The sequence below is a fragment of the Phaseolus vulgaris genome, chromosome 10, assembly GCF_000499845.2.
Source record: "Phaseolus vulgaris cultivar G19833 chromosome 10, P. vulgaris v2.0, whole genome shotgun sequence".
NCBI lineage: Eukaryota > Viridiplantae > Streptophyta > Magnoliopsida > Fabales > Fabaceae > Phaseolus > Phaseolus vulgaris.
Window position 1 is genome coordinate 2545811 of NC_023750.2, and position 72089 is coordinate 2617899.

Sequence of the window (72089 nt, forward strand, 5' to 3'; positions counted from 1 at the left end):
ATATTACCTGGATACCACAAGCCAACTTCTATAGTTCCTTGCAAATACTTCAAAATCCTTTTGACAGCATTGTAGTGTGATTCTTTAGGAGCAGACTGAAACCTTGCACACATGCACACTGCAAACATTATATCTGGCCTGCTGGCAGTAAGATACAGCAGTGATCCTATGAGTCCTCTATATTTGGTTTCATCAACAGAAATTCCAGCTTCATCATGATCCAAATGACAGCTTGTTGAGAAGGGTGTGCTGATTGGTTTACACTTGTCCATTTCAAATTTCTTCAGCAAATCCTTGCAATACTTAGCTTGACTTAAGAAAATGCCATCCTTGAGTTGTTTGACCTGCAAGCCTAGAAAATAGTTCAACTCACCCATCATTGACATTTCAAACTCACTCTTCATGACTTTCACGAAAGCTTCACACAATTCTCCATTGTTTGATCCAAAAATGATGTCATCCACATATACTTGGACTAGAATTGAGTCATCTCCTTTCTTCTTAATGAACAAGGTCTTATCTGATGTGCCTCTGTCATAGCCTTGTGAGGTGAGAAAATCACTTAGCCTCTCATACCATTGCCTAGGAGCTTGCTTGAGTCCATAGAGAGCCTTTTGGAGTTTGAACACATATTCTGGATGTTGATGGTCTTCAAAACCTGGTGGTTGTGAGACAAATACCTCTTCGTTTATATAGCCATTTAGAAAGGCACTCTTCACGTCCATTTGAAATAGCTTGAACCCTTTGATGCATGAAAAAGCAAGCAGCAGTCTAACAGCTTCTAACCGAGCCACTGGTGCATATGTCTCATCATAGTCTATTCCTTCTTCTTGATTGTACCCTTTAGCTACAAGCCTAACCTTGTTTCTGGTGATCACTCCATGCTCATCCATCTTGTTTCTAAATACCCATTTTGTTCCAATTACATTCATCTCAGGTATTCTAGGAACAAGAGTCCAGACCTCATTAAGAGCAAACTGATTCAGTTCCTCTTGCATAGCTAAAATCCAGTTACTGTCCTTGAGAGCTTCATTCAAATTCTTGGGTTCAACTTGAGATACAAATGCCATTGCTTCACAGAAATTGTTCAAGGATTTTCTAGTTGACACTCATTTCTCAATGTTCCCAATGACATTATCAAGGGTTAAGTCTCTTGGGGTTTTCCACTCTTTTGGCAAACCTGCAGCTGCAGTAGATTCTTGTATAGCATGTGTATCAGCAGTATCAAAATGAATCGATTCATTTTGATTTAAAACAGATTTAAATTCATTACTGTCAGGTTCATCAGCAGCAGTTTTAGATATACTATGATCAGTTTCATCAAAAACAACATGAATTGATTCTTCTACTATGAGCAACCTTTTATTGAAGACTCTATATGCATGACCATTCAAAGCATAACCAATGTGCACACCTTCATCAGATTTAGCATCAAACTTACCAAGATTTTCTTTGCCATTATTCAATACAAAACATTTACACCCAAATACTCTAAGGTGGCTTACACTAGGTTTTCTGCCCTTATACAGTTCATATGGGGTTTTCTTAAGAATTGGTCTTATTAAGGTCCTATTTAAGACATAACCTGCAGTATAAACAGCATCAGCCCAAAAATACTTAGGAAGCTTAGATTCATTTAACATAGTTCTAGCAAGTTCCTCTAGTGATCTATTTTTCCTTTCAACTACACCATTTTGTTGAGGTGTCCTAGGGGCTGACAAGGTATGAGCTATCCAATGCTTCTCACAGAACCTCTCAAACTTAGCATTTTGAAACTCTCCCCCATGATCACTTCGAATTGATTTAATGCAGCAACCATTTTCATTTTGCAGAATTTTTGCTAATCTCTTAAAGGCAGAATAAGCATCATGTTTATGTGCAAGAAATAAAGTCCATGTAAATCTAGAGTAATCATCCACAACAACTAAAGCATACAAATTTCCAGCCAAGCTAGCAACTCTAGATGGACCAAATAAGTCCATATGTAACACATCCAATGGATTTTTGGTAGAGACAATATCCTTTAACTTGAAAGAGGATTTGATTTGTTTACCTTTCACACAAGCATCACAAAGCTTGTTGTTCTGAAATTTAATGTTAGGCAAACCAGAAACTAAATCTTTAGATTTCAATTTATTCAAGTGATTTGTGTGTATGTGAGCTAACCTCCTGTGCCACAACCAAGACTCATCACTTCTGGACAGCAAACACTCATTTGAAGAGTTAGTTTCCATGATATTCAACAGATAAATGTTATTCACTCTCTTACCAGTAAACAGTACTTTACTAGATGAATTACTTGAGATTGTGCAGCCATTTGACTCAAAATTCACTTTGTATCCTTTGTCACAAAGCTGACTTATGCTGAGAAGACTATGCTTGAGTCCTTCTACATACAACACGTTCTCAATGGTTGTTGAGTTTCCTGTTCCAACAGTTCCTCTGCCCAAAATTCTCCCTCGGTTATTATCACCATAGGTTACATGTCTTTCTGCTTTGAGCTTTAAGCTGGTGAACTTTGTAAGATCTCCAGTCATATGCTTGGAACAGCCACTGTCCAAGTACCACTGGTTTTTCTTGCTTCCAATCTGCAAAACAGAATAAAAAATATACAAATGGTACCCTTTTCAGTATAGGGTCCAGCACAGATTAAAACCTTCTCTTTGGCAGCCATTTAGCTAAGTTCTTAGGAACAAGATGCTTTCTAGCAATGCAAGACCTAGATGTATGACCAGATTTCATGCAGTAAAAACAGGTTACATGAGATGCCTTTTTGCCACTGTTAAAAGCTGAAAAAACTGATTTTGCTGGAACAAAAAAACTTGAAAGCTTTTTGACATTGGTTGTATTTCCAGGGGTATAACCAAGTCCATTCTTATTGAAAACAGCATTCTGTGATCCAAGGAGAGACTCAAGGTTTTCTCTTCCCTTGGTGAAATTGGAAAGGGTTTTCAGTAAATATTCCACTTGTTTTTCCAATCTTTTGCAGTTTTCACAGTTTTTAATAGAGGCATGCAAGCAAGTCAGTTCAAGCCTTACCAAATCTGTTTTGGCCTTATGCAGTTCTTCCTCAAGTGTTTTTACTTTAGGTGCAAGCACATTATTTACCTTTTGCAGCTTATTACATATTACAGCTAGCCTATTGGCTTCATCATGTGTTTCCTTGAAGGCAGCAAGCAAATCATCATAGTTATCAGAATCAGCAGAAAAATTACTTACTGATTCAGAGCTTGACTCCTCATCCTTCATCATGAAACACAAATTGTTCTCCTCATCTTCTGTTGAAGAGCTGCTGGTTGAGGATACTTCATTTTCCTCCCATGAGATGTAGGCTCTTCTTCCTTTGTTCCTTTCAAATTTCTTGCTGGCTGATTTGTCCTTAGTTTGATTGTCTGGACAATCTGTTTTGATATGCCCTGTTTTGCCACATCCAAAGCAAGTATATTTAGAGGAATTTGAATCATTGGGTTTAGGATACCTTCTTTTCTGCTGGTTCCTATTTTTGCTTTTCTTCCTCAGGAATTTGCTGAATCTTTTTGTAAGAAGGCTGATTATATCATCATCTTCAGCATCTTCCTTTTCTTCCTTGATCTCATCCAATTCAATTGCTTTCAGTGCAAGACCTTTGGGTTTTCTCTCTGTTGTTTCCTGCTCTTTAAGTCTGTTAAGCTCTAGCTCATGCTTCATCAGCTTTCCAAATAGTGCAGCAGTTCCTAATTTTGACAGATCACGACTTTCAGAGATAGCTGTCACCTTTGGTTGCCAGCTTCTGTCGAGGCACTTCAATATCTTTATGTTGAGTTCCTCTCTGTCAAACTCTTTTCCCAAGCCAGTGAGGTGATTCACAATGTGGGTGAATCTTTTCTGCACATCAGCAATGCTCTCCTCGGGTTGCATTCTGAACAGCTCATATTCTTGGATGAGTGCATGTTTCCTTGACCTTTTCACATCTTCAGTACCTTCATGAGTCACTTCTAAGACTTCCCACATCTCCTTAGCTGACTTACATTGAGATATCCTGAAGAACTCATCCATTGTCAATGCAGAGGTTATGATGTTCTTGGCCACAAGATCATGTTGAGCCTTCCTCCTTTCGGTCTCATTCCATTCTGATCTTGGCTTTTCCACTTGTTCATCCTTGACAACCTGCATTGGCACATAAGGTCCATTGACCACAACTTCCCAAATTAATGCATCAATGGATTCCATGAAAATTCTCATTCTAACTTTCCAAAATGCATAAATCATTCCATTAAACATAGGTGGTCTATTAACAGCAGAACCTTCAGCAAAAAGCACATTGAACTCAGACATTATTACAAACAAACTTGATTAAAATACAAGTCCTAGCTCTTGATACCAATTGTTGGGTTTAATAGTGCCAAAGTTCAAGAGGGGGGGTGAATTGACCTTTTAAAACTTCTTCGCAGAAACAATGTTTAACCCAGTTTTACAGAAAATAAATCGATTTATGTGAAAATGAACAAATTTATTTCAGCACTGTTTTTCTGTTTGAAACACTTTTAATACAGCAGGGTTAATCACAAGATTATGCAGTGAGAGTTTCCAGATGCACACACACAGATATCAGATTTGAAAAACAGTGAAACACAAAACAGCAAGCTTTAATTTCAAGCAAGTGATTAAGATTCAATTGATAGCATGCTAGTTAATTGAGTGACCTTTGCAAACAACCTGTTCCAATGGCTTTTAACAGACTATGAGTGTTCTTCTTGATGTTAAGCAATTTTCCAGAAATTAAGAACAATGAATTACAGAACAGCAAACTTCAACTTTAAGCAATTGTTTAAGGTTCAATTAATAGCATTAACAGTTTCTTGAGCAGCCTATCACAGTCAATCTGTTCCAATTGCTTTTAGCAGATTTTATACGTTCTTATCAGATTAAACCAACTTTTTCAGAAATCAAGAACAGTATGCACAGTGCCCAGAAAGAACAGATTTATTTTCAATTGAACAAATTTATTTCTTTGTTGTTTTATCAATTATGCAGAAACGAAATTGCAGAGAGTGAGAGAGAATGAACACAAGCAATTATACTGGTTCACTCAACCTGAGCTACATCCAGTCTTCACCAACAACAGGTGGAAATCACTAACACACATAGTACAACCAAGTACAATTCCCACTGTTCTTGAAACCTACAAGAACTTAGGTACTCTTGCTGAAAAAAACCTATTTCAGCATACACACACCCACTCTTCAAGAACACCTATCAAGAAGAGTGTTCAACCAAACTATACAAGATAGAGATGTGAAACGACTACACCTGATTGAGGATACACAGATCTGCCTTAAACCAGTAGGCAAGATTGCTAGAACAGTAGCTGCACCTCACACCAAGCTTTTGGAACCAAACCAAGAACAAGCACTTTGTGATTTTTGAAATCTTTGAAGAACAAATGCTAATCCTTTGAAAACACTTAACTCTCTGCTGTCAAAACTTGTTTTTTTGCAAATGTATGAACTGTTTGAATCGTTATTAAACTCAGAAACAAGTTTTCATTTCATAGAAAGCCAGCTTATAACAGAATTTTGAAAAACAGTTAAAGCTGTTATAAAATGAACAGATTGAAAATAAAATGAACTGATTTATTTTCAAAAGCAGTTAGAGAATTTGTTAAGTGAGGAGACTTAGTCAACCATTCTGGTGCTGAGATAAAACTGAAAAACGTTTAAGCTTGACATGGCACCAGAGATAAAAAAAATCTATTCATTTACAGATGAACAGATTTATTTTTCAAAATGAAAACAGAGAAAGTTTAACAATTTAAAACTCAGTCGTTTTGAAAAGAAGAAGACTTAGTCAAAATACCTGATGCACAAAATCTAATTTTTACAAGACTTAGCCAAGGCATCAGTGAAAAAAAAATGAATCTGTTTATTTAGAAATGAACAGATTTATTTTTATGCAGTAAACGTGTTTTTGTGTAAAACATGTGAAAAACAGTTTAAGAAAACTTATGCTTGTTCTTATCATATGGCCAGTGGTTATGAGGTGAGTTACTCAGCAAAAAGCTACTCTTAGACAACCTCTAAGCACTAACTAAGACATACTTAAAGCAAGGCAAAAATACACATAAAATGTACATATAAGACTTCATCAAACACTACATATAGGTCTTCATCAAACACAATCTTGAAGGGGCAGCAACCATCTTCAACAACAAAAGCAAATCTGAAATCAATACAAGCAGAAATCCTATCTCACACTCTTTGATCAATCTCAATCTCTAAGCAATCTCAACTCTTTGAAAAACTAAAAAACTTGTGTTAAAATCTTATTACTCAAATATGTTTTTCTGAGTATATTCAAAGATATTGTTTGTTATCAAATCTTAACAAACTTATTCATTGTATTTAAAAGATTGGTCAACGCATTAAAGACTGGAGCATAATCAGTTAAAACATTTAAAGCTCAGTCAAAGCTAAAACAGTTTTTCTGTTCTGGTACCAAAACAAACAATCGGTTGTTTCCACGAATCAATCGGTTGTTTTAGTTTTAACAGCTCAACCATTTGAAAAACAGTTTTCAACCTTTTCTAAAAACACCTAAGTATAAAACAATCGGTTGTTTCGACAAAACAATCGGTTGTTTCGACAAAACAATCGGTTGTTTCGACAAAACAATCGGTTGTTTCGACAAAACAATCGGTTGTTTCGACAAAACAATCGGTTGTTTCGACAAAACAATCGGTTGTTTCGACAAAACAATCGGTTGTTTCGACAAAACAATCGGTTGTTTTTCACTTATTTTGAAAAACACTTTTCTTTTAAAAAGATTGAGAATGTCTATGCTTTGGATTCAATCAAGAGTGGATTACATAACCAATCTACCCCAGATCCTATCTAGGACAACTCAGCAACAACAAGCACAGCCTAGCCTTTAACATCCTTCAAAGGGTTTGGATTCTTCAAAGCTTGGACACTACTTGGTTCAACAATCTCCCCCTATTTGATGAAGACAAATCTCTGGTGCTTGTGTTTGATCTGATTGAATCTGAAGCAGTACCTGCAAAACTAGCATATATACAGTCTAATGCTTCTTACAACAACAGGTTAGATTTTACCACAATTAAAGTATAAAACCTGAAAAACAATAGGTTGTTTACTCAAAACAATCGGTTGTTTCTATCAGCAGTAGCAGAAAACAGTTTTATATCAAAGATTTTAACAGGTTACACGGTTTCAGATAAAGATATACAAGAACCAATTAATTATCCCCCTATTTGTCTTCACAAATAGACTTTAGCATGTATCAAAACAGATTTAGGAGAGATTATTAAGATCAAGGATACCTAACTCATTTCTTAGGAAGAAAAACCTCTCTTTTGGTAAAGGTTTCGTGAAGATGTCAGCTAACTGCAATTTGGTCTCCACAAACTTCACTTCACAGTTCCCATTGTTTACATGATCCCTGATGAAATGATGCCTTATCTCAATATGTTTGGTCCTTGAGTGCTGAATCTGATTTTTAGTAAGATTGATGGCCCTTGTGTTATCACACATCAAAGGGACCTTGCTGATTTGTAATCCAAAGTCTGCAAGTTGTTGTTTGAGCCACAAAATCTGTGCACAACAGCTTCCAACAGCAATATACTCAGCCTCAGCAGTAGAGAGAGCAACGCATGCTTGCTTCTTGTTATGCCATGAGATTAGGCTTGAGCCAAGAAGGTGGCAAGTGCCACTTGTGCTCTTTTTATCTAGCTTGCAACCTGCAAAGTCAGAATCTGAATAACCAATTAAATGAATTGGAGAGTGAGAAGGATACCATAACCCAACAGATAATGTTCCTTTGAGATATTTCAGAATTCTTTTTGCAGCTTAAAAGTGTGACTCTTTAGGATTTGCTTGATATCTTGCACATAGACATACCGCAAACATGATGTCCAACCTACTAGCTGTTAGATAAAGCAAAGAGCCAATCAATCCTCTGTATTTTGTTTGATCTACATTCTTTCCAACAACATCAGCATCCATGTAACAACTTGATGGCATTGGAGTGTTTGCTTCTTCGCAACTCTCCATTTCAAATTTCTTGAGAATCTCCTTGCAATACTTTGATTGACATATAAAGATCCCATCCTTTTTTTTGCTTAACCTGCAATCCAAGAAGGAAAGACAGTTCTCTCATCATAGACATTTCAAACTCACCTTTCATTGCAGCCACAAATTCTTCACACAAACTATCTTGTGTAGCACCAAAGATGATGTCATCAACATAGATTTGCACAAGAATTATTTCTGCATTTGACTTTTTGATGAAGAGAGTCTTGTCTACCATTCCCCTTTCATAACCATGAGATAGCAAAAAGTTGCTAAGCCTCTCATACCACTGTCTTGGAGCTATCTTCAGTCCATACAAAGCTTTCTTCAACAGATGATGTTCCTTTGAGATATTTCAGAATTCTTTTTGCAGCTTTGAAGTGTGACTCTTTAGGATTTGCTTGATATCTTGCACATAGACATACCGCAAACATGATGTCCGACCTACTAGCTGTTAGATAAAGCAAAGAGCCAATCAATCCTCTGTATTTTGTTTGATCTACATTCTTTCCAGCAGCATCAGCATCCATGTAACAGCTTGATGGCATTGGAGTATTTGCTTCTTCGCAACTCTCCATTTCAAATTTCTTGAGAATCTCCTTGCAATACTTTGATTGACATAGAAAGATCCCATCCTTTTTTTGCTTAACTTGCAATCCAAGAAGGAAAGACAGTTCTCCCATCATAGACATTTCTAACTCACCTTTCATTACAGCCACAAATTCTTCACACAAACTATCTTGTGTAGCACCAAAGATGATGTCATCAACATAGATTTGCACAAGAATTATTTCTGCATTTGACTTTTTGATGAAGAGAGTCTTGTCTACCATTCCCCTTTCATAACCATGAGATAGCAGAAAGTTGCTAAGCCTCATACCACTGTCTTGGAGCTATCTTCAGTCCATACAAAGCTTTCTTCAACAGATGATGTTCCTTTGAGATATTTCAGAATTCTTTTTGCAGCTTTGAAGTGTGACTCTTTAGGATTTGCTTGATATCTTGCACATAGACATACCGCAAACATGATGTCCGACCTACTAGTTGTTAGATAAAGCAAAGAGCCAATCAATCCTCTGTATTTTGTTTGATCTACATTCTTTCCAGCAACATCAACATCCATGTAACAGCTTGATGGCATTGGAGTGTTTGCTTCTTCGCAACTCTCCATTTCAAATTTCTTGAGAATCTCCTTGCAATACTTTGATTGACATAGAAAGATCCCATCCTTTTTTTGCTTAACTTGCAATCCAAGAAGGAAAGACAGTTCTCCCATCATAGACATTTCTAACTCACCTTTCATTACAGCCACAAATTCTTCACACAAACTATCTTGTGTAGCACCAAAGATGATGTCATCAACATAGATTTGCACAAGAATTATTTCTGCATTTGACTTTTTGATGAAGAGAGTCTTGTCTACCATTCCCCTTTCATAACCATGAGATAGCAGAAAGTTGCTAAGCCTCATACCACTGTCTTGGAGCTATCTTCAGTCCATACAAAGCTTTCTTCAACAGATGATGTTCCTTTGAGATATTTCAGAATTCTTTTTGCAGCTTTGAAGTGTGACTCTTTAGGATTTGCTTGATATCTTGCACATAGACATACCGCAAACATGATGTCCGACCTACTAGTTGTTAGATAAAGCAAAGAGCCAATCAATCCTCTGTATTTTGTTTGATCTACATTCTTTCCAGCAGCATCAACATCCATGTAACAGCTTGATGGCATTGGAGTGTTTGCTTCTTCGCAACTCTCCATTTCAAATTTCTTGAGAATCTCCTTACAATACTTTGATTGACATAGAAAGATCCCATCCTTTTTTTGCTTAACTTGCAATCCAAGAAGGAAAGACAGTTCTCCCATCATAGACATTTCTAACTCACCTTTCATTACAGCCACAAATTCTTCACACAAACTATCTTGTGTAGCACCAAAGATGATGTCATCAACATAGATTTGCACAAGAATTATTTCTGCATTTGACTTTTTGATGAAGAGAGTCTTGTCTACCATTCCCCTTTCATAACCATGAGATAGCAGAAAGTTGCTAAGCCTCTCATACCTGTCTTGGAGCTTGCTTCAGTCCATATAAAGGTTTCTTCAACTTGAAGACATGGTTGGGATATTTATGATCTTCAAAGCCCAGTGGTTGATCTACATAAACTTCCTCATTGATGTAGCCATTCAAGAAGGCACTCTTGACATCCATTTGGAAGAGTTTGAAACCATTCTTACAAGCAAATGCCAGTTGCAGCCTTACAACCTCCAATCTAGCAACAGGAACAAAGGTTTCACCATAATCTATGCCCTCCTCTTGATTGTAGCCTTTGGCAACTAGCATTGCTTTGTTCCTTGTGATCACACCATCTTCATCTAAATTGTTCCTGAAAACCCATTTTGAACCAATAATGTTCATTTCATCAGTTCTAGGGACAAGAAACCATACCTCATTCCTTGCAAACTGATTCAACTCCTCATGCATAGCTTCAACCCATTTCTCATCCTTAAGAGCTTCATCAATTGACTTTGGCTCAATTTGAGAGACGAAAGTTGTGTGCCTACAGAAGTTTGAGATGGAGCTACGTGTGGAAACACCTTCCTTTATTTGCCCTATGATGTTTTCCACTGACAGATCTCTAGGAATCCTCCACTCTTTGGGCAGCTCACTCTGTTGCAGAATTTCAATCGGTTGTTTCTGCGAATCAACCGATTGTTTTTCTTCACAGATTTCCAACTTCTCCAAACTGATGCTCTGTTCATCTTCTTCAGCACTGGTCTTCGGGATTTGGATGTTTCTATGATCTACCTCATCAAAGACAACGTGAAATGATTCTTCTACAGTCATCAACCTCTTGTTGTAGATTCTGTATGCATGACTTGTGAGAGAATACCCTATGAAGATGCCAAGATCCGCTTTCTCATCAAACATCCCTAGATTTTCCTTTCCATTGTTGAGAACGAAACAACTGCAGCCAAAAACTCTAAGATGACTGAACTTCCTTCCATTGAAGAGTTCATATGGAGTCTTCTTCAGAATAGGTCTTATAAGCACTCTATTCATCACATAACAGGATGAGAAAACCATCTTTAAACCATTCACCCCCCTCTAGTTTAAAGCCATACATTCTAACAAAACTGACTTGGATGAACATGTTGCCATATATATCACTTAAGTTAGTTTGTACAGTTATGACCACACCATTTTGTGCAGAGTGTTCCTGACAACACTAAAATGAGCTATTTTAAGTTGGTTCACAAGATTGCCACCACATTCAATCGATTCTTTTGATACTTTGATGATGAAGTTTGGAGCTCATTTTGCCACCATTAGATCACACCATTTAAACTTCTATTGTATTGGTTAATATTCTATGGGAAAAGGAAGAACCGTTGAGAACTTTTATGGAGAGGTTTGGAAGGGTAGCCTCGAGTATACGTAACTTAAGTTCTGAGATAATTATGCATCATATGGTTACTTCATTGAGACCGAGACCATTTGTCGACAGTTTGTGTAAACAGCCTGTAACTAATCTTGATGAGTTAAGGCAAAGAGCAACAAAATTTATGCAACTAGAAGAGTTGAAAAGCTTTAAAAGTCAAATAAGGATGGATGAAGGGGTTCATAGGAAGGATAAGGAGGAAGCAAGATGGAAGAAGTCAAAGGAGGTATACCATGATCCAAGAGTAAGAAGGTATCCAAATGATGAAAGGAGGGCTAGAGAAAGGAGTTCGAGAAAGAGAGAAAGAAGAAGTCTAATAAGGCCAATAAAAGGGGTAAACAATACTACATCTTGAGGGTTTACTAGAGGAGGGGTTTCTTCGTCAGCAAGAAATGAGCATGTACGGTCGTCTAAAACAACTCACTCAATCCAGAAAAGAAGTATGCCGCCAATAATATTTACTGATGAAGACTTCCAAAATATTGATCCTAATCAAAACGATCCAATGGTGATTAAAATTAATGTATAAGATTTCATGGTGATGAAGACGCTAGTTGATTAAGGGAGCTCTGATATTCTGTATTGGGATACCTTTTTAAAATTGAAGTTGTCGGGGGGGATGATATTCAACCACATTATGAGCAAATAATTGGTTTTCCATGAGAAAGGGTGAGGACGAAGGGATATATTGATTTGAAGACAAGATTTGGAACAGGAAGTCTAACTCAAGTTATTAATGTTCGTATCTGGTGGTAGAAGCTAAAACATCTTACACTGTTCTGTTTGGGAAGGTCATCCTTAAACAAACTTGGAGCTATTGTGTCAACACCTCATTTAACAATAAAATTCCCAACTGGCAAAAAGGAAGTTGCAACAATTTATGTGGATCAACGCACAACCTAAGAATGTTATTTAGCAAGCCTGAAAATTGAACCAACATTGACGAGTAAATATGAGGGGAGCATTGATAAGGGAAAGATGGTAGCCATGACAAATTTGATCCTAGGTCTGACGAAGAAAGGATGGAGCCAAAGGAGGAAAAAGTGGTATGTAAGTTGGATGATGAAAATCATTTCACATACATGGGAAGTTCATTTCCAAAAGAAGAGATGTGAATGCTGGTTAAAGTATTACAGAAAAATAAAGATTTATTTGCCTGGACTATTGTTGATATGTAGAGAATTAATCTGGATGTAATCACCCATAAGTTAAATATATATCGGTCAACAAAATCGATAACTTAGAAGAGGATAAGATTGGGGGAGGAGGAAAGGATGGTGACGATTGAAGAAACCAAAAATTTGTTACAAACGGGTTTTATTGAAAAATATTAAGTATACAACATGGTTGGAAAATGTGATGTTAGTTAAAAAATCAAATGAGAAATGGAGAATGCAGAATACACGAATTTGAATAAGGCATGCCCAAATAATTCTTATCATTTGCCAAATATAGAGGTTTGGTTGACGGAGCTTTAGGGAAAGTTGTGTTAAGTTTTCTTGATGCATATTTAGGATATACCCATATACCAATGAACATGATGATATACTGAAAATTGCATTTACCATTAAAATATCTAATCTTTACTATCGGGTAACCTACTAGAGACTAATGCTGGAGCAATCTACCAGAGACTAATGGATAAGATGTTCCAAAAACATATTGAAAGGAATATTAAGGTGTATGTGGATGATGTAGTGGTTATGACAGTGGAAACTCATGTGAATTATCTGAAGGAAGTTTATGCTATCGAATAGGTACTTTTCATTTCAATCATCATTTCTCCACAATAAATATATGGTAAGCCTTATAATCGAATAATTGTTTCTTTTTTATTTATTTGTTTATTATTTAAAAAAAAAAACAAATTCTTTCATCATTTTGTTGCTTTATATGTGATAGAATGATCATACTTTTCACTCTATTTGTTTCTTTTCATTTCTCACACTTTCTTTCATTTTTTTTTTAATGAATTTAGGCTAACATTTAGTGGAATCTTGATAAGTTATATCATTTTTCTTGTCAATACCAACCAATAATAAGAAAATAATTAAAATTCTTAAATTTTTTACACATTATTACCTATAAATTATTGGATTCAAAGATAAGTTAATTTATCTTTATCGAGTCCAACCACATCAGAACCAATCTTGATACCAGGTAGAAAGTTGAAACCAGAACAACTTTTATTTAGATTGTACAAAATATAGAGATTACAACCACCTTAAAGTATTGTTGAAAAAGAACATAATTAAGCTAGTTACAGAAACAAATTTAGGATATATAATCCTTTTATCTGCTACATAACTACTTTATAGAACCTAATTACCAAATTTATTTTTTCATAACTGAAACAACACTGCATGCTACAAAACAACAACAACACTTGACTCACTTCCTTGGTTTTTGAACTTTTTTTCTTTTAATGAATACAAACATTGAATTTTGAAATAACTTAGGCAATGTTTTTTTTACCTTTAAGGATTATTCACAGTAGAAGCATAGCTTGAAGAGCGTGAACCATTTCTGAGTTTAGGATCTTCAGAACGAACCATGTAATCAGCAGTGCTACGATGCTGTTTTTCTCTTCCATTTGAAGAAGAAGAACCCTTATTTCCATCTGAATCTTTCTTTTCACCCAAATAATAGCTGGTGCTATCATCATTCTTAGAACGCGATGGGGAACTCATTCTTCTTGATTATACAATGTGCTATATTTCTTGTGTGTTTCAGACTAATGAACACGATGATGGCCATGTATTTGTATACGTAGAGATGCATGTACAATGGAACTACCAAGTAATTCATCCACAATTCCATTTCATAGTCACAACATGGTTTCAAATGTTGAATGTTTCAATTCAGTCTTCATATTTTGAATAACTATGAAATTGCAAATGTTTTTCATGGTTTGATCATGAAACTGCAACGAGTTCTTTTATTGTTGGTTTTATATTATTATTCTGAATCTGTCTGTGAAATGGTAAAAGGTTTGAGTTTGAGGTGGAAATGGTTGCATTAATGTATGGAATGTTCTTGTGAAATGCATTGTGTTTTTGGGTGGAGATTGAGATCAGAACCGATTTAGCGTGCTTTGATTTTCTTCCAGAGCCCATTTCAATGCATGACCACACGAAACAGAGTATTCGTGGTGTGAAACTTTGAGTGAGTCTTGGTAATTAAATTCATGTGAAATTTCTGATTATTTTCAACGTTTAATGCGAAATTTTTAATCTTTTGCATCCTTTGATCATATGGGTGTAACGAATTTTATGAAAAATGAAAAGAAAAAAATAAAGTTGATTGCTCTGTTAATTGTACAGAAAACAGAGCATGAAGAGTATATTATAATATTTTGCTCTGTTATTTCAAACTTTCTTACATATAAATATATAAAAACATTCTCATTCTTTTCATGTAAGAAACTGTGAATTGCGGCTTTATTTCCCAAACAATAACTTAATTCATTATTTTGCGTCTATTCTATATTTTTTTTGTTCTAATAGATTTTGGGTCATGCTATTATAAAATAAATTGATTTTGGTATCATTATTTTAAATATTTTCAGTTTCATTATATTTTTAAAAGCGAGTTAATATAATTTTTATTCTGAAATTAATGATAATAATGTTATAAAAAAATAATAAAAGGTATCCTGCACGATAAGTTAACATATGTAGGACGAATTGAAAGAATGACTGTAATAAAAAAAACCTGAATTTAAAGCTAAAACAAAAATACATATTCAATAATCAAACAATTCCTCTTATAATATTCTCTAAACTTCTCTAATTATTCAAATTTAAATAATTAATCAACTCAATTAATGAATTACACGAGTTACACGAATTAATTCTCAATAGCATTTAATTTAATTCATTTTTTATAATCAAATCAAGATTCAATAAATTTGCAATTAATAATTAAATCAAGATTCAATAAATTTGTACTTTGAATTCTAATATCAAAAATACAAATTGCTATCATAGAGAAACACTGAAATTAAAGAAAAGAAGAGAAAAACTATGGGAACAAAAAAAACTCAAGGCTTGCTTGATCTTCTTCCTAATCCTCAAAATTTAGTTCTCTATTGATAAACAACATGGAATGTGGAGAAGACGAAAATGTAAGTAAAGATTGGTAATCGAAACATAACTGAAATCCGTGAGTTCAACAAGATGCAGTTTTATCCTTCTTGTTTGAAGGATCAGAATACTCCTTTCAATCGGTTTCATGCAGGTAATCTCAAGCTAACTCCCAAACTTTTAGCTTATATCACTACATGACAACTAACACCTAGGGGTGCAATGATGTTAGCTCACCGACGAGGATTTTATATTGATGTACTGCCTAATGACCACAATAAAGGTAAACTGGATTTATGTGATGAAGGAACACATGATCAAGTCTAAGAGAGTTATTGATTACAAGTTTCCTTTTCCAGTTGTGGTTTCAAAATTATTGGAATACTTTGAAGTTGATGTGAATGATGAATTGACTAAAACCATCAAAGTTGGAAGTGAAATAGATTTGTCTACATTAGAAGATCAACAATGTATGGATTAGCAAAAATAGTGATGCACCTAACTCGTTACAGAATGCATTTTATATGAAAATCTTGTTCCAAAAATAATGTTCTAGCACTACAAGAAAATCATGAAATGGAAACCAATTTTTAGAAACAAAAAATAATTAGTTGCTATAGTGACTAAAGTAGAGACTATTATAGAGACTAAAAAAAATTGGTTTCTAAATTAGTTTCTATTATTGTTAAATAGTTTCTAAATTGGTATCTAATTAGCTACTTAACTACCAATTATTTAGATTCTAAATTTGGTAGAAAAAACTTTGGTTGCTAATTAGATATCAATTTAGAAACCATTTAACAATAATAGAGACTATTGTAGAGACTAAAAAAAATCTAATTTAGTCACTATAGTAACTAATTATTTTTTGTTTCTAAAAATTGGTTTCTATTTCATGATTTTCTTGTAGTGTAAAAATTTGATAAAGGTTGCTCTGGAAGATATCCAGAAAAGGTAATCTAGAAATTACATTGATGGAGGTGAAGGAAGAAAAAGCCTAACATTTATTACTCTTATTTGCATTAAGGAGTGGACCACATAGTAGGGTGATAAATTATTTTTTGCAATTTTTCCATTTGAATACTCTTCATATATTGAATATCTCAGCACGAAGATCTTGGAGTAATTACCCAACTTGTGTTGTAAATGATGGGTGTTTATTCCTACACCCTATCAAAATTCTCCCTGCACCCCCATTAACTTTCAAAAGTATTGTTTTACCCTATTTTTTTTAAATGACTTCTAGATTATCTTTCCTAGAAAATTTTATGGAACTTACTTTCTGGAGTTCATAAATTGTATTTCGAGAAATGTTGTCCATAATTTATGGAAAAAGTTTTTCGAAATAGAATTTTCAGAATAAACTTTCTAGAACGTATATATGTTTTGGAATTACTTTTACGAAGTGTGTTTCAAAAAGAACTTTCTAGAATAAGGGCGAATTAGATGGAGCATTTGGTCATTTCACCTATTTCTGCAGGAAGAACTTTGACGGAGTGCAAGAAGAAACACTCATCAATGAGTCAAGAGAGAAAAATTCTTGACAAAATTTTATTATCAAGAAGTGACAGCTTAATGTTGAAGAGTGGGGATGGCGATGTGGGGCAGGTTGTGCAGGCCAACCTGTAACCGAATAAGAAAAAATGTGGGACGAGCTGTCTATTTCAATCTGTTGGTTTGTTTAGGCTCGCCCCATATAATCTGTAATCCATGCGGACTAAGTGTGAGGTGGGACGACTGACCCACGTAACTTGCATATCTTAAAAATTCTAAAATTATCTATTCCAAATTCTATAGTTTAGAATATACATTTGAATTTTGAATTGTGCAATCTGAAATATTATACATTTTAAAACATAAATTTTAACTTCCTAATTCTTAACCATGGAAGTTTCTAAATTACACATTCCAAAATTAAAGAAAATATATTCAATGAAAAATGTCCTATGGTAATTTAAGTATTTGTTAAAGTGTGGGTAAAAAGAAGACATGATAACACATTCACAAAATTCAATAATGCTTTTTTAACATTTAATAGTGTATTTTACTCTTTCTGAAATGCATAGATTTTTTAGGTTTCATACTAATCCAATGCACTAATCAGAAAAAAAAATTAAAAAAATTAATTTAATCAAGATTTATATTTCAAATTTTATTTTTGTATCAATTTAAAAAATATTTGTTATGCAAACAAGCTCTTGTTACGAACTAAAACTAGCATTTTACATGTCAAATATTGACAAGTCAATACAGAACGGGTGAGTACACATTCTCATCCCAAATAAGACATGTCACTGAAGACTTTGGAAGAAGAATGTTAGGAACAAAATATTTTCTTTATTTTTCCTGTCTCACATGTACTCTAAGACTAATGTCACAATGAGCTAGCTTCTCCGGTTTTAAGTTTTATTTAGTAGAATTTCTCCATAAATCATTTTGGAAAACAAAAACATCAAATGAATTTATTCTTTTAAGTTAAAATTAACTTGTACCCAAATTAGAAATAAATTTTTAAAAAGTTATGAACACACCCTAAGGTCAAGAATCAAATAACTGGATTCCAAAAAGAAAAACTATCAATGTAAAGTCCAAAATTTCCAAGATGGAGATACATAAACACCCTATTCCTTATAACATTTTTTTATTTTACAATATAAAATAATTTGGAATGAATTAACTAAAAATAAAGAATTCGTTTGATACTCTTATGTTTCCCACTTCCGCTTTACAACTCCATTTAATAAAAAAAATATTGTCTTTAATTAATAAAGTAAAACTTTAAAATAAAATGATAATAAAAAGTTGTCAAATGAAAGTATAGAAAAATGATATTCAAGCTATCATTACCTTAAAGTAAAAGTAACACTATTTTATTAAGTGTCTCCTTCAAACACCAATGAAGTAGGTAGATCAAAAAGTGTAGATATAACATTTTCTTTGTAGATTATTACAACAATCATAAAGATAAGCTTATTTTGCATTGGTTGAGAAAAGAAAACGGCTATTATGAAAACTGTTCTTTATTCACCATCCCAGAGTTCTTCAGTTGTCTTGTATCCAGGAGATGTCTTGCTAACAAAATCTTTTCCTGTAACTATTCTTTCCTGCATCAGTAAATTAGAAAATTTAAATGACACCATAAATGTATGCTTGAATTTTCTTAACATTCTTGCATTGGCCTTAGCAATTACCACAAACTGATTTTAATATCTTACTTCTATAGCAAACAAAACGATACATGACACAGGATTTGGGTATTAAATGAACTTGTTTTGAAGAAAAAAAACATTTGTTCTCAATCAGAAGATTGCATGAAAGAACTAACCTGCTCAATGTCAGAGAAGTTGGCAAGCAAATCTGCAGGTATAGACCAATCAAACAGATCGAAGTTTTCCTTGAGCCTAGCATCATTTGTACTCTTAGGAAGTACACTGTGACCCATTTGTAGTCCCCATCTTAGAGCTATTTGTGCTGGACTCTTCCCTAACTTCTCACCAGTCGTGTGCAGAACTGGATTTTTAAGGATATTACTTTCACTGAGTCCTTTACCCAAAGGTGAATAACCCTGAAGAAGAGCATTAGTAAGTTACCTTTTCACAATAAGACAGACTTAAAATGACTCTGATACTATATTAAAATATAAATTTTAAGTCTAATTAACTCAATCTTATAAAATCAACTTATAAAGTGAGGTTTGTCTCTACTTATATACTAAGAAATGTTTTAATATGTCAGATCTCCAACATGTATACTACCGATACCCCTCACCACTAGGCCGACCCTAGTAGGTCACAAAACCTTTTTGCATGTAAACACCGAAGTTGATACAAAATTTCTACCACACTGAGTAACTCTTTTAAGATAAATATAATCAGGCATGTGTATTTATGTAGCATGTATAGTTATAACGACCTTAAATTTTGCATACTCACTGATAAGTGCACTCCCTTGGATTTACAGAAAGCATGCAATTTGGGTTGCTGAAATGAAGGATGCAATTCCACTTGGTTAACAGCTGGAGTCACATGTGCTACATCCAACAGATCCTGAAGCTTCTTTACAGAGAAATTGCTGACCCCTATAGCTCGAGCCTTGCCAGAATTGTAGAGTGCCTCCATTGCTCTCCAAGTGCTAGCTATGTCAGGTTTGGTAAGCTGCCCGTTATTTGCGCTCACTGGCCAATGAATCTATAAGAATATAGACATGGAAAATAAAGCTTTTGACGTTAAGTATATGAAGTCAACAACACTGCATGATATTTCAAACATAGATTGATGCAGAAAAAGTTGAGTTTATGATTTACACACAAGGTAGAGATCCAAATAGTCCAGTTTCAAATCACGTAAAGTTCGATCAAAAGCCTTTGGGACGTCTTCCGGCAAGTGATCATTACACCTAAAACATGGACAAATTAAATTAGATACAAAGAATGTAATTACAAAATAGTTTTACGAATATGTGTAAATGTAAAAAAGACAAACCATAGCTTAGAGGTGATAAACATATCTTCACGCTTAACTACACCATCAGCAAACAACTTCTTCAAGGCATCACCAATCTACATAAAATTTACAAAAGAGTTAGTAGAGGGAGAGTAGAGTACCAAAACAATGTTTTCGAAAAAGTGGCTACGAGTTATAACTTATAACACTAAATAAAAACAATCAATTCTACAAAATGTACTCAAAGTTGAAATGCACATTATTGTGGCCTGGATTATGTTTCTTGCTTTAAACTACAGAATGGTAGCAGAAAAGAGAGAAAAAAAAAAAGATGACCATATATGTATTGAAACTCATTTTAGGGATGTAACGGAACTTTTTTTCAGAATGGCATTTTGTGTATGAGGAAACTGAAGTTGTGTTTTTAAATAAAGAAACAAATTCAGACTAAAATCTCTACTTATCTACAAAACAAGCTAGCGCAGATGGTGAACCTAGACAAGCTGAACATATTTACAATCATGAGGCCTTCAACATTCTCCTCTCTCCTTTAAAGACATCCTTTTTCTCAAGCTCACCAAGGAATATCATATTACGCTTCAAGCAGTTAGGTATAAACATAACTTCTTCAAGCACCCTCTCAATTCCATCATGCGGACCAATCTTGATGGTTCCAACTCCATTTATCTTACCAGACTTATCATCTACAAGAAGAACTGAACCTCCTTCAAGTTCTATAAACTCCTAGAACCATAGACAGTTAAATGTCATATCAAATGAACATCTTGAGTCTATTATCCACTCACAATCATTAGTACTACTTGACACCATGAGGATCTTTGATGATTCAAGCCATCTTCAACCAGAGTTAATTCACCAAACATTGACGGTCTATCGACACTAGACTATCTACTAGGTCCAGACGATCTGTCAAGGTTATTATACTTCTTCTGCTTCTATGGACAGAAACTTCTAGTGTGACCATGCTTCTTGCATTGGTAACATCTAATAGACAATGTAGCTCCACCATTATGCATCCTCAACTTTGACCTTTTGCATCCTTTGTTATCACTAGTAGATGCTTTTCCCCTTGATACAAATCCAGCTCAAACACCAAACGCCCAAACTTCGAGCTGAGGACATCCTAAACTCCTCAAGAGAGAATATCTCTTCCATACAACCAGGTTTCCTTGAAATTATCATGCATCTTAGGCACAGAATACAACAACAAAAATGCCTAATTCTTATCATGAATTTGAACGTCAATATTCTCTAGATCAAGAATCAATTTGTTAAAACCATCCAGTTGTTCGCTAATTGCATTTTCACTACTCATCTTTTGAGTACAACGCTTGTTCCAGAGACGGTTCATCATAGACTTTGTCATGTACAAACTCTCAAGCTTAGACCATAATCCTGTTATGGTCTTTTCCTTTGAGACTTGCCTCAACATCTTGTCAGAGGCTAAGAACAATTGTGTTGTGAGCCTTCTCCAACAACATTTTCTTGTCCTTCTTCTCTATGGCTACATCAAGCATGAATTCACTTTCCAACACTTCAAGGAGGCCTTGTTGAACCAAAAGAGCATGCATCTTCAACCGCCACAATCCAAAATCATTCAAACTAGTAAATTTCTTAACCTCATACTTTGTTGTGGAAGTCATGATAATTGAATTCCATGCTCACCACACAAGTTTTTTCAGGAATAGCTTAAGCACAAATCCATTCTAAAGTGTCTAGCACTTTAAGGATAACGAAAACAGAATTTTGCAAACGATAACCAGAAAGAAACACAAGAATCAGGCAGAAATTTTTTGAGTTATCATTGTTATTTTTCTTTGTCTTCCCAAATTTCTCATGAAACATTGGATCTCCCTACACGGTGACAAGTCAAAATTATTGAAATGCAGACTCTTGTACATAATAGTACATGGGAGTTGGTTCTTTTTCCCCTAACAGAAGGTGGTTTGTTGAAAATGGCTATATGTTATTAAATTTTGTCCTAAATGGTGATACTAACCAATTTAAGGTCCGATTAAAGCACAAGGCTACACTCCAATATATGGTCTTGATTACCATGGCCCTCCATGGGCTTAAACAATCTTTAAGGGCGTGGTTTGGAAAATTGCAGAAATTTGGGATGAAACAAAGTTTAACTTAGCATTGGGAATTGTTATTCTAGTCAAGTAGGCTCCAAATGTTGATAATTGGAATTAAGACCGTAAGGGAGGGTTGTTGTATGAAGATAAAGGAAATACTGAAATTTCTAGTTATTGTGATTTGTGAAGCTAATTGGGCGTGGTCTATTATAGATAGATGTTGGGATCATTCCACTATAGGGTATTGTATATGCATTTGAGAAAATGTTATCTCTTGGAAGAACAAAAACCAAAATAGTGTTTCTCTATGTGCTAAAGCAGAGTATAGGACTATGGCCTTAGCCACTGTCAGTTGGTGTGGATCAAACAACTCCTTCAAGAACTAAAGTTCTTTGAAATTCAGACAATGAAATTTTATTGTGATAATCAGATACCTCTCTACCTTGTCTCCAATCTGGTGTTTCGTGAGAACTAAACATATAGATATTGATTCTCATAATCACAGAGAAATTGTTGTCCAAGGAGATTACTACTATGTTTGTCAGCTCAAATAATCCCCCTGCTTATATTTTGACTAAATCCTTGAGGAGACCACGTATTCAGTTTATATATTCTAAGCTTGAAGCATAAAATTTATTTTATATTATTATGTGTTTTGTATTGATCAATTTTCTTTTCCTTTTTCTGCTGTAGATGTCTGGGCAGGTGCAACACAGTCTGCATTCCTGCTATCAAACTGTACCTTCTGACTTTGGTTACAGACACACACAAATATGTGTGTTGAAAGTTGTTTGAATTTTGTTGGTGTTAAAAGATAATCTTGCTAACAATTACATTTATATTTATAATACTTACTGATACGAGCAGTTACTTAGAAATATCTATTCTAACAATTGAAACAAGAAAAATAAAAGTCACATATAGTTAGGGGCATTTATGTGTAGTTACAAAATCATAATATCAAACAAATTTGAAGAAGAAACATATATACAGCTTGATCTATGCAAGCAGCACTGGTCTACTATGGACATAACCTTCTTGCTAGAAACTCTAACATTGTGTTCTGACCAATTTAAACCAATTACAACATGCAGCATACACACAAAACTCTGGCACTTCTTATTTCTCTATAAAATTGAATACAACGAAAATGATTCCAGTATGTAGGCATAAATAACCACAGTTCCTTCAGAACTAGAATGAGTCTATTTTAAAACTGTCCTCATCCAAACCTCAAATTACTAGTACAAATAAAATTAATATAAAAGCACCCTTGCACGATAACAAATTTACAAAGATAAACAGAAAACAAAGTAAGATGAGATTATCTAAAATAAGCATATGAGTCTGACCTCCTTCTCGTTGCCATAAATTTGCGCACAATCTATATGACGGTACCCAACCTGCATCAATATCATCCACTATAATAACCCATCTTTCCTCCAAAACCATACACTCTACTAGACAAATCCGTCAAGCAAATAACCACAATACAAATAAAGAAAAATGGCTCAAATTTGGATACTTCTCATTTTTCATAAAAACACAAAAAAAGATCAAATCCAAGGATTGAATTTCTTTCTCCGTCAATTGTTGCTAGATGACATAATAACAACTTTTACCAGCAAATTTCTCATCATCAAGTGAGATGAACATTCTAATAGATTACACATATCTATAAACTTCTTACCATCTGTTTGAACAAAGTTCTTCCTAACCTAATCACTCCTAAGAAAGCAAAATTATAAGAAAAATACATACCAAATAATTTATAAAACCCCTTTTATATAACTTCTCTAAACTCCTAACTACAATGTAACTTTTCTAAATTCTTGTAAAAGCTGTCCTTTGTATTTTGTTTTTTCTACTAAAATAGTCAAGAGAATCCGTATAAGAATACCCTTGATTAAAGATATACCAATTCAGATACTCTCAAAACTCATCATTTAACAATACTATGACTCTCTTCACTCCAAAAAGATTGCAGTTTAATGAAAGAGAAAGTATGAAATGAATAGAAAAGAGTAGTGAATGAAGTGTGGAACATTTGTTGCAGTGGTCAAGGCGTGAGCAACAACGCCAGGTTCAGCGAGCCAGGTCCCCAAACCAACGGAAGGTATCTTTGCTCCTGTGTTCAACTCGAACAATCCAAGATCGTCGTTGCCGCCCATTCTCTACGGTGCAGAACGGAACCGAGGTTGTGGCTGTGATCAGAGAGAGAACTGTAACCGCACAAAGCAAATGCATGAAGAGACGATGAAAACAACAAATGTTATTATTTAAGCAAGATAAATTATTCTTAATCCTTAACTGGCCGGAACAGTTAAAAATTAAAAAAAAAAAATCATATTTGTGTAACATTGTCAAAAACTAACATTTAAAAAAAAAATTATGTTGAAATTTCTAAAAATTCATTTATACAGAACACATGAAAATCTATATTTTCTCAAAATAAAATTAAAATTTGAATAATAAAAGTCATAGATTATTATGAATAATATAGTTTAAGATGAGATGTTACATTCTCACTAACTCACAGTGATATAATGGATGGTTGAATAAGTGTTTAATGACAAATTTTGCATGCAACTCCACTTTTCCATTGGTTCTTCTGCATCTCTTTATGATTTCAAAAGTATCCTTTGAACAATCAATAACACCTTCTCTTTGAAGTATGAACATCGGAAGCTTCAAACTAACATTGGATTTAGGTTTAAAATGTAAATATCAAATTGTATAATTCGATTTATGAATTTAATTTTATATACTGATGTATAATTTGGTAAAAAAATCCTGAATCCAGTATTAAGGTTTGAAAAAAAAAATCTGGTAATATCTCAATACTTAATAAAATAGTTTTAGTTTATCAAATAATTTCAAACAAATTATATGACAATTGAATTTGGAATGGGGATTGCGATCAATGAAGATTTCTAAAACTTGTTCCAAAGGTTTTTCATCTTTATTTTTTATTTTTTTTGAGAATTTTCTATTCAGAAACCAAGTTTTTTGGCATAAAAAAATGTTCAGAGGAGAAAAATCTCAAAGTTAGATTTAGTATAGTTCGGGCTAGTTCAGAACCGATCGGTACACTTGTCTCCAAATTCGAAAAAATGAATTTCTAAAGAGTCGAAGATGACCGTTGGAGTTCTTGAGGTGAGATGTGATCGCTGGAGGCATTTAATGCGTAACGGAGGTTTGACGTTTGCTTTTTAAAATGAAGTCGTGTTTTGATTAGAACTGTTATCAGAAACATCTAACGGTTGGGATTGAGTGTCGTTTCATATGCCGAATATTGTGAGCCATTGGATGAATATGGATATAACGATTTCGGGCGTACCCTCTCTCCTCTTTGGTTTCCTATAAATAGGACATCATTTGTTCGAGGAAGTGTTTACACCTTTGTTGCACTGCATCTGGCAGTGCGAGAGACCTGAGTGACTCAGACGACTCTAAGTCAGACGGACCGAGTTACAAATGGATTGATCCACGCGTCTTAGATTCCCTACTTGCTTCAGGGATCCAAAATTTGTGGATAAATTCTTATCAAAAGTATCCTTCTTGAAACGAGATTCACCCTCAAACGCATTGATGGCCGATATTTGTGGTTATACCTACCGAGTGTGCCACGTTCGGGAAAACGCACCCCACGACTTCATTTTTGTGTATAATACATTTTTTTTTTCTGACTTACACGTCACCCTTCCTTTTGATGAATTCACCATGGGGATCCTTCAGATCCTCAATGTAGCGTCGACCCAATTGCATCCCAACTCGTGGGCGACCCTTCAGCCATTTAGAATTATTTGTGATATTTTTAAGATATTGCCTATGCTGCAATCATTTTTGTTCTACTATAATTCCCGTTCGAGTACTCCCATGAGTTGGTTGTCTTTGTCAAGTCCATCAAGGAGTATTCGGTTCGCACCTTACACCACGTCATACAAAAACTTCAAAGAAAAATATTTCAAAATTTTCGTGGAGTTGGACGGCAGACCCTGTTTTTACGATACGGATGGGAGGACAAAGTTTCATTTTCATTGGACTCAAACCCCCACAAGAATTGTTTCCTGGCCGAGGCCTTCGTTGACTACGCGGGATAGAGAAATTTTTGTTGTTCTTGACCATCTCCTAAGTTACTTACTCGGGAGTTGGTAGCGTTGTACGGGTCGTCCAAGAGGTGGATGGATTTTATTGGTATGTAGATTCTTATGGACTTGGCTGTATTCATTATGGTGATGTGTTTAATTCGTTTGTGTTTTGCAGCCATGGTGTCTCGAGTGGACCTAGGGCTAGGGGACTATTTGACACAACTAAGACGCCAGACGACCAAAAGAAAACTCAATAGTTTCGAGATGGTCGGAAAGGGCAACTCGACTGTTTTAGTGGACATAGTGCCTCCAATCACCACCGTCCCACCTGTGATCTGGAAAAGGGGTCGGCTCGCAAGGGCGGCCTAACAAACTGTAGAGGCGGGTTCTTCTTCTTAGAAGGTTTCCATGCTCGACACACATCTGCAATTGGCGTAGGGTGTCCATGTTGCAATGTCACCCGAAGAGGAGAACATATTGAAGACCGTCCCCACGAATAGCTTAATTACGGAGTTCATCGTGCTCCAAAGTCGAGCACTAGTGGTCGGTCGCACTCTTGGAGAAGAGTTAGAAAAAACCTTTTTCGTGGTGCTGACCAAGTTGAAGACTGAGATGGCCGAGTCTACAAGCCCGTTAAAGGCAACATTGGAGGCGATGGAAGCATTTAAGGAGAAAATGCACCAAGACAGTGCTGAAGTTGAGAAAGCCAGGAGGCCCTAAAAGCCGAGCTGGAGGTGGAAAAGGCCGAGCGCACAAAAGAAAATGTTGAGGCTAGAGAGAGAGAAAGCACTAATCGCCGAGGTGGAGAAGTGCCAAATCTTTATTTTGCATATAAGCGATGACTGCTTCCATCAAGGCCTTTGTCAAGTGGCCTTCTTCCACAACATGCCTGCCGAAGACACTCAATACGACGTCGATAAAGTTGTCGTGGAAGGGAAGGTAGTACGGATCGATGGAGGTATGGACGAGGCAATGAAGGATGCCGAAGGTAATGCAGAAAATGTCACCACCTCGCACAATGAGCCAGAGTCGTCTTTTGAGGAGTTATTTGATCTAATATTAATGAAAATATATTGGTTAATGAAAATATCTTGGACCCGATATGTGGGCGTAAAACAATATTTACTTGTAATTTCATATTTGTTTTGTATAACTACTTCTTATATATTAGAATGTATCTCTGCCTACTGATTGTCAGATCGTAATGTATGTTTGAACGACTTATGGTAAAAGTTGAACCTTGAGTACTTTCACCTTAATGACGATAACAATATGGCTGGTTGAGCCTCCTTTATATTCTGTCTTAAAAAATATTTTAAAACATTAGTACACATGTATGATCATTTGCTCGTATACATAGTACACTCATCGCAGTTCACAACACAGCAAGAAAAGCTAGGGTAAGTTAGTGAAAATATAATTTTATAATATGCATAATTAAATCAAAAGAGAAAACCAAATTATATGAATCAATTTCAGAATTATTCAATCTTCTTCAAATCCCAACTTAAAACAATCACATAGATCTCACATGGATCTACACATCTAGGATATTCAACAAACATAATAATAAATAACGTCTTCTGGATGACCCCTATGAAGTAAGTCCTATCAGAGACTAACACTTGATCCAAAGATTACCAGCGAATCCAATAGAAAGGATTATGGTAAGTTCAATACAACTCAAGTCGTGCATCTCATATGTCACGGTGTGCATGAAATGCCCCATCAGCTTCTCACCATCTAATATCTTAGTCTATGTGACTTAGATCATCAGTGAAGTTTGGAGATCTTTGTTATCACATAGGCATCAATACATTATACACATACAAACATCAGTCCATACATTATCCCAAATGTATGAATTCAATTCCATACCATTTTCATCATACAGCAACATTCAAAACACGATTCACAACATTCAAAAGTCTATTTAACATAAGAAAAACAACACTTAAATACTAAACCATAAAAATATAATATTTCTACAAGTTTAAATAATATATAAACAAACAACACAATATATAAACACACAACATTTCTACAAGAGAAATTGAATATTGGAATCACTTCCCTCCAGATCCAGATCTTCTATCCTAGAGTGCTATTAAAAAAAAATTAAAGTTAGCTTCCATTACCTTAATTGTTTGCTTTCCAAGCAACCTTTAGAATTTTATCCTCCCAGTATGAATAAGCTTTAAGATTTAAGGGCATAATGCAAGTTATCCAAACATAATAGAAATTTAGTATATAATAAAATAAGTTGAGAGAATTACTTTTTCTCAACTGACTCCATCAAGATTGATGACTAAATCCTAAGGAAAAACAGAGAACAAATGATCTTTAGAGAAAAAATGAGCTTACTTTGTTTGAAGATCTGATCGGATAGAAATGTTCCTTAACTTCTCAGTTTTAACGTGGTGCGATCAGATTCTATTATAGATGATGTATAAAGTGAGAAATGAAGAAAGAAAGGAGAAGATTGGAGAGGTAGAGAGAAAAAGAAATAAAGAAGGCACCGTTGGGGGAGAGTTTCTATGTTTTTAAATATACGTTGTTACAATTATAATAATAGTAATATTTGTGTGAAAAAAAGGTGTACCGTATTTAGATTATTCATCTTTTAATAAAAAATAATAATGTATTTATTTAATAAAAAAATTGTTAAATAATTTTTTAATTTCAAGATAATTAAATAATTTTTTTTAGAAATAAGTGTTACAAATAATATATAATAATAATTTTTATCTTTTAATATATATAATTTATCCTTTAAAAAATAATATACCCATTTGTTATAATTTAACAAATAAATTCATTAAGCTAAACTCATCAATAGTAATTTGTTTAATTTCTTATTTAAGAAAGAATTTATTGTTACAAAATTATAAGATTATCATATTCTAAATTCATTATATATATATATATTAAAATTTATAATAATATTTATAAATTTACGTTATATATTAATTTAATAAAATTAAAATTTTAAAAATATTTAGAAAACGTGGATACAACCATTTGATAACTTGTCACTAAAAATAGTATGCATATTAAAAAAATTGTAATTATGAAAAATAATATAAAATATAGGTATAAATTGGTTCTATATAAATTTGTTGAAAGTGTCTAGACATCGTTACGCGTATGAAAAATATAACCTGTATTTTTAATTGAATGATAACTTATCGTGCAGGATACCTTTTATTATTTTTTATAACATTATTATCATTCATTTCGGAATAAAAATTATATTAACTTATTTTTAAAAATATAATTAAATTGAAAATATTTAAAATAATGACACCAAAATCAATTTTTTTTTTTATAATAGCTGACCCAAAATCTATTAGAACAAAAAAAAAATAGAATAGACGCAAAATAATGAATTAAGTTATTACTTGGGAAATAAAGCCGCATTCACAGTTTCTTACATGAAAAGAATGAGAATGTTTTTATATATTTATATGTAAGAAAGTTTGAAATAACAGAGCAAAATATTATAATATACTCTTCATGCTCTGTTTTCTGTACAATTAACAGAGCAACCCACTTTATTTTTTTCTTTTCATTTTCCATGAAATTCGTTACACCCATATGATCAAAGGATGCAAAAGATTAAAAATTTCACATTAAACGTTGAAAATAATCAGAAATTTCACATGAATTTAATTACCAAGACTCACTCAAAGTTTCACACCACGAATACTCTGTTTCGTGTGGTCATGCATTGAAATGGGCTCTGGAAGAAAATCAAAGCACGCTAAATCGGTTCTGATCTCAATCTCCACCCAAAAACACAATGCATTTCACAAGAACATTCCATACATTAATGCAACCATTTCCACCTCAAACTCAAACCTTTTACCATTTCACAGACAGATTCAGAATAATAATATAAAACCAACAATAAAAGAACTCGTTGCAGTTTCATGATCAAACCATGAAAAACATTTGCAATTTCACAGTTATTCAAATTATGAAGACTGAATTGAAACATTCAACATTTGAAACCATGTTGTGACTATGAAATGGAATTGTGGATGAATTACTTGGTAGTTCCATTCTACATGCATCTCTACGTATACAAATACATGGCCATCATCGTGTTCATTAGTCTCAAACACAGAAGAAATATAGCACATTGTATAATCAAGAAGAATGAGTTCTCCATCGCGTTCTAAGAATGATGATAGCACCAGTGATTATTTGGGTGAAAAGAAAGATTCAGATGGAAATAAGGGTTCTTCTTCTTCAAATGGAAGAGAAAAACAGCATCGTAGCACTGCTGATTACATGGTTCGTTCTGAAGATCCTAAACTCAGAAATGGTTCACGCTCTTCAAGCTATGCTTCTACTGGGAATAATCCTTAGAGGTAAAAAAAACATTGCCTAAATTATTTCAAAATTCAATGTTTGTATTCATTAAAAGAAGAAAAGTTCAAAAACAAAGGAAGTGAGTCAAGTGTTGTTGTGTAGCATGTAGTGTTGTATCAGTTATGAAAAAATAAATTTGGTAATTAGGTTCTATAAAGTAGTTATGTAGCAGATAAAAGGATTATATATCCTAAATTTGTTTTAATTATTGCAACAATACTTTAAGGTGGTTGTAATCTCTATATTTTGTACAATCAAAATAAAAGTTGTTCTGATTTCAACTTTCTACCTGGTATCAAGATTGGTTCTGATGTGGTTGGACTCTATAAGGATAAATTAACTAATCTTTTTTGAATCCAATAATTTATAGATTAACTTATTCTTAACAATTAAACTAAGAGAAAAAAAAATATTGAATTACATAATTCAATAGTTTTTAATTAAAAAATTAATCTCAAAATTTATTATTGAATTAAAAATTTATAAGTAATAATGTGTAAAAAAATTAAGAATTTTTAATTATTTTCTTATCATTATTTTTTAATATTGACAAGAAAAATTATTATAATTCAACAAGATCACACTAAATGTTAACCTAATTTCATTCAAAAGAAAGAAAATGGGAGAAATAAAAAGAAACAAATAGAGTGAAAAGTATGATCATTCGATCATATATAGCAACAAGATGATGAAATAATTTGGAAAAAAATAATTTTTATTAATTATTTTCTCTAATATTTAAGTGAAAAATAAAATATACGAGACTCAATAGAAAATCAAATCTTTCTTCATCATTTTCCTATCTTTGTCACTTTCCACTTTAGAATTTCGGTTCAAATGTATGAGAGGCATGAGTGAAATATAATGGAATGAATGCACAATATCTTCTTACAACCATCAGAGCATAAGAGAGAGAAAGAGAAAAGAGAGAATGATACTATCACACATATAATATCTTTCTCACACATGAAGTGTCTTTATTGTTAATGTATATATATTGAATACATATATTATATAATAAATTTTGATAATTTGAATTTAGTTTTTCTTCGTCGACTAGAGATTAAGATATTTTTCTGTATAAAAGTGGGTGTAAACTTCAATCTTATGAGTCAGTTTTATGGAGTTGAATTAAACTTAAAGTTCACTTTGTAATATGGTATAAAAACCATTTCGAATCTATCCTAACGAGTGTTTGTGTTGGACCTATCGTGCCACCTATTATCGGATCATCCATAATATAAAGTCTTTGACAGTCTTGACGTGAGGAAGTATGTTAATATTCCACATTAACTAGAGATTAAAGTCTTTCATTATAGTGAAACCTCACGTCAATTTTATGAAATTGATTTACACTTAAATATACTTCATAATAAATATTAAATTAGTTTTTAAATGTTACTGTGTATCAACAACAAACTATTATTAAAAGTCAGTTAGATGACTCTGACGTAAAAATCTTAAATATAATAATATAATAATATTTTAAATTAAAAATTATTAAAATATTAATTTTTTGGTATGTGGTATATTTTTTTCAATTTGCGTTAAAAAAGTGCAAGAGACTCCACAGTAATAATAGTTGGTAGTTCTAAAAAGACTAAATCGAGCGCACTACTCGGTCATACTCTGTTTCATCGGTGGCACCCAAAACGTGACACAAACAAACACTATAAAATAGATCTGGCACTATAAAATACACTGACACTGGCGCCATAGAAGCTTTCAATCACCGTTTCATTCGCACTTTCGGTTTGCGAGAAGAAAATGTCGAACGATATTCCATTCTTCGAACTCAACACGGGAGCCAAGATCCCTTCCATCGCCTTGGGAACGTGGCAGTCCGATCCTGGCCTTGTTTCTCAAGCCGTCGCCGCTGCTATCAAGGTTTTCTTAATCACCGTTTTCATCCTCTTTTCAATTTTAATTCGATTGCCTTTCTCTTCATCATTGTTACTACTACTAACCTACCGCTACATTTCATTGATCGACTTATATTTGTGCATGAATGTATGTGATCGTGTGATGTGACTCTAATTGCACTCCAAAACTCTTCAGATGCGGATAAATGCCTCCAATCTGACTGTAATTATAATCTTATCATGTTTCGTCTCTCACAATGGTCATGGTTGTAGCAGAATAATGATTGTGATGATACAGGCGCCGACTTATATGAGCATTTCATAATTGTTGTCGCATCATGAAGATGGTAGTCATTATCATTCTCATGATCGTTATATGTTTCACCACCGTTGTGGACATGATTACAGTCGCTGTCGTGGCTGTTATTGGCATGGTGTGGTGTGAATTTGAGTATACCTCACTTTTTTAGTATGGCTCTTTTGAAGTGAAAACATATATCTATCATTATCTTTATATTTGATCTCTACTATCACGAGTATAATCATCGTTCTAGATATCTATTAAATAATTTTTCAAAAAACTCAAAATCGAACCAAAAGAAATATAATATTAATATAAGAAGATTCGTCTTTTTCTCTTCAACATCGAATGATAAAAAAATTACGATTATATAAATTTTAAAATAAAATATTAAATATATTAAAATATTTTAATAATTTAAATTGAATATGGATAATGGATTTGGACAAATACGTTATTATTTTTATACTTAATTTAAAACTCTAGTATTATCTATAATTTACAAATTGATGGAGTATTATCTGTATCTATATTCTATTATATATATATATATAAAAGTTTGTTTGTTAAATCTAATTATTCTTAATGATACTAATAAAAGTAGTGATGAGAATTGTGGTGGTGATATCTGTCTTGGTGCTGCTTGTAGAATAATCATGGCAGGAAATGTTTTATAAATATGATTTTTCTTGAGTGAAGTTTTATTCATGATATTTTAATATGAATTTTGACGTGTGTTAATGTTTACTATTTATTACTTTTAGTGCGTTGATTGTTACTAGTTGTTCTTGCACAAAGTAATTTGTTAATGTACTTGTTTTTAGTTAGAATACATTGACAAGGTATATACTTTAGATGATAAAGTAGTAAGTATAATTTGTTAATATACTTAAAAAAAAGTGGGTGTGGGAACCTCGCTAGCATTTGCCAACATACACTTGCTATCGTAATCCAACTCTGTCTACGTATCTATGATAACCTTAACTACTGATTTATTCTACTCATAAAAACATTTTATCACCTGAAGTGTATCACTTGTTTTAATGAGTCAAATCCTATTGTAGCACTGCTGAGACAATGTAGCTCCGCCACATAAGTTCTTAGCATAAAACCTTGGATCATACAGTTACATCGAGAAATTATATACGTTTGCACAATGGTTCTCTAACTCGTTTTTATTCTTCAGCTCGATCTGCTGCTTCCTGGAAGTTTTCTCTTCTTCAGAAATTTGCATGATAGGGGATTCTCTAAGTTAATTTTATGTGATGCTGGATTCAATCTATCTTTCTTCTAATCCAAATAAGAGGCTTTGAGTCTTTGGGTTAATATTTTTAGCAAATTCTATTTTCAGTTTCTCACTGTCAAACTGATAATGCTTCCTTCCTTTTATATTAGTCTTTGGAAATCGATTTTTGCCTCCATGGTCAAGTCTTGTTCTTCTTAATAGAATTGATAAGAGTAATTTACTTCAGATTCAAAGATTTTTATCTGCCTTGCATGTTCAGATTGAGTTTTGAAACTAGTTCTCATTTGTTCTTGTGTTGGTCAGCAGTTTCTTTTATGTGGAATAACTGTTTTGGTACTTTTGGTGAACATTGGGTTTGCTTCAAGGATATTTAGTAGTTTTGTGCGTTAATTTTAAAGGATTTAGCACTAGGAGAGAGATTCCTCAAAAGTTTTATAGTTCTCAGTTTGCATTATCTGATTGGAATGATTTATTAGAATCTTTACTGAATGCCGATTTTCTAATGAATTCAGTAGCTTTTCTTGCTTCTTTGTAGTGTTACACATGGTCCTTCGGGGGAGGTCTGTTAAATTTACAGAGATTGATATGTTGTGTTGCGCGTTTCTTGCTTATTTTTCTATTTTTATTCCCTTAATATTTAGTCTTGATTTCTTTAGTTTTTGAGGACTTCTTATCCTCTTGCACTTGTACCTTTCTGTTCTATCTTAATAAATTCTTTATTTATCTACATAAGATTATTATTCTCTGTTTTGCACTCAGCAACAGTCAACTAGTTTCTGTTTCCCTCCTTGTGCATGCAAATATATTAGTATCCATTTTCACACTTCCACAATTTGGAAATCTGTTTTTCAATATAATGATCTTTGATTTTATTAATTTGATGCAGACTGGTTACCGCCACATTGATTGTGCTCAAATCTATGAGAACGAAAAGGAGGTAATTGTCACGACTAGATGTTTGTTCTAGCTGTTTTCATTTGGTGTCATGTTATATCGATTAAACAGCATAACTAGCTATTTGGAGTAAATCATTGAAAGTGGTATTGGTCATGTTATGTGTGAAGGAAATGATTCATTATTGTTGTTGCAGATTGGCTCTATGTTGAAGAAGCTGTTTGAGGAGGGTGTAGTGAAGCGCGAGGATTTGTGGATTACATCTAAACTCTGGTTTGATTTTAGATTCTAGATTAATCAGTTTGGTTCCATTTTTAAGCCAAATTAATAGTTCTAGTATGTTCATGCATGTGATATAGTCTTCACTGCTTATAACTCAAGGATTTAAGATGATCTGTAGGAATACTGATCATGCTCCAGAAGATGTACCTCAGGCATTGGAAAGGACTTTGAGAGATTTGCAGCTTGATTATGTAGACTTGTATCTTGTATGTAATATCACTAAATCTCACAATTTTCTCTAACTTATTCTTATTACAATTTTATCCAAAATTGATGATTTTCTTACCCGCAATTTCTCTGTTGAATGTGGTGATTATTTTTTTGGGTTTTATTTCAACATTTGTTGTGAAACTGTAGTGTAAGATATGAATATACTAGGAACAGTCCCTTTGAAGTTATTTTCTGTTTCTGAGAGTATAAAGGTAATTAAACTAAATTTTTATTGTTGGAGAATCACCGTGATAGCCATGGCTTCTTGATTAATAATAAAATGTATAATGGTTTTTGAACAGATTATGTGCATGATAATTTTCTTTTCTAAATTATTTTACAGTGTACTAGGAACTAGTTGTTAAACCTCGTCTCTCGTTGTCCACCGTATGTGCTCTTGTCTAGAGTCCGATAGAAACTGGAACAGAACTACAGAAAGAAAGGCTTCTAGTAACATAAAAAGAGTACAAATGATTCTCAGGATAGGCCAGAACTCCCACAACAATAGGATAACTCGTGAAAACATTTTAAGCCAATTTTCTCTTCCATTGTAGAAACAGTTTAAATACAAGTGCTGACAAGAACTTATTTAATCCACCCTTAATTAAGTTGTTTACTCAAACGGACCCTAAATCTCCTTCTCAACCTCCTTTTATAATTTATAATCCACATGTCTTAGTTCTCCAATTATTGCAGCCCCAACTTTGAAACTCTAATTACTCTACGAACTATCTCTGACTGTCAAACTCCAATTTCGTAAGCCTTAACTAACTAATGAGTATATGTAAAAATGTAAATTAGCATTCCTTGCATTGTTTAGCAGCTTTTGTTTTAGTTATTTTTATTCCTTTTTCCTTTCTACTGTATGCGAGGTTTGTTTTAGATTTTTCATTGTTTTCAAAATTCGGTGTATTAATACTTATGATATACTCAATTTAAAACTCAGGGTTCTGTCTTTTCAGATCCACTGGCCAACTCCAATGAAAAAAGGAACACTGGGCTTCAATCCTGAAAATCTTGTGCAACCGAACATACCTAACACATGGAAGGCAATGGAAGCACTCTTTGACTCTGGCAAGGCTCGGGCTATAGGCGTAAGCAATTTTTCCACCAAGAAGCTGGCTGATTTGCTGGAAATTGCTCGTGTTCCTCCTGCTGTCAACCAGGTGGAGTGTCATCCTTCATGGCAGCAAGAGAAGCTGAGGGCTTTCTGCAAATCCAAAGGTGTCCACCTCTCTGTAAGTTTATAACTCTAAACTCTTGAATCGTCGGCACATTATAGTGGCTATTTATAAACCAACCTGTTCTGTTGTCACGAAACATTATTTTGTATCTAATTTTTCATATTTCATCTGAGATCTTTTAATCGTAAATATTTAGGGCTATTCACCTTTGGGTTCCCCTGGAACAACCTGGCTTAAAGGGGAAGTCCTTAAGCATCCAGTTTTAAATATGACTGCGGAGAAGCTAGGCAAAACTCCTGCACAAGTCGCTCTTCGCTGGGGACTTCAAATGGACCATAGTGTGCTTCCCAAGAGTACAAATGAAGCAAGAATGAAGGAAAATTTTGATATTTTTGGCTGGTCTATACCTGAGGATTTACTCGCTAAATTTTCTGAGATTCAGCAGGTAAGATTATTTCATCGTTAACCAAGAATGTTTCTAGCATTTTAAAACCTGAATATACTAACAGTTTGATTAAAAAATTCATCTTTCAAACCCTTGATTTTTTTTCCTATATTTTGTGGAAGCATGAGAAATTGGAATATGTCAATTAATAAGTAAGACACTATGGTGTGAAAATTCACTTTGATGAAAGCATAGTCAAGTTTTATGACAGTGGTGGTTGTTCTTGCAGGCAAGATTACTCAGGGGTACCACATTCGTCCATGAAACTTTTGGTGCCTACAAATCTGTTGAGGAATTATGGGATGGTGAAATCTGAGCAATCTGCAATGTAAGTTTTGTAGAGTGAATGGAACTTGGAGTAGGAGTTCGTCACTGTCTTTGGGTGTAGGGTCGTATTAGGAATCCAGGTATTGAAAATTCAGAAACCTATTTTGTTTTAAGATTTTAGATTAAAACTAGTGTGATTTTAGCAAATTTTATTAAATTTCTGGATTAAACTTTTCACCACTATTAATATCTCTTTTCTATTTCTCTTTATTCTATTATTGAATGTTTTTCTGTGGTTTTCATTAAGGACGTGTTTGTTAAATAGAGGAAAGAAATAGAAAAAATAAGTAAAAAAGGAAAAAAAATGACTATTATTAAGATAGTTTGATTAAAGAGAAACGATGAAGAAATAAAGTAGAAATTAATTACTAAGACTTTATATTTAAAATAGAAATAACTATTATTTATTTCAATATACTTGCTATTTTTTTATTAATGACATATTTAATTAATATTTTTAATATAAAAACAAACTGCAGACCATAGTATAATTAGTCTTTTTATACAATAAAAACAAACTGCAGACCATAAAAACAAACTGCAGACCATAGTATAACAAAAAAATTCAAATTAAGATAATTAGTCTTTTTATACATAATATAATTAATATATATATTTTTATTTAATATATGCATATATATACATACACTTTGCAACCAATGATTTAATTTAAACATTGATGTTTTTGTTACAAATAATTAAAATTCACCTAAATATTTATAATTTTTTTTTATATATGAATTTTAATATTATAATTTTGAATGATTGTAAAATAATTTATTTTCTAATAAATCATAAATTGGGATTTTAATTCTAGAGACAAAAACAATAGAATCTATTTTATATTTTTAAGAATTATTAATTATAATTTTGTAATTTTAATTACAAAAAATGATTTACTTTTATTATAATTTTTTCAAAAACTTTTATAAATAATTTTATCAAAATAATTTCATAATTAATTACTCTCATAAATTTAATAAGTTAGAGATGATAAGTTTTCCATCCTATACAAAATTGGGTCTAAGGATTATATAAAGGAGTTTGTAAGATTTGTCATTTACTATCGAATTTCCTTCAACTTTCCACAACTATTTCAATTTTGTTAGCACGATTAAAGGATGTAGGAGAAGATATACAAGAAGATAGAAAATGATGTTCATAAAATGATTATTGAAAAATATAGTTATTGTCAAATAATCGATTTTCAATGAAGTGAATATGAGACAAATGCAGATCGACATTAACTTGTTTATGGGTGAGCTTCCCATTATATGTTGTTGGACTGCCAAATAAGATGCAGAGTCTGATAGTTGAGCAAGAGAAGGGATGAAAAGGGTACATAAAGAATAGTTTACTATAGAGAACCAAGTTTCAAAGTGTATCTGCCTCAACTAGCTTCTTCTTCTCCACACACAAATCTCATCATTGCATATGCATTCTCACAAAAGGTCTTTCTTGAATGGACTAATCTTTGGGAGTTCCGAGAAACTCTCTCCTCAAATCTTCCTTTGATCAAGCTTAGCATACCAAGTTTGGGTATGTTTCGTTGCTTTATGAGATCAATCCCTCAAATTTGTAATCTAGTGAAGAATTGAAGATTGGACAGATTAATAAAACATCTTTGAGCTGCAAATAATGACGTGTATGCTTCACCAAGAAGGGATTAGACGATAATGCTTTTTGGAACAATCCATGAATCGTTTGAAAGGCAAGCTTTTTGCCTGTGGCTCTATGGAACACTACATTACACCTTCATTGTATTTTATGTTAGACGTTGATCATCCTAAATTATGCCTACCCTTCAAGTTTATAAAGGCAAAGAGGTGGTCAAAGCAAATGCTCATGAGCCATCAATGATTCACCAATTCGACCTATCAGAGGTCTTTAATACATAGTTAACGAAATTCTTTATGAGATTATTTTATGTTGTAGAGAATATTCTTTTTATTTTATGTTGTAGAGAATGTTCTTTTTTTTCACGTCTATCAAGAAAATCTTTCAAAACTTGAGTCAATATTAAAGATCTCTTAAAGGACATGCTAAAGTTGTTTCACGCTAACACATATCCTAACATACCTTATCTCAACTTTGGAAACGCTATCTGCCATGTACAATCCTATGCTTTACCCTAATTCGAGTAAACGTTCTTGACCTAGGCCTGATAACTCATACCAGCTATTAGGATGTTGCTTAAAGAAAAAGTATGCTTTTAATGTTGCATGGAGTGCATTTAATGCATATCTATGTCGTTGCATGGAAAAATAAAAATGGTTGAAGATGAAGTTTTAAAGTACAGGTCAATAGGTACAACAAGATTTGCAATGACTCTTTTCTCAAATTCCTATTTAAAATAGTCTTCCAAGATGAAGAATAAGAGAAAAAGTGATCAAGAGCTTGTTGAAATGGTGTTAATTTTCTATCTCAATGCTTTATGTGCCCAACCTTTACAAGAACATTGTTTGTGTTTTGTTCAGCAAACTAGAAGAGTGTTTTAACATTACATTCGTCAAAAGACTTTTTTCTTTGTCTAGTGAGCAAAACCCTGTAATATTTTAGATCACCCCTTTCTTGTAAAACCTTTTAGCCAAAAGTTGTTGCATTTAAAACAATACTCAAGTTTTAGTCAGGTGAAGACAACCAAAATGAATGGTTTTGAGACATATGAACCTGTTAATAAGTGGTTCCTCCTTTTTAAACATAGATTTTGAACATTAATGAATTGTGCTTCTAAATTTTTAACACATTTCTCTTCAATTCTCTCTTTGCTAGAAATTATCAAGTCTAGTGAAACCATGAAGAAATTGGCTTAACCTATTCTTTGAACCTTGCACCTAAAACACACACCTATTTTATTGTAATAAAATAAATTTAAAATGAAAAGAAAATTTTAATAATAAAATAGTTAAGGAAGTTAACAAAAAAATATATATGTGAGTGTATGTGTCACAAGGTTACCTTCTAAGTTGTCTTATGAATGTTCTGTGTACTTCAATTTTTGTATATGTATGAGGTGGTTCGAGAACTGGGATAAGAATAATGTTCATAATTACATGATAATGATAATAATGTACAACAACATATTCAGACACAAGTTGCAACTACATAATAATCATGATCATCATCATTGTCACACAAATTTTATTATCATCTCACAAATCTACCATATATGAAGCAAGAAAACCCATAAGACAACTAAATTTTTTAATATTAATTTATTGTTCTAATTGTCACAAATAATTTTTTGCTACCTTATATTATTATTGTTAAAAATTTATTTTCATGTGAATTTATTTTATTACAATGAAGACTTGAATTTAATACTAATGTTTTCAATTTTTCCAAATCACATTCAATTAACATAATTAGTCGAATATAATCTAAAATTATAAATATATTTTATTAAATAAAAGTACAAACTACAACATTATTATAAGTGTTTTTCTTAAAATATTTTACAAATAAAAAAAATTAAAAAATATCATCGAACTAGCAAAAATATAACAAAGAAATATAAAATAAATTTTACCAACTCATTGTTTTAGTAAAAAAAAAAACACACACAAAACATGCTTCAAAGAATAATTCTAAAAAACTAAAAAGGTAAAATTGTGCTCCTATATAATATTTAAGAAAATTAAAACATAATAAAAATAAAACCATACTTGTAAGTATGATTTCAAAAATAAATAAAAACATCATCCAAAACACAATTTAAAAAATACGCAAAATACATGTCATTAAGGACCATTATAGAAAGGCAAAAATTAAACATACCAAGTCTGCTTAAACAGATTGTTATTCGAACTGGTTTAACACCTACAAATAGTTATGAGTTTTCTAATAGGTTTGTACATGTGTAACACTACGTCTACACATGTTAATTTGGGCTTAAAGTAAAATGAAAACACCTTATACATCCAATAAAAGGAGACAATCAACATCGATTTACAATTTAGTTATGCCAGATATATCACTATTAAGTCATCTATCATCTATAAAACTAGCAATTAATTTCATATACAAATAAATTTACCTGCTTTAACATCTTTAGCTAAGACCGGAGCATCGTCATGATTAGCCAATTCTCCTTTTCTTATATGGTATGCAACTTTTGTTATGAATGTTCTATTATTTCACCCTTTCATTTAAATCTTATTTGATTATCACGTGTTTTTAACACATGGATAACATTGGATACATATTTTCATGGCTAATGTTAACGGTTTATGTGTAGATTAACATGAAGACTCTCTCTAAAGTAGCAATAATTCTATCATCAATGATGATGTTGCTTCCTAGCACAACACACTCAATTGTTGTAGAGTCTAACGAAAGCTATATCAAATCAGCTACTTTTTTGTCTGAAAAGTTTGAAGTGGGACCAGGAAAAGTTGTAGTGAAAACATTATTAGATATTGAATTTCCAAAGGGTCACATTGGGGTCAAGAGTTTTGATGTTGAAGTAGTTGATGAAGATGGTAAATCTGTACCTTTGTATGAAACCTACCTTCATCATTGGTTTGCTGTAAAATATATTGAAAATATTACCATGTCAAACTACATTAAACAATCTCACGACCTTCGCAACGGTCTCGAATTCGAAAGAAATGATGGTATGTGCCAAGGTTTTTTGCTTCCACATTATTGGGGCTTGGGAGGAGAATCACGAGGAACATCCTCAAATCTTCCAGATCCTTTTGCAGTTGAATTAGGTAATCCTACAAAATTAAAGGATGGGTTTAAAGAAAAATGGTTATTTAGCATCATGGTTATTGATACCCGTGGCGCACATGATAGAAAAGGTTGTTCAGAGTGTAGGTGTAAGCTTTTAAATCTCCCAAACAACTTTTACAATGTCACCGTGGGCATTAATGGTCAATTATTGCCAAGAAATTATAAAGGAGGACTCTTTTGTTGTCAAGATAACTTACAATGCAAATTAAGAAATGATTTCCATGGCCCGACAAGAAATCTTTCCCTAAGATACAAAATAAGGTGGGTTGATTGGGATGAACACCAGGTGCCTCTTAGGTTCTATATACTTGATTCAACTGATCGTGTAAGATCAAATGGTTCTACACCAATTCATGATTGTCAGGTAGATGATTTATTCAATATATACTATACCTTGCAAATATAAGCAACCTTTTGAAAATCACTTATGTTCCAAACAAAACTATTAGGCTATTAATTACTTTTTTTTCGTGGTAAGTGAGTAACATAAATTTATAAATTTGTTATAGGCAGAATATACTATTCCAAGAAATCATGACAATGACTCTCCTCACGTTAAGAAAGCAAACATCCCAATGACAAAAGGTGGTTATCTTGTATATGGCACTGCTCATATGCACACCGGTGTTGTCAATACTACTTTATATGGACAGGTAATATTTGAATTTATTTTTTGTACTCATATATAATTTATATCGCGTAGATAACCTTATGTTAAATTTTTTGTTCTTCTTAAATTTGTTGATAAATTATATATATTTGTAAGAAATTAACTATTTTAATGCATCTTCTCTAAATTTATGTTTTTGTTTGACTTAGGATGGAAGGGTTTTATGCACTTCAAATCCAAAATATGGAACAGGAAAAGAAGCAGGAAATGAAAAGGGTTACCTAGTTGGAATGTCAGTTTGCTATCCAAAACCTGGTTCCATCAAGATTAAAGACGGCGAAATTCTAACATTAGAATCCATATACGAAAACAAGTTTCGTACTGGAGCTATGGGGCACTTCTATATTTACTTGGCAGATCAAATACCGAACAATGATTTGAATATTTGATGTGGACTGTTTATTTATCTTTCTATAATACCTTATTTAATTTGTAGTATACTTGTAATCCACAAATAGTGGTTCTAAATTATCACTATGTGTATTAATGTTGTTTTACTTTTAATCCATTGTTTGGTCTATGGTTGTGTTACTTTTGGTATACTGTGTGTCTTGTGGATGTATATATAATCATCTATCACAATCTTTGTTATGTTAACAATATACTAAAAATATAATATACCAATTGAGCTTATAATTTAAAACAAGATGTTGTGAACCTAACGCCAATTTAAGTTCAAGAATAATGAAAGAATTGTGCAGTGTGAACTACAACTCGCTCCAAAATGAAGATGATGAAAAAAGAACAAATATAAAGTTAAAAATGAATAAACGATTTTCTATATTACGAAAGATAAACACTTTTTGTAAGATAAACACGTTTTGTTTGCATATATCTAGCGATGCATACAATTCACTCTTATAGGAGAACTAAAAGGTATATAAATATTATTGTTGATGAGACAAACTAACAGTCCATGATAATGTTGGAGTTGAAGCTTATGCTGAATCGTATTTATTGAATCCAACCCTCAAAAAGAAATGAAGACTTTGTGTTTCTATTGTGTATGTTGTATTATTTCTTCACGATGTTGAAGTGATCTTACATATTACTGAAGAAATTAATTAAACTAAACTTGGAAAGAGATAATTTTAACAGGTTAAAATGGTAGTTAATTATGTTAAAGTGTTATTGGCTGAAGGTGTTTTGAACTATACTAAGTACGTTAGGAGGTTGAATTGTGGTTTTAATATGTTAAAATTACTTAGAACTCATTGTAGTTATATCAAAGTGTTTTCAATTTGTTCAACTAATTTTCTAACAAGTTAAAAGCAATTATTTTCTCATAAGGCTTTATCAGCTTGTTTTAACAGGTTGAAACTGTGATTCAGTATGTGTATTTCACTAATAAGTGGATTCAGTAGATTACATCAAAGTTTTAATATGTTAACTTGATAAATATACTTCTATATAACTCTCATTTAAAAAGTAGAAAATTTTGTGAAATTTGTTTTGAGAAAATATTTATTCCAAAAGTGTTCATCTAATTTTTCTTTAAGCTTTCTTTAAATCTTTGAGATCATTTTAGGTTATTCAAGAAGTGTTCATATGATTTGATTTTTGTTTCGGTTCAATCATTCAAATTAAGTGATAGAGGACCTTGTTTACTTCCAAAGCCATCATACACTGAGTTAAAAGCACAAGATCAACCACATAAATATGTAGAATAAATATTTTCCTTAGTTTGTACAAATTGTAAAAAGTAGAATAGTCTTTTCCTTAAGAATAACTCAAAGGCACTCTAAACACCATCCTTTGAGACTCAAGCAAGGCTTCTAGACTACCTTAAGGAGCATGGACGGTCATGAGCTTGCTTTAACGTTAACCGTGATTAAGTTCACTGTGTTGAAGATGGATGTGGCTCCTTCAACTCAATGTGTTTGATGTAGCAATGTCTGTTTTTCTTTGAAGTTTGTATTTGTAATTGGGTAGTCTTGTGTATAGGTTATAGTGTGTTTAAAGTGAGCTTTTTGCATTGTGACCCACCTTTTAATCCTTATCAAGGTGATAAGATCAAGCACAACGTTTTCTAAAATGTTTTTCTCATGTTTTTCCAAAATATGCTTTACTGCATAGAAAATGAATATGTTACTTCTCAAATGAATAGATTCTTTTTAAACTGATGCCCTGTTCTTTAAAAGTTTGTTGATAACTTTGTTTTGTGCATTAAGTATCTTGGCTCAGCCTTTTATGCTATCAAAACGATTGAGTTGCATCTGTTCAAATTTGTCCTTTTGAAAATAAATCTATTCATTATAATTTCAATATTTTCTTTTTATAACAACTTTTTAAACTGTTTTTTTGAAAAAATGTTATAAATCAATTCCTATATAAAGAGAGTCATGCCTCACTCTAAAAGTGTTGAGAAAAATGAGTTTAAATCAGAGATTGAGAGTTTTCAGAGAATGAGCATGTGTTCTTGAAAAAGTTTTTCAAAAGAAAAAGGTGTGCTTGTTCTTGTTTTGTTCTAAGCTTGGTTGAAGGTGCTGTCACTGGTTTTGGCAATCTTGTTTTTAACTCTCATTTAAAAAGTAGAAAATTTTGTGAAATTTGTTTTGAGAAAATATTTATTCCAAAAGTGTTCATCTAATTTTTCTTTAAGCTTTCTTTAAATCTTTGAGATCATTTTAGGTTTTTCAATAAGTGTTCATATGATTTGATTTTTGTTTCAGTTCAATCATTCAAATTAAGTGATAGAGGACCTTGTTTACTTCCAAAGCCATCATACACTGAGTTAAAAGCACAAGATCAACCACATAAATATGTAGAATAAATATTTTCCTTAGTTTGTACAAATTGTAAAAAGTAGAATAGTCTTTTCTTTAGGCTTTGTATTTCTATGTAATTTCTAGAATAGCTTAAACATAACTCAAATTCATTTTAGACACCACCATCCTTTGAGACATAAGAAAAAGCTTCTAGAGCACCTTAAGGAGCATGGACGGTCACGAACTTGCATTTCATGCAACACTCGTGTTGTTTAGCCAAGAGTGATTATTTTCTAAACAATACTCTGAGTTGTTAGCCATGAATGGATGAATATTCAAATCATACTTGGGCTATCTAGTCAAAAGTGGTTGAGTTCGTAACAATACTCTGTTGGAACTTTCAAGTGATAGTCTATCTAATACAACTTGAACAAGAATTTGATGTAGTCAAACTGTATAGACAAACCAATATAAAATTCTATAGCATAAATCTTTTATTTCCTTTAACTTGTTTAAATTGAATGTTATAAAAGTTTCCCTAATGAAAGAATGAAAGTTTTAAAATGCTACATTTTTAGAAACATTTATGACAGATTGTCTATCACATTAAAAACTTGCATTTATAATCACTTCATCAAACATAACTTTGCAAAAAAATTGAATTTTTTTTATACACAATTTAACCATCATCACAAAGGTTCTAAAGCAAAGAAGAAAGTTGTTACTAGGAAGTGAAAATTCAAACATCTATCCAAAAGTTTTGAGTCAATTCTTTTCATACCTCGTTTCATGTTCTTTAGAAGGACATATAAGAAGGCATAACTAATATCTTCGTTCGATAATTCTTGAAGAACCAAGCATTAACTATACCTCATCCTTGCAAGTTAGAGAAAATAATATCTACAATATCTATCTTAATTGAGAATACACCCTTTTATCACCATTCAATGTTAACAAGCTGAAAGCTAAGGTGGAAGATGAAGTTTAGCATGTTATACTAAGGTCAACTCGATCAACCATCTGTTACATGCCCTATGTGATTGCCACAAAGGATTTGTACTTTCTCCACCTAGCTCACACCTACGTAACAAATTAATATAGTTTAACACTTTTTTTCTGTATCAATTTTTGTTAGTAAAGTGTGATAAATTTTATATTCTTCATTATCTGAAACAATCACCTTGTAAGGAAGTCAATTCTCTGCAGAATCTATAAACACTTTCTGTATACATTACAAGAAAATCATCAAATAAAAACAAATTTTTAGATACCAAAATAATTAGTTGTAATAGTAACTAAATTAGAAACCATTTTGCAAACTAAAAAAAATGGTTCTAAATTAGTTTCTATTATACTTAAATAGTTTATAAATCGGTATCTAATTAGCTACCAAGGTTTTAACTACCAATTATTTAGATTCTAAATTTGGTAGCAAAAATTTTGGTTGCTAATTAGATACCAATTTAGAAACCATTTAACAATAATAGAAACTAATTTAGAAACCAAAAATTTATTTAGTTCCTAAAATGGTCTCTACCAACTAGTTATTTTTAATTTCTAAAATTGATTTCTATTTTATGATTTTCTTATAGTGATATAATTAGATGTGTAGCTAACACACTTATATACTTATAATGTTATTAATATCAAAAGAAGATTAAAAAGAGATAACTAGAAACTTTTTTATTATCACAAGTAGTTTGTGTATTATTGTAATAATTTTTTTGATAAGTAAAATTTGAGTTTATTAAAGAAGATTTAGATGTATTCCAGAAGTTAAAAGGTGAATCGATGCAACAGTGTTATCATTCTATATTACTAGACAGTTATTATCAAACAATCAAATATTCAACGTAGAAAAAACGTTTTGTGCACTCTATTCAACCTATTATAAAATGCATTCACCTTCGTCTAGTTTTTCACAAATTTTGTTCACTCACTCATTCTTATATGTTATCACAAGTTGATTTCAATCCCTTATCTTTATCTTCTATGTCACTTTCTTCGAGGCCTAACCATGTTCATTATGCTGTCTTTTGATCTTTGAAGCTAGTAATTGAAATTTTCTGATGCTGTCGTTTTAAGGAGAATTTCTTACATTTATGGTCATTTAGTCTCAAATAATCCTTTGATGTGACATCTCCAAGTTCCCTTTGACTTCATTCCTGTTTTCATCGAACAATTGTTAAGGTGGTTGATTAGTTTTACTATTAAGATAATTCATGTCACCATTATATCCTTATTAATAATAAGCCAAATTTCATCAATCAGCATCAGTTATACCTCATTTCATTCGTGAAAGACTAATTAATTTTCTTTTAATTTAACTTGTATATAAAACAAGTTAAGTTTATGGTTACACTTTTAACTTATTTCTTTTAAGATGATTATTTTGAAAAATTTAACTAGATTCTAAATAACACTGCTCCAATTTGATAGTGATTTTTAAAGTTTTTAAAGAGCGATTTTAGACAATGAGTTTTATGAAGTTATATATGCTATGGAAGAAACTCAAAGGATTGGTCTTACTAGTGTATGACTTGAATTTGATTCTGTTTTGGTTTGTGCTGCGTTTACTCTTAGGACTAATGTACTGTGGATGCTTTGTAATTGATGACATACTTGTCTTAATTACTATGGCAAAATCAGGTTTATGTTTACTCATATTTCTCGTGAAAGAAATACGTGTCTTGCTAAGTTGGCTAATTTAGGATTTATTCATAGAGAATCATTTCATTGGTATAATAGGTTTCCTTCTAGTCTGTGTTTATAATTCTTTAGGAATAAGTATAGTCTACCTATGTATTAACATATGAGTTTTAGTCTAGTCCCCCATATTTTTTTTTGTATTTTCTTTCTATTTTGTTTTATTTTTAATAATACTTTTTTTCATGTGATAGCAAATGATTGTTGTTACTTGAGGTATCAGCATAGCTGAGATGTCAAGTTGTATAGTGATACCGAACAAGAAAATTTTATAGAAAAAACAACGATTTTAGAATTGTAATATATGAACATGTCATCTATGATTTTTGAATTATAGACTACGATCAAACAATTATAATTTATAACACAACTATAGACGACAATTATTAAAAAAATTGTTGCATATATTGTAAGTGAAATAAAAATTAGAAGATCCAAAGCAAGGTATAATGCTACAGAAAAATCATTAATTAAAAATCAATATTAAAGAAAAAAAATAATTAGTTGTTATATTGACTAAATTAAATACTATTTTATAGATTAAAAAATTATTGGTATCTAAATTAGTTTTAATTTTGATAAATAGTTTATAAATTGGTATCTAATTAGGTAAAAAAATAATTAGATACCAATTTATAAACTATTTATGAAACTAATTTAGATACTTATATTTTTTTTAATTTATAAAATATCTAATTTAATTAATATAATAATTAATTATTTTTGGTATTTAAAATTTGTTTTTATTTAATATTTTTTTTTAGTGTAAGAGACAGTTATAACTAAATTGATAGTTCTTTTATTAACATGGTCATTTACATTAAAAATAATTGAGATCGTGAATAATTGGAAATCTTCAACAAAATTGTTTCATGTAGAAGATTATTTTGTAAATTCACCTCTAAATTAAAATTTTATATCACATAGACATCATTTGTGAAATTATTTAATGTTTCATGGATAAGAGTAACTTTATAAAAAGGCTTCTTGAAAGAAAATTTCATTTTGAAAGGATTAATCTTCAATTATCAATGAAATGATTCTTTGTGTGAAAAAAAAAACATGATTGTTATATATGCTTTTGAAATATATAAAAGTAAAAATATTTGATTATCATTTGTTTACAAATTTGATAAGAATTAGTTGTCATAAAATAAAAGTATTAACAATGCCATTTCTTGAAAAAATATTATCCGATCATGTTAATTGACATTAGATTTGTTTTGTGAACCAATTAATAGATTTATGTGAATGGAGTTGTGAATTGTGTGCATTTGAAAATCAGAGTGCAATATGAACATATGAACTCTGAAAAAGGGTTTTGTCTCAACCACTGAAGATTTTGATAAAGCCAAATTTGCCTTTCTCATCTTATCCCTGTCATTTCATTTTTATTGTCAATTCATTCATTACCTTATTCCATTTGGTTCTTTCTTTACTCTACGTACCTTTTTTTTTTTTTTATATTCATACTACTAATATGTATCTTTCAGTCAATAGGGGTATTCACAATGGGTTAAAATGGATTTAATTATTGTTCTACTTATTTTTCATTTTATCCACTACGTTTTCAAGTTATAAATGTTGGGTAAGTAATTGATCAATATTTCGAGTTTTTTTTTTCATTTTTTGGTTATATGGGAGTTTCCTTAACTAGGTTAGGTTAAAATTAACACTGATGAGGTTGTTAAGGGATATCATGTTCTAGGAAATATCCTGGTCTTGCTACTTATGGAGATCTTTTTCGTGGGAGTATGAGTTTATTGGTGCTTTCTTTGCGTTTCTTGAAATTCAGACTGCTATGGTTGTTGAGTTTTATGGAGTTATACATGCTATAGAGGAAGCTCAAAAGATGAGGTTTTCTTATGTATGACTCGAATGTGATGATTCTATCTTGGTTTGTGGTGCGTTTATGGTTAGGACTAATGTTTCATGGATGCTTCGTAATCAATGGAATACTTGTCTTAATTACTGTGGGAAAATCAGGTTTAGGGTTACTTATATTTTCCGTGAAAGAAATGTGTGTTGATAAGTTAGCTAATTTAGAATGTATAACGATGTTATTTTTTGTATTTTTTTTAATAATATTTTTTTTCACGTAATGATAGATGATTGTTGTTAATAGAAGTTACATTATCTAACATTAAAGTTGTTATAAGAAAAAGGGATCAATATTTTGAGAGGAATTTATATATTATATATATATTAAATATAAATAATTTAATTTAGTATTTAAAACTTAAATTTACAATTGAACATGTTTGAGTTAAAACGAACCATCACTTATAATTACTGATGAATTTTTTGAGAGAGTGATTCAAAAGATTCAAAACTAATGAAAAATAAATGAAATTCATATAAAAAATTAACATCACCTCTAATTCATAACCTTAAAACAATAAATTTATAAAAAAATTTCTTTATATATTATTTAACTTTCTATAGGATTTACACTCACACTTAAATTCTTAATACTAATAAGGACATTCTCTCAAAAATAGTTTTCTTTACATTTTCTTGTATTTTAGTACGAATATAAGTTATTAACAGTAATAGAAACTAATTTAGCAAAACCTTTATTGCTAATTAGATACCAATTTAGAAACTATTTAACAGTAATAGAAACTAATTTAGAAACCAATTTTTTTTTAGTTTCTAAAATGGTCTCTAATTTAGTTACTATTGCAACTAATTATTTTAGTCTCTAAAAATTAGTTTCTATTTTACGATTTTCTTGTAGTGTATGTAAAAACAATCCCATAATTAAGGATTTGTCTCCTAGAATAAGTTTTTCCTATTTCCTAAAATTATGAATAGTTTTCAGGATATATACGATGTTTCTTTTTTATTAGAAGGTTCAAATAAATTAAATCTCCTACTTTTTCTTTACCTCAAAACAAAAGTTAAAAATACGTGTATATTTAAAATTATCAAGCAATAGAATTTCCATAACAATCACAAAATTTAAACTCAAAATTTTCTGAAATATGAGCTCTATTTTGGTAACTTAACTACCTTTAAAAGATATAGTATTTAGAGTTTCTTATTTATACATATCTATTACACGTTCTAACTTTCTTACACCAAATCAGATACGTCTTCTTTAAGTCCTTAGTTTCATATTTTTAATGAGTATCCAACATAGCATTAGAAATCATTGTGGGAAGGAAATATTAAATTGTTTGAAAAGTGAAGGCACCCCAAGCCAAAAATCATACCAATGAATGCATGGATCATAGATGAACAAAAAAAAGTTAAATGGTTCGAATCAAGATTTATATTTTGCATTACAACTTTATTAGACTTTTGTAATTATTTATACTTTGTAATTGGAAATCTTTATAAGCATTATTTTTATATTAACTGTTTTTACAAAGCTAAATATCTCCTATCAGGTTCTTTAACTCGTCTCCTTGTCGTATGGTCTCTCATCCTCTCATTCTATTGGTAAGAATGAGGTACCTATAAAGACATTTTGATGCTCAAGTTAGACACAATTATATTCAGGTTATAAGTTTGGGGTTAAAATATTTATTATATAGTCATTTTGATAACTTTGATGATAAAAATATATTAATTTGTATTTGTAGTGTTTTTTATTTCAAGTGTCAAACTACCATTCATTTGTTTAATTTAGAGTGAAACTTTATATCCTATTTATCTTGTATGACAGATTGTTGGTTGACGAAAGTTTAAAATTTGTCTCTTAATAATTTTTATCTTGTGAGCTTGTTAACAATTAATGATTTTCCATACTTACTTATTTGTTAAAATTAAATAACATAAATATACTTTTTTCCATTTTTTAGTATTATCCTAACTTTTCTATTTTCTTAATTATTTGGAAACAATCAAATTTTTTATAACATGAGTATAAATCCTTATCACTTAAGATGTGCAACATTAAAAGATAAATACAAACTTTATTTTTTTTTACTCATATATACATAATGTTATGAGAGCCTAGTCATTGAATTGATGAATGTATGACTTCAGAGATTTAACTAGAAATTCAACTAGGATCAAACACCGGTTCAATAAAATATTTTTATTTTATTTTATTATAATGATATCATAGTATTAATAAAAGATAAGATGACACACAAATTTATAAAATCGTGATTTAAATTCCACTTAAAATATATAATTAAAAAAGTAGGTCATATAAAAGCAAACAACTTTGTTTAATTAATTTACATATATCATAAGTGGAATTACAACGGCACAACACAATGACTTTGGTGATGGTTGATGTATGCAAATCACTTGTTGCGGAGCCTAATCCTTTAATAAAATAATGACATGTAGTTATAATATATTTTTGTTTTCCTTTCAAGAATAGCATCTTTGTCAATTACTAGAGATTTAATTCTAGAACGTGTGTAGAAAAATCATTACTAAAAAGAACGACCTAGCTTATGTTGGACAAAGTAAGGTTCGATCTACATTGGCTAAGGTGTCACTTAGGCCTGATCCAAGTAATGTTGAGTCAAATTGAGTCTAGCTCAGGCCGAATCCAATTTTGGACAGGTTAGGTTAGACTAAGACATACCTTGCTCATATAAGGCAAAGTGAGGTTGGATCCATGTTGGTTAAGTTGGGTGGTGCATAGGTGAGTCAAGTCAGAGACTAGGTCTATTTAAGTTGGTTCCATGTTAGTATGGATAAGGTTAGGTCGAGTCCAAGTCAAGTAAGTCGAGTTGGGTTAGGCATAGGTCAAGTTGGGTCCAAGTCAAGCCATGGTTGATCAGGTTTATGACGTTCTGAGTTCAGTTGAGCCCACATCGAGCTAGGTGAAGTCTGTTAAGACCCTAGACGGTCTAACCCTATAAGCCCCACTAGACGATGTAGACCATTTGATGTATAGTGCACATTTCATATGTTTTTATGTGCTCCTTATCATACTTTGAAAAAAGACTACATAATGTTGTATTGTCTCTTAAACGAAACACTTGCAATTTACATTATTTGTTATTTTTCTGAAACTATCATTATACAAACAAAGTATGATCATGTTTTATAGTTAGGTATTTTTAAGTACTAATTAAAACCTTGAGGCGTTGAAATTTTTCTTAACAATAACTAAACTTGTTAAATAGATAGAAATGAGCTTTAACCGATTATATTCTTCCAGCACCTATATAAAGCCTACAATCACAAAGAAGAATAGAGAGCAAAGATTGCATTGTGAAAAAATGTTGTCTAAACGGTGAGCAATCCTTAAAGCTTTAGAAATAAATCTAGAGAAGAGAGTAGAGATGTGTCATATCCACAGATCAAAAAATGTCATTAGAAGAGCACTAAAAGTGTTCATTCAGTCACCTAGGAGAGTAAACCTTCATCTTGTATTCGTCGAAAGATGTAATCTCTCTTTAGAGGCTTCAATGATCTCAACTAAGAGAGAAAACTTATATTCTTGTATTCGTTGAGAGACGTAAACGCAGGAGTGGCTGAATCCAAAAGAATACTAGGTTAGGCAAGGGTGCCTAACTGTAAAGAATACTTGATGTCAACTAATAGTGACTTGAGTAAAGAATACTTAAAGGGTTAGCTTGGAGTGGCTATGAGTCCAAAGAATACTCAGTTAAGTCAGGAGTGACTTGTGTCAAGAATACTCAAAGGAACATTTAAGAGTATTCACAAACCCAAAGAGTACTCGATGCAATTCACAACATTAGTTTGTTTAGTGAAACTCAATTTTTTGATTGAGAAATGAATGTAGTTTGTTGAGACAAATGAACCACTATAATTTTTTTAGCATATTTCTCTTCCTTATCTTTTCTATATTATATGTTATTGTTATCTGCACTGACGTGGGAAGAAAAGAATCTTGAGATTACTCAAAGAAAATGTTTTTGTCTAAAACCTTTTTGAATTGAGATTTCCATTTGCATCTATAGCATAATGTCAAACACAAAGTATACCATTTGCCTCTTATGTGACCTATCAAACAAAATATCAAGTTAAAGACTATCTCTCAAAATACGTTTATTTAATTAGAAAATTTATTAAATGTTTGAGTTGGATCTTTCAAACTTAATTAGAAGTGTTTTAGTACAAATCTCTTTATGAGAACGCTTTCTTTGAAATTGTTTGATCCGGTAAATTAGTCTAGCTCTAAACTTGCATCTATCTCAGATCATTACATTCAAAGTTAAATAGTTGATAGATTTGTTAGTTTGAAAACATTGTCTGTATATTCATAGACAAACGATATTTGTGAAAATGTTCTAACAAGTTGTGAAAAAAACTTACTTTAAAATCATTTATTTAATATATTAGATAAGATTTCAAGTTGCATATGCTATGATCCATCATACGTTAGAAATACTATTTGATGATGTGTTAGAAATAAATAAGAAAAGTGCTTAAGACAAATTTCTGAGTTGTGTCGGATAACATATATTAGATGAAAAAGTTAAAGCCCGGTCACTTGATGAACTGATCTATTGTCTGAGAATTTCCAATAAGACGATGTTTCTAGAAATTTTTTATATTTATTCAACCCCCCTTCTTGTGTTTGTCTTCCTATTTTAACAAATGACCATCTTCCAAGCTTATATAAAAAGTTCAAGTTGAAGATGAAGAACACACAACTTGATTAATTGATCTACCGTCTAAGTATTTCCAATCATATGATGTTTCTGGAAAGTTTTTATTTTTATTCAACCCCACTTTTTGTGTATTTTTTCCTATATTCATAAACGATCATCTTCCAAGCCTGTATAAAAAAGTTCAAGTTGGAAATGAAGAGCTCACAACTGCAATATAAAATTATTTCTATCATATCTTACAGACCTTTGTAATTCTACACATTGTAAAGTATACCTAGTGAGCTTGAATTGTGTTCTCTCTGAGAGTGTTTTTTTCTTTTGAAAGCTTTTGGTCTTTAAGGGAGATTAAGAAGGTATCACTAGGAGTAGCTTGTGTACTTGTGAGAACCAAGGGTGATCTGTGTGCTCATTTCTAACGAAGTGGGGTCGATGTACTTGATTTGTAATCAATTGATTGTTGGTGCAACCTCTTAAGCAGTCTACTCAAGGGAGAATTGGACGTAGCCCATGAATTTGGATGCACCAATATAAAATCACTAGATGATCTAGTCTAGTTCTCTACGAGAATAGTCAAGGCTCTATTCAACCAACCTTTCTAGAGTCTGTTGTTCCAACAAAGTCGAGCCTAGGATAGCCTGAATCAAGTCAAACACACCTCGAGTTGAGTCATTTAAGGCCCACCTCAAGCCGAGTTGGGTATGGCCTAAACTTAAGTTGAGTTGGGTCCACCTCGAAGTGAGTCGAGTAAGGTCCATACTGAGTCAATTCGATTATGAGCAAGTCAAACATGGCCCAAGTTGGGTCAACATCGAGCCTAGTAGAGTCAGGTCTAGGTCAGGCTAGATCAATTGAGGTCCATATCAAATCGAGTGGAGTCAAAACCACATTCGACTGAGTCGAGTCAGACCCACATCAAGCTGAGTTGTGTCAGACCTATTAAATTAATGGGAAGCTAAGTTAAAGAGGGGTTAATTGTATTTAGAAAGATTTTCGCAATAAATGGTTTATAAAAAATCAGACAGAATTGTAATAGATTATTTTCCAAAACAACATATTGATTTTATAAAGAAATACATTGATTAAGAAAATGAATTTGTTTTATTAAAAAATAATTGATTAAATTCTTTAACACACAGATCTTAAAGCACAATCTTGTAAATCAGAAATACAATTTGAAAAGATTTGAAATTGTTTTAAGAAATAAATTTCTGAATTAATTTCAACATATTATATTTGAAAATAAAATATTGTTTTTCTGATTAAGTATAACATAATAGAGATTTTACAACTTTCAAGATAAATGCAGAATTCAAAGGTATCAAACAATATTTTTAAGAAAACTTTTGTTTCAATTTAACTTGTTTAATCAGTAATGAATATGAATGAATACAAACAATATCAATTTACGATGTAATACTCAATATTGCTTAATGCAACAATTTTGGTTATTTCTGAAATACAAACAGATCTACAGAGAACAAAAACCAATACATAATATTATGCAGGAAAATTAAAAAGCAATGATAAAAATGGCATAAAAGACACCAAGATTTTATATTGGTTCACTCACAACAGAACTACATCCAATCCCACCTCACACGAAGATAGAATTCAATAAAGCAACACAATTCTTTTACAAGAAAAGCAAAAAATAGTTCTTGAACACTACAAGAACCACACCACTCAGTACAACACCCTTTCATAGTTGTGATCACACCAAGAAACCCTATCTTGGCCCCAACAAACACAAAATTTCAAAACAGTAGGTAAGGAAACGAAAACACTTTGACTGTGAACCAAAAAATACAATAGAACCTCTCAGTTCACAACAACAATGAAGAATCTTTGACCTTTATCTAGATGATGAAGATTTGTCTCCAAGAACTTTCAAAGACTAACTCTTTCAAAAAAACTTCTCACTCTTAGGTTCATACAAATTTAAAAGTGTAAATTGTGTAAGTAACATTTTTTTTTTAAAACAAATCATTCCTTTTATAGAGATTTAACAAAAATAATTTTTAAAACAAAAGGGTACAATTAGTAAAATCAACCAGTTAAAAATCAAAACAATATGTTGATTTTACTTAAAAATTGTAGTATGTATGAAAACTAATTTTTCTCGATTAGAATGTACTCAAACTAAAAATATTTCTTATGTTACGCATTAAAATATGGTTGTCAGTATATAAAATATATTACAGAAAAATCTAAAAACATTTCAGTATTTTCAGTCAATTGTTTTAAAAGATAACAAATTGAAAAATTGTAGCTTTCCAGAAAACAAAATTAAAGAAAGTTGAAAATCTTTTTAACCAATTGAAAATCCTTTTAACCAGATGAAAAATAATTTAACCAGTTGAAAAATATTTTGTTCTTGGATCCATCATCATTCCTAAAGGCAAAAGATTAATCAAGACGAACAAATTAAAACTTAAGCTACCTAAACACATAAGACAACAAGTCTTCAATCATGACTTCATCAAACACCGAAGTTGGGATCCTTGAGATGTTCAACAACACCTACATCCTTTCAAAGTAGATTTAGGCCCACATCTTTCAAAATTATGTTTTTATTCTTCATATTGTCGGGTTGACTAAGACTGACACATTGTCAATTTGATCGGGATTTTGATGACATAATCTCAATATTATGTTTATAAATGTCAACAAATTTATTGTTTATGTTATACTACATTCATTTCTCAACCAAGGACTTCATTAAAATAATTCAATTTATCTCACTTTAAAATAGTTGTTGTCGATATCAATTGAAAACGATCTTAGTAAACACTAATAAAGAAAAATGTTTGTTAATGTTAGTTAAAATAATCTAGATGAAATATTTAAAAATAAGTAATTTAAAATAAAATAAATTTAAATTTAATTTATTTACATATTTTAAAAATTATAAAATTTTCTATCTATCTTGTATGAGAAAACTCAAAAGGTGGTAAAATTGAAGTCATTTTTATATCAGAAAAACTAGACGCGTTTGACAGGCTCATTTGGTACCAAAATTGCGCGACTTTGACTCTTTGGGTTTGTTTCCCACTACTCCAAGAGAGACCCACAATCACAGTTACTTCTTTCAAGACTTCCCAACTCTCCACAATTCTATCTCATGCATCACTCTTTACAAATGCATTCTTACTCCATAAAATTGCCCACTACTTTCAGTGGGAACATGATCAAGAGTTTTTAAACACGCTACACAACCATTCTTCCTTCTTAAAAAACAAAACAATTTCTCATCCTTTTTCACTAAAACTTCCAAAAGGATATATTTTTCTGTTTATTTTTTCCAAATATGTTATCTTACATGTATAATTTGTCAAGTCTCCACACCCTTTAGGCCTTATCTCTAATTACTCCAAAATTTCTATTCCATATATTCACACTGCCCTTCATTTCCTCTTGCTCATGAACTTCCTCAATCATCTCCATTTCAATGATTATCACTTTTTTTGGGTGCTATATCTTATCTTGATGACATAAATTTCACTCTTTCAAGTCTTAATTTACCTAACTCAAGACTCAACATCATGATTCTTTGGACATGCAAATAAGGTAATATTTGCCTCTATATAAGGCACAGCTAGGTAGCTGCAGAAACACTCAGCACAACACCAAAACATAATCAAAGCTATGCATTCCTTCTCTCGGCTCAGCATCTTTTGTCTCTTCATTTCACTCTCTCCTCTTTTCTCTTCCTCTGCCTTGCTGTTTCAGGTATCACATCACCACTTCCCCTATTCTTTGATTTTGACACTCACAAATGCATACAACAGACTTAACAAAACAACCTAACATGAATTATGTTGTATCTTATATTGAATACATATCATATATTATACTTGTACTATATTTGTGCATCATAACATAACCCTTTTGAATTACATTTCTAACTAACCTCTGCATGAATATGATTAATGTTGTGACAGGGATTCAACTGGGAATCAAGTAAGAAAGGGGGTTGGTACAACTCGCTGAAGAACTCGGTTCCTGACATTGCAAATGCAGGAATTACTCATGTGTGGCTCCCTCCTCCCTCTCAATCTGTTTCTCCTGAAGGTTCATCTTTCTACCTTCCTCACTCAAATAAAATATTAATGGATGATGATCAGCATCTGTCACCCAATTTCATCATATATGACTAAATTTCTAGCAGATTTTTTTCCATGTAAGGTTGTTCTATGCTAAATATGTGTCAATTTGGGATATAGTTTGCAAAGCATGATTTGACTAAAGGAAAAGTAGCTGTGAGTTAATCAATCAGAATTCAGAAACTATCCTAAGCAAGGCATTAAATTAGTAACTATAAAAACCAACAAAACTTTCTTACATGACAATATGTGATTATATGACAGTGTAAAATTGTTATACTTACATGGCATTCTAATTAAATTCTTTTGGCAAACATGTTATTTGTGAACAGCAGTTTTTACCAATCATGTTTAAAGAAACTGATTAGTGTTTATGGAACTTTTGGATTCAGGGTATCTTCCAGGAAGGCTATATGATCTTGATGCATCAAGGTATGGATCCAAGGATGAACTGAAGTCCCTAATTGCTGCTTTTCATGAGAAGGGGATCAAGTGCCTGGCTGACATAGTGATCAACCACAGAACTGCAGAGAGGAAAGATGGAAGAGGAATATATTGTATCTTTGAAGGTGGTACTCCAGATGCACGCCTTGATTGGGGTCCATCTTTCATTTGCAAAGATGACACTACTTATTCTGATGGCACTGGAAACAATGACAGTGGAGAGAGCTATGATGCTGCACCTGACATTGACCATCTCAATCCGCAGGTGCAAAGAGAGTTGTCTGAATGGATGAATTGGCTCAAAACTGAGGTTGGTTTTGATGGATGGAGGTTTGATTTTGTGAAGGGCTATGCCCCTAGCATTTCCAAGATCTATATGGAACAAACTAGGCCAGATTTTGCAGTAGGAGAGAAATGGGATCCTCTCTCATATGAGAATGGGAAGCCTACCTATAACCAAGATAGCCATCGTGGGGCACTGGTGAATTGGGTTGAATCTGCAGGTGGGGCTATTACTGCCTTTGATTTCACAACCAAAGGAATTCTTCAAGCTGCTGTGCAAGGGGAGCTGTGGAGGTTGATTGATCCAAATGGCAAGCCTTCTGGAATGATTGGTGTGAAACCAGAAAATGCAGTTACCTTTATTGACAACCATGACACTGGTTCCACACAGAGACTTTGGCCATTCCCTTCTGACAAAGTCATGCAAGGATATGCCTACATTCTAACACACCCTGGCACCCCCTCAATAGTACTATTTTCTCCAACCTTTTCAACTTTCAATGCATATATTTTTTCCAATAAATTACACTAACACAGTAAATTGTTCAACACTTACCTCTGTGTATTGTACTGTCACTCCTTATACATTTCATTGATTGATACTATATATGTTACTCATGAAACACATTAGAAGTATCTTTTTACAAAAGGGTTGCTGAAAATGCTAAAATAGCATAGAATCAAGTATGGTCTGAAGAAATCTCAAGGGATATAATATAAGTATATTATGTTTTTGAAGTTAAAAGATATGGTGTGCTACTTTGCTTTGTTTGTATTTTACCCTTAATATTCTTTCTTGTTATGCAGTTCTACGACCATTTCTTTGATTGGGGTTTGAAGGAACAGATTGCCAAATTGAGTAGCATAAGGGTGAGGAATGGGATCAATGAGAAAAGCACTGTGGAAATTATGGCAGCTGAAGGTGACCTTTATGTTGCAAAGATAGACAACAAGATCATGGTGAAGATAGGGCCAAAGATGGACCTTGGAAAACTTATTCCCTCAAATTTCCATGTTGCTACCTCTGGCCAAGACTATGCCGTGTGGGAGTGACCCAATTTATTACATTATACAATAAGGAACACTTCATGTTTATCATAAACTCTACCTTGTCATTGGGTTTAAGATCATTTTATGCAATGTTCAATTCAACCCTTTACCCAATGCAATTTTCCTTAATGTTTTATAAAGAATAATACCAAGATCACAAATCTTAATGCAAAGTTTTTATCTTTCACATGTGTGAGAAATTAGATGAGAAGATTGTTTTGTTATTGCTAAATCCATTTCTCCCCAAGAACAATTAGATGCCATTATTAATGGTTTATTCCAAGAACATTAAGAACAGAAGAGTTCTTACTATCTTGTCAATTGGACAAGGTAAATCCTTAAATTCTTTTCCCACGTATATAATACTTCATAGAAAATATTTAGTCTCTTAAATTATAAGTACAATAAACATATTTATTTGTGATGTTAATTTTGTTCATTCATATTTTTCATAATAATGAAAAATTAAAAGTATGTAGTTTTTTTTTTCGTAAAATAATTTTGATTTGATTGCCATTGTTTTTATTTTTAAAAATATTTAATTTGATGACCCATGTTGTCAACACACGTGCGTCAACTTATTGAAAACAAGAATCACTTTCAAAATTTTAATATACATATAAATATATATAATAATAAAAAGTTAGCCATATTTATTATTTTAAGCTATTTTAACTATATCAAATAACTTTGTATACTGACTGAAAAAAACAACTTTATTGTTAAAATTAACATCACGAAACTGCAACAATTCAAGTGTACATAATTCGGATGGTCAAACAAAAAGTACTTCGAAAATGACTATTGTCTAAAATTCTATAGATTTATTTAAGTTTTAATGTAAAAAATCTTAAGAATATTTTTAACACAATTTTTTTTTTTTTTGTTTCTTGTTGGATAAATAAGTGTCAATGCGTTTGGATACACATTATTATGAAGGTAAAAAAATGAAAGAAAAAACGACCATTTATTATAGGAGAGTTTTACTAATGGGGTTCAAATATTTGACATTCTGAATACACAGGGCATCATAAAAGAAAATTAAAAGCACTACATGTGTATGCCCATTGTTCTTTTGTTGATATTTTATATATCAGTTTTGTATACTTCAATGGCATCAAGATTTTATAGATGACCAAAAAATGGTGACTAACTTCATTAGTACTTCACAGTTGATTTTATTGCATCCAATATCTGCATTGAATGAATGAAGGGTAAGCTGTTATCAGTCAATACAGATCTTAAACATGATGCATAAAAGAAACGAAGATAAATTTGAGGTAAACAAACAAGTTACCTTATTTTTTGTTGGCACGTAGAAAGGCTCAAAAACCAAAGGAAAAGGAGTGTCCAGACCACAAATTCTTGCTACAGGGGCCTCTAACTGTGCCACAAAAGAGAAACACAAGCTTAACACGTGTTTATTAGTTGCTTTTAGCCTCTTTTACGTGGCCTTACTTTGTTATCTTTATCTTTTAATGATTCAGTTTTTTTGACTCTGTCAGTAAGTGGTTCCTACACCTAAGGAGCAAGTAGTCAGTAATCTAAGATTGCTGAACTGAAATCTTGGTAACATGGAAGTTCTGTTCTTTTGAAATTATTACATGTCCTGAAAATTATTTCTCAACTCTCATTAAAATACTGTCACAGATTTGCTTTTCTATTTTTCTTTTCTTTCAGAAAAACTACCAACATGTTTGGTTGAATTTGGTTAATCTTGAAGATACATATATATATATATATGTGTGTGTGTGTATATATATATATATGTGTGTGTGTGTGTGTGTATATATTCAAAAACAGTTTTTACATTCAAAAACAGCCAAGCTTTTATTCCTCTAGGTGGGATTTTTATGAATTTTGAGATTTCTACATGAAAGTTTGTTGAGAAGGCTAATGAAAATAAAAATTACCCTTTGTTGAGAGTAGCATTTGAAAGGAAAATCATGCAGATATGAATATTCCTATGGGCTGGGAGCTTACATTTGTATGCACATGGTACAAAATCATACTAATAAATGACTCCAACTTTCAGAGGTATGCATAAAAATATATAAGCATACCCTTGAGAAGCAACGCTCAACAATGGAAGCTGAGACTTCAGCACCAAAACCTCCAGTTATAGGAGCCTCATGACTAACCTACAAAGTGCATTCAAAGCATCATGTGAGGTAATACCAAACCAGGTTACAGTATTATTCTATAAACTGTATACTCACGAGCAATCTTCCTGTCTTATTTACTGAGGCTTCTACTGTTTCCTTATCCCAAGGAATTAGTGTCTTCAGATCAATCAATTCACAAGAAATTCCCTCCTGCAGAATCTCATAATAACATTAGAATTTCAGTAGATATGAAAATGCAGACTTCCACTTAAGAAATGAATTCCTTATATATGATATTATAGCAGAAATGAAAAATTGAAATGTCAAGCTTTCTTTTACTGATCAACTTATCAAGTCATTTGAAAACAATAGAGGAGAGCCAGTGAATTGGATGCTCTTTATATATGTGTATATATATATATATATATATATATATATATAGTTTTAGTTTGATCCTGTTCATGTGAACCTTTGGGAAGTTTTCCTTGGTCCTTTTACACCCTTAATTTGAGATGCATTAATTAAAGGTAGAAAGAGAGAACAAAATGAAATTCTAATAGTATTAAAGGTAAGGTAACTAACTCTAAACATTGACAAATTTAACACCACTAATTAATTTTTTTTAATTCTTGTGAAGTGGCTCCAACCAGAGGAAGTACAAAAAAAAAAAAAAAAACCTCAACATAATTAGTATGGTGCATGACATTGAAAACTATATTATGGGTTCATATAACGAAAATGATGATTGTTATATTTGGTATGGTAGAAAAATAACTGATATAACTGTTTGAATCTAACCCAAATTACACAATCACAATTTACTCCAGAACAGAGGATGGATTCCATGAATTTTGGAATAGAATTGATCATATTCCTGCATGCCCTCAATGTGTTTTTGAAAAATATAAATACCCTCAATCTAAATTGATGTCCTTACTCGGCTGCATTAAACAACAATTGCATCTTGACATAAGTTCATTGCTATGACATAAAATAATGCACTCATCATCTGTTGCTTATTTCCCCCTATTTTTCATCGTTCAGAATTCCAAAATAATTTTAATGAAAGTCTTCTGGGACTTTACATTATAAACCATTACACATATTTAAATGATAAAGTACTTTTTTATGCTATTTGATTGAAGTCCCAATTCCATTTTTGTCCTAATTTCTTACATTAAACATGGGAATCAAACTGGTTTCCCTTCCATCAAACACAATAACACATATTCCAACTTAATTCCATCGCTTCTTGGAAAAACTGACTCTACATACCAAGTTTATTAGGTTCCATCAAGTGAAATTCTTCAGACTCAGTTTCCCAACATAAACCACAAGTGAACAAAAATATGGTGTTATGCAGAATTCATGTTTCAAGAGCTTTCAGTTGCAATGCAACAGCCACTTACTTTTTCAAACCCAATAACGCATACTAGTCCTTAGATTCCACCTTAATTCTTTTGCTTCTTGGAAAAACTGACTCTATATACCAAGTTTATTAGGTTGCATCAAGTGAAATTCTCCAGAATCAGTGGGCCAACATAAACAAAAAGTGAACAAAAATATGGTGTGATGCAGAATACATGTTTCAAGAGTTTCAGTTGCAATGCAACATCCACTTACTTTTTCAGCATCAAGACAAGCTTGTTCCATTATAGACAATTGAGCCCCCCATCCAACAAGTGTTATATCGCTTCCTTGCCGAATTACCTGAATACACATTTCAATATTCATCAGAATAAATGTTTCACAGAATACCGTGCCAATAGTGTTGTGCAAATTTTTTTCTTTTATTCAGTGTGACATGTGGTGTACCTCAGCCTCAGATAAAGGCAGCATGTAATCATCCTCCGGTACTTCTTCTACAGCCAAACGATAAAGCCACTGAAACCATGAATCACAATATTAAAAATGTAAAAGACGCATACTATGCTCATAACACATTGAGGCTATTTTGGTAGAAAACAACCTTCGGTTCAAAAAATACTATAGGATTTGGATCTCGAATGCAAGATAGCAACAACCCTTTTGCTTGTCGTGGACTTCTGGGGATGACCACCTTCAAAGAAAATCAGTTGAGGCATTTGGGGAAAAAGTAATTATCTATAGGAAAGGCCAAATTTTCAAAATTTTGCTTTCCCACATGAAATGGGTGGCATGCTATAGTTCTTATGCAATCACAACTCGCATAAACTTGAGAATATGTAATTCAAATCAATTAAAATATAAGGGAAAGGGAGAAAGATCAAGACTATTTAGAGACCATGACTAGTGGTTCTATTGGGCCTAAATGGATAAAGTATACAATTCTACTTCAACCTACTGAAGTTCTAGAACTGTAGTTTAACCATATAAAAAAGAGGTAAGGACAAGATTGAATGATGAAATATTCCGCCATATTGATTATCCCAATGTGGGAATATTTATACAAGATGAGATCCTATCTGATAAGCAACAACAAGGACAACAAAAAGGAAAAAAACAAATAAAGAAACATTGCTACAGTATACAACTAATACTATCTAGAATCTACTGATATTTACAGCAAATATAACAGAAAAGAAGTTAAGAATATTTTGAAGAATATGGTGAAGGTTGAGGAATGGATTGGACCAAGAAAGTATTGGGCTTCTTCGGTTTTAATATAGATTAACATTCTATCTTAAGATCAAGCAAAAAGATTATATGCACCCTACTTGTTACGAATGAGCACAATATTATGAGTATATGTTTGAGATTCCATATAGACTCGAGATATGATTAAATTATAGTATGTAAGTGGATGCAAATCTCATATAACAAGTCAATTTTTATGAGGTTGTGTTATGCCTAAAATCCACACTTTCTAAGATTGTATCAAAATCTAATCTAGAGAAATTTGTTGAGTTTATCATGTCACCCATAAATATTTATTTTCATGTTCTAGATGTCCAATTCTTGGTGTGAGGTGATGTATTAGAGATATGAACAAATTATAATATATAAAGTGAATGCAAACCTTACCTTATAATGCAGTTTTTTAAAGTTGAGTTAAATCTAAAACTCACTTTGCAAGAGTATCCCTTAGGGACTTCGAGAGTATGTCATCTAGATGAATCTAAGTCAAAGGAACCTTTTCTCTAATAAAGTTACAGTCTACTTAAATATTGTTTGGTCAATTTTAATATATATACATTAAAAACTTCAACCTTCCTTTTAGATGTTATCGTTATTGAATAACTTAGTCTACAACTTCATTGAAATGATTTTTCTGCCATTACTTCCACTCACCTTGATAATCTTCTTAATTGGACAACGAATAATTTATGATTGTCATGGATTTCAACTCTTGCCATGCCATACTACCTTAAGTTTAGAATTTGAATATTCATATAGTCTATTGAACAATCACACACTATATTGTAGGTGGTCTTTTTATTTGAACAACATGGACAAGAAATAGAAGTAAAGAAAACTAAGGTTCTGACAAACAAACTGAAGTTCATATGAAAGCACCATACTTTGATACCAGGGACATGGCAGAAAAAAGCCTCAGGGGACTGAGAGTGGTAATGCCCACCATGGCCCACAGCTCCATAAGGGGTTCTAATTGTTAAACCTATAAATGAGTAGAAAAAATTAATGCAGCAACTGATAATAGAGATGAGTCAAACTTCAACACTGAAGCAGTGATAGAAATTTACCACCACAATTAAATTGGTTCCCACTCCGGTATCTGAATTTAGCAGCTTCATTGACAATCTGGAAACTAAAATTGGTCAATTACTGATCAAAAGAGGCCTTTTGACTAAACCAAGCCATGGAAGTTAGCTTGCCTGGTCAAAAGCAGGGAAAATGTAATCTGCAAACTGGATTTCTGCTATGGCTCGATTTCCCTGTCAGGTAAAATACATAAATAGCTTGAATATATCACATTGTAGTAAGGTTTGATAACAAAGATATATAAATGAATTATTTTAACCTCAGAGACTCACCATTGCTGCTAGACCAATGCCAAAGCCAACAATACCCTGTGAGTAGCATTGCAATATTAAAGTTTATTTCAATTCTCAGGATATACAAACTACAAAAATAATTAGTAAGATACTTAGTGTAAAAATAAGAAATACGGTAAAATGTACACTCATGTTCTAGAAAATGCTCTATTTTATGCTTTTTTTCCCCTTTCTTTGATAGAAAATCATCTTGGAGGTTAGAATTTACTTTTGATTTGTGTGATATTAGAACCATACTTTCATCATGCTTATTAAATATACACACATTTACATGGCTAAGTATTGGTTAAAAGCTTAGGATAGGCTAGTTTTTATACAGGTTCTTGTTGCATTTTGTAGCCTCTGTTTTTAGCCATTAGATTAAATGTGGGTTATTGTATAAGGGTTGGAATACCCCTAAAGTATTCCTTTTAATTTACTTAATTCTTTGCTGATAAAAAAAAAAAACATTTACATGGGACAAAAAAAGAAAGAAAGAAAAAGAAAGCACATAGGCAATGTGAAAATTATAAAAATAAATACCTGCTCACAGAGAGGAGTATTGAAAATCCTCTTTTTACCAAATTGGTCTGCTAATCCAGTTGTGCAGCGGAACACACCACCAAAGCTTACATCCTCTCCAAACACATAAGAACTGTGATGATGTGCAAGAGAAGATAAGGAAGTACACCGGATATTCATGTTATACATAAACAACTCTTAAATAGTGCAACTGATAGAACCTTAAAGTCTGTCAATTGAGTTAATATTAGAAGAAACAGAATCATACAACTTCTCAAACATGCTAAGGCTCCATCGAGATATGCAATATCTGAATATTACTTTAACAGAGTTTGTTTAATAGAGTGCTGAAATACAAGCTTCCAAGAGCAACCTTTGCGAACAAAGTTTGGTTTTACATAACAGTTCACACTTCCATTAAATCTCAAAATAATGTTCTACACAAGGGATTTGAGACTTGGGAGTCACCACCAACCAACTATTTGTTGACTTCCCTATTGGGCCCTTCATAGAAAATATAAAATCATTTCCTTAACAGAAGCCCCAAATCAAAAGGAAAAAAATAAAGATTAAGTTTTAACAAAAAGTAAAAATCAAAAGGAAAAAACTCTAGGGAATTGAATGTTTCTTGGAATGATGTTTTAGATGTTACAGTCCAATGCTTTCTTTCCCCCTCAGTCCGCTCCAACGTTTTTTATTTTATTTTGTGATATCAAAATTAGAAACCACCTTTTAGAATAACAGGGAAACAGTGCAAATGATACACCGAAATTCCTAAAGCTAAAGTACATTTTTCAAACCATTTCATCATCTAGGAATGTAAGATCAAAATTTACTCGTATCACTTCTCACACTCTCACTAGATATATCTTCATGAAATAAATAAACAGAGAGACCAACCGGGGATCAGAGTCCAAGGCAATGTGCAGAGCCTGATTAATTGCAGAACAGAGGTTCAATGATTTCACACCTTGCTCAGAACCACCCTTTTGAACACTGGACGAGGTGGAAAATCCTCTATTGCAAACCAAAGAGACCAATCTTCCAAACTTGGTTGACATGTCTATGATGTGAAAAACTTGCTGATACAATAGCACCCAGAAGCGGATTTGAACTTGAATTTGATCAAACTCTTCTCTCCTCTCTTCAAGTTCACAATTTTCAGCCTTTCAAGTTGAAAGGTAGTTGGGTATGTCTACAAGTACCTACCTTGCTCTGTGCAGGGAATGTGTGAGAAGATAAAATTTAAGAAATTAAATCAAAAATTTGGGGGAGAAACATTGATCTGGGGTAAAATCTGAACCATGATCGGAAAATTGTTTTATTTCGATGTAAAATACGGGTTTTACGAGTGGGATGAACGAACCAATAACAATCAAACACAACAACGTTGTTTGGTTCTGAAAATTGAAGTTAATAATTAATATTAGTAATGGTAATAAATAATATAAAGTAGATAAGATGTGGTGTGTGTTCGAGTCACTGACCCTATCCAGCGCGCTGCAGCTTTATTTGTCTCCGATTATCACGTGTAAAATGAGTTTTTTTATAATAAAAATAGGATAATTTTTAATAAAGTTTTTTTTAAAAAAACTAGTTTTAAGAATAAAATATTATATTATAATAAAATAATAATTTTATTGAATGTTAAATGTGGTATAAAGTTTTTTTTAAAAAAAACAACTAGTTTTAAGAATAAAATATTATATTATAATAAAATAATAATTTTATTGAATGTTAAATGTGGTGTTAACTATCATTATCCATAATAATTCTTTATGTACTAAATATCCAATTTGATCTTTTGAAAAACTCAGACTCTTACTAATAAGTTTATTAATAATCGTGTAAAGGATTTTTTATAATAATATATTGATGTATTTAAGTTTCTTTTGTAAGAAGTATAGATCAACGGTTAAGATAACTTTATTTTTTACTCTTACGTGAATATATTATTAGGTTCAAGACACATTAAATACAAATGTAATGAATGCTCTCTCTTTTTTCGTTTTCTCATTCACTCATTTTTTTTTTCTCTTCCTTGAACCTCTCTATAAGATCTTGCTTTTATATCTCAGTTTTTTAGAATATGACCGTACTTCGTAGTAGTTAGAAACCAATAATTACTTGTAATCGATCACATTTTTAAATATAGAATAAATTTTCATTTATTTTAAGAATTTTTCATCTATCTTTTTGTTATGATTTTGTCATTAATCTTGGTAGAGTTAGCTAAAAAAAGTGATTTCCACAACTTGATAAATTTTATACTGAAATGTTTGGATGTTTTGTTTTAGGTCGATTTTGAATGGGTTTCTTGTTTGAGCTAAAATTCTCTTTGAAATAAGAAATTATAGGTAACGAAAGTTATTTAAGTTTTTTTATAGAACCTTTGAATAGATTATCTGGATGTGAAGGTGACGTGGTCACGATATCTTGAGGTTTATGCAAGGTAATGTGTTGTTTGAATAAGATTTTAATGTTTGAGTTTGTGACGAGATTTGTATAGTTTGAATGGATTAAATTTGTTGTGTGTTGTCGGTTTTTGTGTTAGATTATCGCATTTGAGACAAATTAGTTGAAGTTGTGGTTATTTGAAGAAAAATATTTCGTGTTAGTCTATGAGATTAATATGAATAGTATACATAATGACTTGTAATTTTTAAAGTGTAAAGTGTGTATTAGTTTGTATGTTTAATTGATTTGTAATTTTTTTAAAATGAATTATGTTGTATTATAAGTTTTGTACAAACCCTTTGAAGGGTTTACAGTATAGTTACTAGTTTAATTTTTAAAGTATTACATTTATGGTATAAGAGTTGTTCGTCCAGGATGAGTTGAGGGTAGTGGATTTGTTGTGTTTCTTTTGCTTTTAGATATTTGTCTAAGTCTATTTTGTTTGTATTTGAGTATTTGGGTCAATTGATTATTATAAATGAAAATAAAAGTATTAAGAAAGAAATTTTTTGATAGTGATGAGGGTGCACACTCATGACTAAATCAAAATGATTTTCTATTTTAATTCTAAAAAGTAGAGTACATTTTGAAGACATGTTTTGGATTATTATTTTTATATTCTGTATAATTTGATGTTAAACATATTTTTTTTAGTGTAATACATTTATTTATATCAAGTATTTATTTGTAGATTTTAAAGTTTCCTTTTAAGTTAATAGTTTTATACCATTATTTGTTTTGGTGTAGCATTTTTATATACTATAGGTGCTTTGTTGTTGATGATGGACACAAATTCTAAGTGAATTTGAGAGGCCTACCTTTGGAGGATCTAAATATAATCTTTGGAATGAATTGAATCTATGTCAATTGCATTGTTTTATTTTGTGATGAATAGAAGGTAGTATCTTCAAATTAGAAGAATATGAAGCAAATGGTTGCATAACGAGTGTGGAGTGAGTTACAAGTTACAGTAAGTTGCTTTATGATCTAGTTTCATATAGACATCAATTGTAAGGGTTACATAAGTTGTATGTTATCTGCTTAGAGTTTTACACACATATTTTTAGAGGAAGTGTCAATGTTTCATTCCATGATAGAAGTAGCATTTTCCTTTAATCTGGTGCTTGAGGTGAGGTTAGTGTTTATGGAACCTTATAATATGACTCCAATTTAATAGTAAAGCTAAAGAAAAAGAAATTGGAGATTATATGGGAAAATGTTTTTATCATGTTGAATGTGTCAGAATGAGGAACATCAATGTTACCGGTAAAGAAGAAATAGGTGTGATCTAAGTTGTGTGTAGATTATCAAAGGTTAAACAAAATTGGTAAGGAATGACTGTTTGATATATCACGTTGCATGAAACATTAATGTTTTCTAAAATAGACATGAGATTAAGGTATCCACAAATTTAAGTGAAGAATGAAGATATGTAAAAGGAACACATTTTATATGCTGATGATATAGGTGTTTTGTTGTTGATGATATATTTTAAAATGCTTATATATCCTATACTAAGGAGACACATGAGGAACACCTAAGGGCAATGATAGACTTCTTAAGGAAAAATAGTTTAAATGGGAGTGTTAGTCGATGAAGGTGCAAATTTTAGGGTATATTGTACCAACTCAGAAAGTCTAGTGGATTCAATCAAAGTAGAGGCAATGCTTCAACGTAATGTGTAATGTCCCAAGACTAACATGGAAACCAAAATTAATGTGGATTTAATTGACTATTATAGGAGGTTTATGAAAAGGTTTTCTAAGATAGTAATATTATCAACACAACTGAACTACAAAGAATGAGCTTTTGGCTTGGATGAACAAATAAGAGAATACTTTTCTAGAGTTGTAGTATATTCTAACTAGTTTACTGTTTCTCTTTGGGAAACAAAATGTTTCTTAATATTTAGAAACAAAAATATATGTGTTAGAGTATGATAAATTAAAGCAGACGAGTTATCGAAGAATTATGAAAGCAAGCTCAATTTACATCTAAGTATAACCAAGGGGTATCAAGATTTCAAAAAGTCTTTTTGTTGGCATGATACAAAGAAAGATATAGTCAAGTTTGTAGCTACTCATTTAGCTTGTAAAAAATCAAAGGTTGAACAATCAACGAGTTGGAGGTATGTTAACATAGTTAGAAATTCCCAAGGTGGGGTGGAATACTATTTCCATGGTTTTATTGCCTACTTGTCGCATCAATGAAGAAACATGATTTGATGTGGGTAATAATGGATAGATTAATGAAGATGGCTACTGAGTACATTTCTATTCACACTTAGAGAGTTTAACCATGGCTTTCTTAGATTGTAATTAAGAATAAATTCACTATTTTAGATAAGATTTACTTAATCAAGTCTAGTTGGACTTGAATTGATATTATTGGCTAAACTTGAACTTTAAGCATATTTCTGC

The 72089-nt window shown here is 31.8% G+C and overlaps 5 protein-coding genes across 5 annotated transcripts; 3 read left to right on the top strand and 2 right to left on the bottom strand.

The window, feature by feature from the left end:
* Nucleotides 1-18445: 18445 nt before the first annotated feature.
* On the bottom strand, nt 18446-24420 carry LOC137818849 (NADPH-dependent aldo-keto reductase, chloroplastic-like). The gene is made up of 7 exons (XM_068622478.1): nt 24184-24420; nt 23491-23541; nt 20079-20155; nt 19905-19992; nt 19530-19784; nt 18923-19162; nt 18446-18701 (listed from the first exon to the last, which is right to left on the bottom strand). The coding sequence occupies exons 1-7, from the start codon at nt 24307-24309 to the stop codon at nt 18618-18620; spliced, it is 921 nt and encodes a 306-aa protein (XP_068478579.1). The 5' UTR covers nt 24310-24420; the 3' UTR covers nt 18446-18617.
* A 7827-nt stretch (nt 24421-32247) lies between these two features.
* LOC137819462 (NADPH-dependent aldo-keto reductase, chloroplastic-like) lies at nt 32248-37567 on the top strand. Its single transcript, XM_068623318.1, has 7 exons — nt 32248-32493; nt 34902-34952; nt 35106-35182; nt 35310-35397; nt 36364-36639; nt 36782-37030; nt 37260-37567. Exons 1-7 carry the CDS (start codon nt 32374-32376, stop codon nt 37344-37346), a joined length of 948 nt encoding a protein of 315 aa, XP_068479419.1. The 5' UTR covers nt 32248-32373; the 3' UTR covers nt 37347-37567.
* Nucleotides 37568-41600: 4033 nt separating this feature from the next.
* On the top strand, nt 41601-43153 carry LOC137819112 (uncharacterized). The gene is made up of 3 exons (XM_068622864.1): nt 41601-42458; nt 42604-42747; nt 42914-43153. Exons 1-3 carry the CDS (start codon nt 41601-41603, stop codon nt 43151-43153), a joined length of 1242 nt encoding a protein of 413 aa, XP_068478965.1.
* A 14700-nt stretch (nt 43154-57853) lies between these two features.
* Nucleotides 57854-60798, top strand: LOC137818717 (alpha-amylase). The gene is made up of 4 exons (XM_068622291.1): nt 57854-58461; nt 58674-58803; nt 59228-60030; nt 60369-60798. The coding sequence occupies exons 1-4, from the start codon at nt 58378-58380 to the stop codon at nt 60612-60614; spliced, it is 1263 nt and encodes a 420-aa protein (XP_068478392.1). The 5' UTR covers nt 57854-58377; the 3' UTR covers nt 60615-60798.
* Nucleotides 60799-61559: 761 nt separating this feature from the next.
* Nucleotides 61560-68696, bottom strand: LOC137818474 (2-oxoisovalerate dehydrogenase subunit beta 1, mitochondrial-like). Its single transcript, XM_068621926.1, has 13 exons — nt 68113-68696; nt 67234-67345; nt 66691-66726; nt 66532-66591; nt 66400-66457; nt 66217-66314; nt 64686-64775; nt 64532-64600; nt 64340-64426; nt 62831-62926; nt 62675-62752; nt 61909-61995; nt 61560-61805 (listed from the first exon to the last, which is right to left on the bottom strand). The coding sequence occupies exons 1-13, from the start codon at nt 68271-68273 to the stop codon at nt 61770-61772; spliced, it is 1068 nt and encodes a 355-aa protein (XP_068478027.1). The 5' UTR covers nt 68274-68696; the 3' UTR covers nt 61560-61769.
* Between the last annotated feature and the right edge of the window lie 3393 nt (nt 68697-72089).

Coding starts and splice junctions, on each gene's coding strand:
- LOC137818849 (XM_068622478.1), bottom strand. CDS start 24,309: ATGGGCGGCAACGACGATCTTGGATTGTTCGAGTTGAACACAGGAGCA. Junction 23,542..24,183: donor CCTTGACCACTGCAACAAAT/GTTCCACACTTC, acceptor ATATTGATGCAG/GTTGGGTACCGTCATATAGA. Junction 18,702..18,922: donor ACTTCTCTGACATTGAGCAG/GTTAGTTCTTTC, acceptor TTACTGATGCAG/GAAAGAATAGTTACAGGAAA.
- LOC137819462 (XM_068623318.1), top strand. CDS start 32,374: ATGTCGAACGATATTCCATTCTTCGAACTCAACACGGGAGCCAAGATC. Junction 32,494..34,901: donor CCGTCGCCGCTGCTATCAAG/GTTTTCTTAATC, acceptor AATTTGATGCAG/ACTGGTTACCGCCACATTGA. Junction 37,031..37,259: donor AATTTTCTGAGATTCAGCAG/GTAAGATTATTT, acceptor TTGTTCTTGCAG/GCAAGATTACTCAGGGGTAC.
- LOC137819112 (XM_068622864.1), top strand. CDS start 41,601: ATGAAGACTCTCTCTAAAGTAGCAATAATTCTATCATCAATGATGATG. Junction 42,459..42,603: donor CACCAATTCATGATTGTCAG/GTAGATGATTTA, acceptor AATTTGTTATAG/GCAGAATATACTATTCCAAG. Junction 42,748..42,913: donor ATACTACTTTATATGGACAG/GTAATATTTGAA, acceptor TGTTTGACTTAG/GATGGAAGGGTTTTATGCAC.
- LOC137818717 (XM_068622291.1), top strand. CDS start 58,378: ATGCATTCCTTCTCTCGGCTCAGCATCTTTTGTCTCTTCATTTCACTC. Junction 58,462..58,673: donor CCTCTGCCTTGCTGTTTCAG/GTATCACATCAC, acceptor ATGTTGTGACAG/GGATTCAACTGGGAATCAAG. Junction 58,804..59,227: donor TCAATCTGTTTCTCCTGAAG/GTTCATCTTTCT, acceptor TTTTGGATTCAG/GGTATCTTCCAGGAAGGCTA.
- LOC137818474 (XM_068621926.1), bottom strand. CDS start 68,273: ATGTCAACCAAGTTTGGAAGATTGGTCTCTTTGGTTTGCAATAGAGGA. Junction 66,727..67,233: donor ATACTCCTCTCTGTGAGCAG/GTATTTATTTTT, acceptor TGCTACTCACAG/GGTATTGTTGGCTTTGGCAT. Junction 66,458..66,531: donor TTTTCCCTGCTTTTGACCAG/GCAAGCTAACTT, acceptor TTTAGTTTCCAG/ATTGTCAATGAAGCTGCTAA.